The sequence below is a fragment of the Anolis carolinensis genome, chromosome 3 (assembly GCF_035594765.1).
Source record: "Anolis carolinensis isolate JA03-04 chromosome 3, rAnoCar3.1.pri, whole genome shotgun sequence".
Lineage (NCBI taxonomy): Eukaryota > Metazoa > Chordata > Lepidosauria > Squamata > Dactyloidae > Anolis > Anolis carolinensis.
The window spans coordinates 234,856,611-234,928,699 of NC_085843.1; the positions used below are offsets into that span (position 1 = coordinate 234,856,611).

General features: G+C 41.7%; 2 protein-coding genes across 3 annotated transcripts; one reads left to right on the plus strand and one right to left on the minus strand.

Annotated features, from left to right (window-relative positions):
- Positions 1-1,529: 1,529 nt before the first annotated feature.
- Positions 1,530-30,701, plus strand: cnnm1 (cyclin and CBS domain divalent metal cation transport mediator 1). Of its 2 annotated transcripts, XM_008106508.2 has the most exons (13): positions 1,530-3,133; positions 11,840-11,983; positions 13,807-13,950; positions 14,577-14,746; positions 17,678-17,777; positions 18,922-18,969; positions 20,180-20,242; positions 22,621-22,787; positions 25,364-25,544; positions 26,444-26,560; positions 26,661-26,777; positions 28,635-28,743; positions 30,046-30,701. In XM_008106508.2, exons 1-12 carry the CDS (start codon positions 1,660-1,662, stop codon positions 28,712-28,714), a joined length of 2,805 nt encoding a protein of 934 aa, XP_008104715.2. In that variant the 5' UTR covers positions 1,530-1,659; the 3' UTR covers positions 28,715-28,743; positions 30,046-30,701. The 2 variants fall into 2 exon arrangements, with proteins under 2 accessions (XP_008104715.2, XP_062832443.1); XM_062976373.1 differs by lacking the exon at positions 20,180-20,242.
- A 3,819-nt stretch (positions 30,702-34,520) lies between these two features.
- Positions 34,521-47,474, minus strand: got1 (glutamic-oxaloacetic transaminase 1). The gene is made up of 9 exons (XM_003218405.4): positions 47,240-47,474; positions 41,096-41,277; positions 39,913-40,036; positions 39,639-39,751; positions 38,887-38,991; positions 38,045-38,195; positions 37,165-37,330; positions 36,903-37,045; positions 34,521-35,513 (listed from the first exon to the last, which is right to left on the minus strand). The coding sequence occupies exons 1-9, from the start codon at positions 47,361-47,363 to the stop codon at positions 35,374-35,376; spliced, it is 1,248 nt and encodes a 415-aa protein (XP_003218453.1). The 5' UTR covers positions 47,364-47,474; the 3' UTR covers positions 34,521-35,373.
- Positions 47,475-72,089: the final 24,615 nt, after the last annotated feature.

Consider the following 72,089-nt stretch of genomic DNA (forward strand, 5'->3'; position numbering starts at 1 on the left):
GAGTGAACACCCTGTGATGTTTGTTTTGCTGTCTGTGCCCCATTCAGAAGATTTTAAAAGATTTGGTTTGTAGTCGAAATAAGGATTGGGGATAAAGCTTCAGTGGAGATTCCTTTTCCCCATGATAATAACTCTTTCAGGAGTGAATTTTCCTTCCCAAGGATAGATTCCTCACTTCCTGTTGTCTTACCCCTGTTCTTGACTTATTTATTTTGTGTCAAAAACATTGCATAAATAAATAAGTGTAAAACTGATAAAAAGGGATCACAAGCAGCTAAATAATTTTAGAGCAAAAACGGGCAACAGCAACTGCATTGTCTGTAGCTTTAAACAGTTCTTCCTCTGTGCATGAGGCAGAGCATTGTGAGCAAGCAAACAGATGCTGAGTTTTTTGTTCTGCTCCACAGCCACACAAAGTGGAGGATTCTTCTAGGTAGTGACATTTTGCCAGATTGTCTTTTGATCTGCCTACTCGCCTTTTACTTCTGTTCAGGGACTTCCAAGTTGCCCTCATGGGGGGGCCACCTAGTTGGGATTGCCTGATTTTGCTGTCTACAGGGATATTCTTGCTGTTGCTGGAGGCACATTTAGAAGAGTGGTGGTTCTCATGAAACTTTTCCTTGATTTAAGTCTACTGAGTGGAGGCTGATAGCCTCCATACCTCACAACCTCTGAGGATGCCTGCCATAGATGTGGGCGAAACGTCAGGAGAGAATACTTCTGGAACATGGCCACACAGCCCGAAAGACATACAACAGCCCTGAGATTTACATTTTCAATCGGATATACATTTTTTTTTCTTTTCAATGATTGCCATTTATTTCCAAAGGGATATCTGCCCAGAAACTGGGTGCAGTTATTCCCAATAGGTGATGTCCAATATCTGTATATTTAAATACGTGAAGTTATGAGTAAAACAAACACGTTATTTTAAAGAAGTCTACTTGAATCGTTGTCTGCTGAGAGCATTAAATATCTTTTGGGCAACCGCGACTACAATTTCAAAGAAACATCTTTAAAACTCTGCTAACCAAATATATATTTGTAGTGGCTTGTCCTTGTCCTTGGCAGTTCAAAGACAGGGTTCTTCAGTTTAACAGCTGAGTTACCTGCGTGCCATTACATGAATGCTTATGGATATCACTTGTTTAAATTGTTGACTTCTAACAAGGTCATGCTTTTCTTAACTAGTGGTTTCCAAAAGCTGGTCTCCACATATTCATGGAGATTCACATTAGCCAAACGGATATGACATCATTTTTTCCTTTTCAATGACGTTATGATTGCCATTTATTTCCAAAGGGATATCTGCCCAGAGGCTGAGTGCATTTATTTCCAATATCCTCCTCCTGCTCCCCTGCTTTGATGGGGAAGGAGAAAACACGAGCAGGGCCGGCCTAGGCCTGGCTGCGCACAGATCCGGGCCAGCTGGGGTGATGACAGCGGCTGCTGCTCCGCGGGTGATGCTGAGCGCGCGCCCGCCCTGTTACAAAAGGCCCGCGCGGCGATGACGTCACGCGCCTCTCCCCACCTGCGCGGAGGGGACAAGGGGGCGGGGCTCCGGCCTCGAGCAGCACCCAAGCTCCGAAGGAAGGAAGCCAGCCAGGCAGCCGGCCAGGCGGGCGGGCAACGGACCGTTTTGCGGGGCCCGGGCGGAGGATGGCGGCGGGGAGCCGGGGCGCGGTGTTGCTGCTGTTCTTCTCGCTCTCCCCGCGGGCGCCGGGCGGCCAGGCGGCGTGGCTGCTGGGTCTGCGGCCGGAGGACACCTCTCCGGGCCGCGTGTGGCTGGAACGGGGGGCGCTGAGGGCGGCCGAGGGCTCCCGCTTCTTGCTGCGCCTCTTCTTCCGAGAAGGAGGCGAAGAAGAGAAGAACAACAGCAGCAGCGGCAGCGCCAAGGCGGAGCGGCGCGTGGTGTTCGTGGAGGAGCCCTCCCAGGTGGCGCGGTGCCCGGAGAGCAGCGCCTGGGCCTCGGACGTGGAGGTGCTGGGCCCGCTGCTCCCAGGCGGCGCCTCGGGCACGGCGCTGGCGGAGGTGCGCGTGCTGCACCCGCGGAAGGGCGAGGAGGGGAAGCGGGGCGGGCGGCGGCGCTTCGGCCTCTGCGCCTGGGACGGGGCGGCCTGGCACTTCGGCGGCTCGGCGCTGCAGGTGGAGACGGCGCCGGCGGGGGCGGAAGGGGGCTGGGCCTCGGGGCTGGTCCCGCTCCCGGAGGCGGCGTGGCTGCGCGCGGCGGCGGCGCTGGCGCTGCTGGCCCTCTCGGCGCTCTTCGGCGGGCTGCGCCTGGCGCTCCTCTCGCTGGACCCGGTGGAGCTGCGCGTGCTGAAGAAGTGCGGCTCGGCGGCCGAGCGCGCGCAGGCGCAGAAGGTGGAGGCGGCGCGCGGGGCGGCGCGCGGAGGGGGCAGCGGCACGCGCCTGCTCTGCACGCTGCTCCTGGGCCAGGCCGGCGCCAACGCCGCTCTGGCCGGCTGGCTCTGCGCCGCCATGCCCGCCGCCGACGTCGCGGAGCCCCCCAAGGGCGTGCCCTGGCTGCCGGTGCTGCTCTGCACGATGGCGGTGCTCCTCGGCGGGGAGGTGCTGCCCTACTCGGTGTGCTCGCGGCACGGGCTGGCGGTGGCGGCGCACACCTTGTGCCTGACGCGCCTCCTCATGGCGGCCGCCTTCCCGCTCTGCTACCCGCTGGGCCGCCTCCTCGACTGGGCCCTGCGGCGCGAGCTCAGCGCCTGCTCCGCCCGCGAGCGCCTCCTCGAGACCCTCCGCGCCCTCCCGGACGAAGAGGGCGAAGGCGGGCACCTGGTGAGCCGGGAGCTGGCCATGGTGCAGGGCGCGCTGGAGCTGCGCACCAAGACGGCCGAGGACGTGCTCACGCCGCTCAGCCGCTGCTTCATGCTCCGCGCCGACGCCACGCTCGACTTCGCCACTGTCTCCGAGATCCTGCGGTCCGGCTACACCCGCATCCCGGTCTACGAGGGCGACCGGCGCGACAACATCGTGGACCTGCTCTTCGTCAAGGACCTGGCCTTCGTCGACCCCGACGACTGCACCCCGCTCCAGACCGTCACCCGCTTCTACCGCCGCCCGCTCCACTGCGTCTTCCACGACACGCGCCTCGATGCCCTGCTCGAGGAGTTCAAGAAGGGTGAGCCACAAGCCCAATTTATTATTATTATTATTATTATTATTATTAAGGTAAAGGTTTCCCCTGACGTTAAGTCCAGTCATAACCGACTCTGGGGGGTTGGTGCTCATCTCCATTTCTGAGCCGAAGAGCCGGCGTTGTCCATAGACATCTCCAAGGTCATGTGGCCGGCATGACTACATGGAGCACCCTTACCTTCCCGCCGGAGTGGTACCTATTGATCTACTCGCATTTGCATGTTTCAGACTGCTAGGTTGGCAGAAGCTGGAGCTAACAGCGGACGCTCACTCCGCTCCCGGGATTTGAACCTGGGGCCTTTTGGTCCGCAAGTTCAGCAGCTCAGCGCTTTAACACACTGTGCCACCAGGGCCCCCTGTCATTATTATTATTATTATTATTATTATTATTATATAAAATTACTATTACTTTATTTGTAACCCACCCTATCTCCTCTGGGAGACTCAGGGCGGTTTCCAGTAAAAGAGGGAAACATTCAATGCCGATAACACAGATATAAACTCAAAAAAACAATAAACGAGAACAATCACAATATAAAACTTATAACAGCTAATTCCTAATGCAACAGAAATTTAACAACTTCTGTAAACCATGGTGAATTCTACCCAAACCTCTTGTTCAGTTGCTGATCAATTCCTCTATTAACTGTGTACCATAGGAAAGGGTAGGAAAGGGTGAAGGGAGAGGCAGTGGGTGGGGTCATGCAAATTAAGGAACCCTGGGATGTCCATTCTGGAAGAAAAACAGTACAAGTTGGCTCTGGTCCAACTTACCACTCAGAACATATCTCCCCCTATGAGCTGTCCTGCAGATTAAGATCTTTGAGCAAGGCCCTGCTCTTGGTCCTGCCACCGTCACAGATGCGGTTGGTGGGAGCGAGAGACAGGGCTTTTTCGGTGGTGGCTCCACAGCTGATGGGAGATTAGGGAAGCCCCCTCACTTATGTCTTTCAGGAAGCAGCTGAAGACCTGGTTGTGGGATCAAGCATTTGGCCCATCCTAAGATATGAACTGATATGACCTGATGGATTCTATGAATTAATATTGATTCGAACGCAGACTGGCTCTGACTTTGGCTCGAAACTTCCCCTTTTATAATGGTCACATGGTTTTAATGGTTTTAATTTGGTTTGAATACCAACTTTTGTCCATGTTTTATGTTTGGTTTTTACTGTATTGTATGTGGCATTTGATTCTGCTATTGTGTTAAACCGCTCTGCATCCCCCTGGGGAGAAGAGCAGCATATAAATTAAATAAATAAATAAATAAATACATCTAGGATGAAATTGTCCCCGCATGAAAGCCTTCGCTTGGGTGGGGGGCAGAATGGTGTTTGTGGAGGACATTGGCAGGGCTCTTGGACGTGTTCATGGCGCTCACTATAACCTGCATGTTAGTGAAGGGAGAGCCGTTGGTGTCTCCTGCTGTGGGAACTATAACTGTTTGTGGAGGTGGGCGGTTGTCTGTGTGAGTGGGCACCTCCTCCACATACACACATACATATTTTTCACCTGTATTATGTGTATAGATGGGGATCAAAACCCAATGAGGATTAGATTATGATCTGTTAGGATCACAACCCAATGGGTAGCATAGTTTCAGGAGTGTTCCTTGAGTTTATTAGATAACGGAAGATCACTGGGCAAATAAATACCTTGTTTCTATTTGAGGCTCTCAGCAAACAAAGATTCAAGTAGACTTCTTTAAAATAACGTGTTTGTTTTACTCACAACTTCATGTATTTAAATATATAGGTACATTTTTTGTTAGATTAAACTTTAAAATGTTCAGTTTCTACCTTTAACTTATAGTCTTTAACAGTCTCCTCAAAACTATATTGCTCTGTATAGCTCCCTTTCATAACAGTCTACTTCCCAAGGGCTCAAGCCTTAACTGTCTTCTAACTCCTAACACCAGTTTCTGTACGCAAACAGGCTCAAGCCTCAACTGTCATCCCTCACTTGTTATGCTTTTTAAAAAGCATTCTTTTGGGGGAATCTGAGCTGTTAGGTTCCAAAAATAACCCTCAGTAGGGGTGACTCCACCAAAAATATAGCAGGAGTACCAGAAGTAAACTTTGTAACCATCAGAAACTTACCTGTAATGAGCTGGGCTAAGCTTCTATTCCTTAGGATAGCTCAGGATTGTAAAGTCAGAACTTAAGGTTTAAAAATATTTATTGAAGTAAAAGAAATACATTCTTATGTCTGGAATCGCTACAGAACAAAATGCCTCCCAATTTAGAATTGCATCCTCATAGATTCAGTTTAGAGCAGGCCAGTACAACATGTGATCCTCCAGGTGTTTGGGAGTCCAAATCCCAGAAGCCTTTAAATAAATCATCCTTTAATAAAAATTGGCAGGAAGCTGGGCTCCCCTGGCCAATGTTCTTAATCACAATAATCCAGCACTGGTGAGGGCCTCATGGGCTTCCGCTCTGCTCCCAGGGCACCCGCCCTGCTCACAAATGACTCTAGGACTCCACAGCACCCACCGACCCTTTCCCGCGGCCCTAGTGCAGAGTCCCCAGACCCTAGTACAGCCTTGCCCTGTTTGGAGCGAGTGTAGTGTCTAGTATACATAGTGTCTGTACGTGTAGCCAACACATGACCCCTGCCATTCATTGGGACAGTCCAGGGATCCCCCTAAACCAGGCCTGAACAATCCATGGTCCTCCAGGTGCTTCCGACTTCAGCAAGGACTTCTGGGATTTGGGCTCCCAAACACCTGGAGGATCACGCATTGTACTGACCTGCTCTAAACTATATCTATGAAGATTGATATCAAATACATTGTGAAGTTGCAGGAAGAAATTTATAGTTATCCCTCCCTCTCCACCCAGTGTGCCTGTACCCATATCAGCTGGCCGAGGTGTCGTCAATGTCCTAGCCTAGTGATTCATGTGTTTCCCTTTCCATGCTGCTCGCACAGAGACGTATTCCACTGATTTTCAGTTTCTCAGTTTATCCCACATGTGTCAAACTCAAGGTCCATGGGCCCAAACTGGCCCAACACAGTCATTTTATGGGGTCCTCCAGACACTTGGTCTCAACTCCTGGGTTCATCATCATTAAGCATCATAGTGAGAGTTGGGATACGATCACATCTGGAAGGCAGTTTATTCTATTTAGTCAGGAGAGTGAGATTTGAATTGAGATACAGGGTTTGTGGGTATGATGTCTGACTTTAAAATGTCCTTTAACCTTTCACCAACTTCAGAGCCACAAATTCTGCTGGGTTGCAATTCCCATTATCCTCAGTCTGCATTGCAATGGGAGCTGTCATTCAGTAACATCTAGGGACCCAAACTGGGTAAAAACTAAAGAGCATCAACCCCTTTGTGAAAAAAAATATATAGTTCACCCTCTTTTTTAATGGATTTTCCATCCATGTTGTACTAGCCTGCCCTAAACTGTGTCTATAAGGATGGATATCAAAGACATTCTTTTGAAATTGCAAAGAGGAGGGAATAATGGAATTTATAGGTATCCTTCCATTCCAGGTATCTCCATTCAGTGTGCATGAAACAATATGAGGTGACCAAGTTGTTGTTAATGTAATTCATGCATTTCCCATTCCATGCTGCTTGCAGGGAGACTCTCAATATTTCTAACAGTATTTCTAACTCCTTCCTTTCCATTTAATTATTGTGAGGAGAGGCCATTTTGCTATAATATGGCTGCCTGCTCTAGCCAAACATTAGCGGTACTATACTAAAAATATACTTCACCATGAACTCACGTTGGGCACCAGATCTCTGGCCAGCCCTACCTGTAGATGTCAGGCATCCAGCCTTTGACCATCTGAAATTAAAGTACAGGCAGTCCCCGAGTTACAGACCTCCAACTTACAAACAACTTATAGTTAAGAATGGAGTGAGACAACAGGAAGTGAGAGAAATCTACCATGGGAAGGGAAATCCACTCAAAGAGTTATTGTGGGCGGAAAGGTGTCTCCACTGAAACTTTTTCACTAATCCTTGTTTCCACAACAAGCCAAAATGTTTAATATCACAGGGACAGAAAATAAGGTGACAGGCTGATTTTCCTTTTTATGAAGTACAACAGAAGCAACTTCTGCAGAAGTCATTGTAAACACTGCACAACAGATTCATGTCAAATATTAAAACAGCCACTTTGTGTTAGTCAGAAAACGTCTATTGTTGCCAAATTTTTTGGACCTCAACATTGAGCTAAAGGAACCCTATTTGGGTTCATAACCCACAATTTAAGAGACAGTACTCCAAATCAGTGTGGTCCAACCTGCAGGCTGCATGCGGCCCACCAAGTCAAGTCCCACTCTGTACAATGACATAATAAAAATAATAAAATAGTGTCCCTTGTATAAAACAGATTTTAAAAAATACTGTCAAATCATAGGTGACTAAATTTGTGGATTCAAAATCCATGGATTGTGTAGACCAACCATATAGTCCTGAACATTTTTCTTGCACAGTGTATGTTAGATATGGAACAGAGAACAGGAAAGCAGATGCAAAAATGCTGGTAACACAGCCATAGTTTTAAACTTTGGGCAGAAAAGTTTGTATCCTCCATAAACGTTTTTTAGAAATAGATTTTAAGGGTGAAAGTGAGCAATTTCTGTTGACTGACTGAATGTTTGACATAATATCCCTTGAGGATTTGGTCATATGTTGAAGTGATCGGTACAGTAGGAGGTGAGGTTAGCTGTTGATTAGTGAACTTTTTTGATCTTCTGCCTTCTTGGAAAGAGCAAAGATGAGTTTCCATCCTGTCAGTCAGCTACAACTAGAGTAGACACATTCGATCAGTTGTTGAATTGTGAGTAAAGATGTAGGTACGAGGGTTATCCAGAAAGTAGATTACGTTTTGGAATCAAAAATGAACAAAGTATTGGAGAAAACATTTATCATATGCAGTTGAAAACCACACCCAAATACCACTTCCTAACATAGTCGCCATTCAAATCTAGGCACTTGTCATAGCGATGAATAAGCTTGGCAACTCCTTCCCCACAAAACTCTGCCGTTTGCATCCTCAACGCAGTGTTTTGGCGATGATGCGCAGCTGCCGGAAGGGGTGACCGGCTGGTGGAGGACGCAAGCGGCAAAGTTTTATGGGGAAGGAGTTGCCAAGCTCATTCATCGCTATGATAAGTGCCTAGATTTGAATGGCAACTATGTTGAGAAGTGGTATTTGGGTGTGGCTTTCAATTCCATATGGTAAATGTTTTCTTCTATACTTTGTTCATTTTTAATTCCAAAACGTAATCTACTTTCTGGATAACCCTCGTATATTCCATTGATTGAATGGATCTGTGCCAATCAGCGCTAACAACAAGATTTAGGCCATAGTGAGCTACATTATTTAAAATACAATTTTCATTATGACTAGCTGTTATCCCTACTGACTGGAGAAGATGGGAGTTGTAATTGAAATAATTTATCAAGTGTCCTGTTAGGGGAAAACATGGATAGCATTCAATTTAATGAGTAGGGTGGGCATATATTCAGACAAGAACATCATGGAGATTGGGGGAGGGGGTGAGTACCTAAGTAGCAAAACTTTATCTCAGTTTTGTGCAAACTTTTACGCTGTGACAAATTATTGTGCCTTGACAGTACTGCAGTTATTGATAGAGCCTCTGCTATCCTAGAAAAAGAGCCATGGGTTATACTAGTTGTCCTATATCAGGAATGCAAATAGTGTGGCTCAAAACTGAAGTCAAGCTCCTGGACTTCAGTTTTTAGCCACAAACCCCCACCAATCCCCTGAACACTCACAAAATCTGGTTTTTTAAAAATAGTCCAATTCCCAGGCAAACTTTGCCCTAGAACTATGCATATAACCAGCAAACACATGAAAACATGTAAAATATTCCCACAAGTACCCAAGAATCCTATACTATCCCAAAACACATGTTTTCCTTGACAGTCCCTCTCAAAATGGCAACTTCATTTTTTGTCAGCATTTTGAAGACTGCATTTGGGTTTGCTGGAAAGTGTCAGGGGGAAATGGCTCCTATCTTTTATGCAGTTCCCCTTTTATGCTTCTCTGAAATCAGCTCAGAGACCTGGTTAACTTTGGGGTTAACTTCCCTTTCAGATTTCCCAGGAGAGCATTATGGAAGCCCCTTAGGTCCTGTGCTGGAAGAAAGTCAAGTTCTCAATTACATAAAATATAAATAATTATCCTGGGAATGTGCGAGCACACTGGACCAAAGTAATGCCACATTTACTATGATACCCAGCGGCGATTTTCTTTATCTGCAGCCATCCCTGAGTGATGCTAGAATCGTTTGGCCTGAGTTGCAGCTGGATGTGCCAGATGCACGCAATCTAAAGCAGCTGCCCTCTTGAAAGGCAGGGGAATTATATGTTGAGTCTTGAATTTGACTTTTTTCTTTAATCTCCAGGTGTGCACTACAGGCTCCCCTGACACAGCTCAGCTTTGCTTTGGCCATATGGAAATCATTAAGACTCATTGATGTGGTTCAGGGTCACCGGCTTTCACAATTTTATTGTGAACCTTGTGATAGTGAGTGTTAACATTGCAACAGCTGAAATAATGCACAGAGATAATGTGGGTTAAAAGGTTGTTCTTTTTCTCTGAAAACTTTAGTTTTCTTTCACACTGCACAGTTATAGCATATTAATATCATTTTAACTCTCATAGTTCTATATTATGGAATGGTGCAATGGGTTAAATCCTTGTGCCGGCAGGACTACTGACCAACATGTCAGAGGTTCAAACGAATCCGGAGAGAGCAGGTGAGCTCCCTCTGTGAGCTCCAGGTCCCCATGAGGGGACATGAGAAAAGACACCTACAGGATGGTAAAACATCAAATATCTGGGCGTTCCTTGGGCAACGTCCTTACAGACAGCCAATTCTCTCACACCAGAAGTGACTTGCAGTTTCTCAAGTTGCTCCTGAGACATACACACACACACACACATACACAAAATCTTATGGAATTCTGGCGTTTGTAGTTTTGTGAGATGTTTAGGCTGAGAGTTCTTCTCCCAGGTTCCCTAGGATGCTGCCATAGCTATCCAAGTGTTTTAATGATGTAGTATGGAACAGGATTTGATTTTTGATTTGGTGTCTTTCTTTGCTGTACAGATAAAAACAGCACAGAAGTATAGATACACCTAATTACCTTAGAGGTTCTTTAGAACTGACAAAGAGAGGTCAGTAATGATGTGAAAAGCATTGTAACTCCTCTCTGAAGTTATGAACCATATTGTATAAAACAATTGAATCATTACAGTAGAATCCTTACATCTAAGGGCCCTTCCACACAGCTCTATAACCCAGAATATCAAGGCAGAAAATCCCAGAATATCTGCTTTGAACTGGGTTATCCGAGTTCACACTGCCATATATTCTAATTCAAAGCAGAAAATGTGGATTTTTTAAAGCTTTGTGGAAGGGGCCAAGTGTTAATAAGGCACATGGATTCACATTGGATGCTGTAGTTTTGACTGCTGTCATGTTTGCACTACAAAACATTAGAATTATGACAAAAAGAATAAATTGCATTTGTATGTAATAGCAGACAGCCACGGCTAAGAGCCATTGATATCTGTGCATCATGTTTCACATTCACCTACAACTTTAGTGAGACATTTTTAAAAAGTAGAATTCAATGCTAATCATAGTCTATAAGTTGCAATCTATTGAGTGCTAAACATTGCATCTGCTGGCTTGTATAAATGATTGCTGTTCATGCAGTTCAGTTAAATCTTGCTTAGTCATGTTCAGCTTGCTTTCTTCTCTGTACTGCATATTATTCTCAATTTAGTTAAAGTCCATTTGGAGAGCTGCACAGCTGCCAATATTGTCCCATAATAGTTAAGTGTAATGTCATGGTGCGGACAGCTATGTAGATGGGTAAAACTGAGTCTAGGATTTTTCATTTTTCTTTTCTAAGCCAAAGATCACTGAAATTTCAGTACTTGAACCTAAAGATTATTGGAAACAGATCATTTAGATGAAATGTTAAGGTGCTCTTTTAATATGCATATTTTTGAAATGTGTGAAAATAAAGAGTGGCTCTTCCATAAGAAATGTTAGATCTAGGAAACATTGTCAGCGGTGCCAGTGATTATGAGATCCAAAGTCTCATCCTTATGGGGCAGAATACAGGGAGTTGCATTATCCATAAGGTAAAGATTTCCCCTTGACATTAAGTCTAGTTGTGTCCGATTCTGAGGAGTGGTGCTCATCTCCATTTTTAAGCCGAAGTGCCAGCATTGTCCGAAGACACCTCCAAGGTCATGTGGCCAGCATGACTGCATGGAGCACCATTATCTTCCTGCTGGAGCACTACCTATTGATCTACTCACATTTGTGTGTTTTCTAACTGCCAGGTTGGCAGAAGCTGTGGCTAACAATGGGAGCTCACCCTGCTCCCCGGATTCGAACTGCCGACCTTTCGGTCAGCTCAGCAGTTTCACCACTTTCCCATCTTTTCCATTTTTAAATTAATGTAAGCTACCTTGCTTAGACTGGGAGCGCTCGTTGTAAGTTACTAAGAACTGAGTAAAACAGACTGGCTTTATATTCTGATATGAAGATGCAGTATTTCCCTACAATCTCTGAAATTGAAAGCACTCAAGTATTTTGCTTCCATCTTTGGTTGGGGTGCTGGGTGCCACAGTAGAGGGGCTGCTCACCTTTTTCCTGCCCATCCTCTTCTTGCAGGGAAATCACACCTGGCAATTGTGCAGCGAGTAAATGATGAAGGAGAAGGAGATCCCTTCTACGAGGTGATGGGGATTGTCACCCTTGAGGATGTGATTGAAGAGATCATCAAATCAGAGATTCTGGATGAGACAGACCTCTATAGTGAGTATTGAGAATAGTGGTGTTTCACTCACATATACACAGTTGCAAAGAGATATAGCTAAAGGCATAAACTGTACCATCTGGGGAAAAGCAGGGGCAATGAGAAATGCAGGGGTCCCATGGGGTTTCTAGCAGTTTTTTGCTGCCTTTCCTTCAGGTTCCTTTTAAAGTCCTTGTCAGGATCTCTGCCGGTGGACCTCAATTTTCCAGACTTGTCAATACAATAGGGACCATACCAGTACAATTTCACTTTGTTTAGTTCCATTAGTATTGAGCCAATAGAAATGTATACATTGTGTTGTCGAAGGCTTTCATGGCCAGAGTCACTGGGTTTCTGTGGGTTTTCCGGGCTGTATGGCCATGTTCCAGAAGCATTCTCTCCTGATGTTTCACCCACATCTATGGCAGGCATCCCCAGAAGTTGTGAGGTCTGTTAGAAACTAGGCAAGTGGGGTTTATATATCTGTGGAAAGTCCAGGGTGGGAGAAAGAATTCTTGTCAGTTTGAGGCAGGTGTGAATGTTGCAATTAATCATCTTGATTAGTATTGAAGAGCCTTGCAGCTTAAAAGCCTGGCTGATTCCTGTCTGAAGGAATCCTTTGTTGAGAGGTGTTAGCTGGTCCTGATTGTTTCTTGTCTGGAATTCCCCTATCTTCTGAGTTTTGTTCTTTATTTACTGTCCTGATTTTAGAGTCTTTTAATACTGATAGCCAAATTTTGTTCATCGTTTCCTCCTTTCTGTTGAAATTGTCCACATGTTTGTGGATTTCAATGGCTTCTCTGTGTAGTCTGACATGGTGGTTGTTAGAGTGGTCCAGCATTTCTGTGTTCTCAAATAATATGCTATGTCCAGGTTGGTTCATCAAGTGCTCTGCTATGCCTGACTTCTCTGGTTGGATTAGTCTGCAGTGCCTTTCATGTTCCTTGATTTGTGTTTGGGCAATGCTGCCTTTGGTGATCTCTATGTAGACTTGTCCAGAGCTGCATGGTATACGGTAGACTCCTGCAGAGGTGAGGGGATCCCTCTTGTTCTTTGCTGAATGTAGCATTTGAGAAGACATAAAATTGTTTTGACAAAGTTAAACACAATTTAGTAGTTTTGTTCCCAAGTATGGGGAAAGGGGGAAAGAATGTGCATACAGTATATACCCATGTATAAGTCTGATTTTTTTGACAAAAATTCACCCCCAGAAAACCTGGGTTGGTTGCTGGAATAGGGACCAGCACCAAGGCAATGAGAAGAGACAGAGGTTTAAAGTACCCTAATGTCTCCCCCAGCTTTCTGCAGACCCCCCCCCCCCCCCCGTTAACTGAAAAAAATGCGAGAAAGGAAAGAGGGCTGCCATTCTTTCTCCAGTTTTGGCAGGAGCAGGAGCTTCTTGCCTTTCTCTCTTTTCAATATGTTTGCACTGAGTCATTAATTAGGGCAAGTTGCTTTCCTTGCTCTTCTTACCATCCCCCTCCTTTTTGTGTGGTAATGCCACATTCTTATTCTATTCCTTTATCTGTCTCTGTATAAATGTAGACATATAAAGATCGGCAATACAATTTTACCCTCCCTCCAATGCAGTTCCTCAAAAACAGATCCACTCCTCTTTAGCTCTTCCTAAGTACCCTCCCTTCATGAATTTTTAACAGGAGTGGAAAATAGTTGTAATTATTTCCCTCAGTATATCCACAGATCATAGCAAATTCCATTATTTTGGTCCCAAAATTTGCCCTCAACTTTTACTTGAGAGCCATCTATACAAGTATGTATGATATGTGTTTTTTGCGAATGAGTAGTTGTACTGTGACTACAGCTTTGCTGTCTTGACCTTCAGCTGACAATCAGAAGAAGGAGCGGGCACATCATCATCGAGGCAGGAAACCTCATGACTTCTCCATCTTCCAGCTTTCTGATAGTGAGATGAAGGTGAAGATCTCTCCGCAACTACTGCTGGCCACACATCGCTTCATGGCTACCGGTATCTGGCTCTCCTTCATGTTCTCTCTTCTGCTATTCTGCTCACTCCTTGCCTTTGGCCTGTACTGTTGACAAGTATGACGGCTGTGTGCCTTAAGGGGTTATCCCCTTATTCTATTCAGTTTCAATGACAGGACTTCACTTCAACTTCCCTGCCTTCCTATCTTGGGGTGCACTAGCTGAAGAAGTTATGCAGTTTAATGGCTCGATGCTATGGAATTATGGAAATTGTAGTTTTATAAAATATCGTTCTCAACAAAAAGTGTTGGTGCTTCACCAGACCATAGATACTAAGATTTCATTGCATTGAGCTATGGCAATTAAAGTGCTATCAAACTATATTAATTGTACAGTCTAGATGCATTCCCAGTTCCCAATTCCTGTGTGGGAACTGCAGTTCATTGCAGAACTACCTTGATCCCCAGTTTCTTCTGGAGAAGGCTGACACGGAGTGGGAGGGTATCACCATGCCTCCATCCCCACTTTCTGTATCTATGCTGGAGGAATCCTCCCCTATCGTTGCGTTTTCATACCACATTTCAGCGCCCTCCTGGGTTCATGTAGGTTTATAGAAGGCATCAAGCTTCCTCTTAGATCTGTACTTCTTCCCTTTCCCTTCCTTTGCAGAAGTGGAGCCCTTCAAGATGCCCTATCTCTCTGATAAGATCCTGCTTCGGCTGCTCAAACACCCAAATGTCATCCAGGAAATGAAATTTGACCACAAAAATAAACGAGCGCCTGAGCACTACCTCTATCAGCGCAACCGGCCAGTTGACTACTTTGTACTCCTCCTTCAGGTTTGTCAAGATTGCTAGCAGAAATCCACAAAAGCACATGATTTTATCACCCAATAGTGTCTGAGAGACTGTAATATAAAATGGGGCATGTTTTTATAGAGAAAATATCATCTACCTTGAATTGGGAAAGTGTAACCTCAGGGTTCTCCAACACACTAAAAATCATGTTTGCATGTGTATATGTTTATTTTGAAAAAGTTGACTTCTAGTTTACTTCTTTCAGTTGCAAGAAAGGGGTAGCCAGCATCTCAAGGAAGGCCAAGCTAACCGCTCAACTCCTGGCAGTTGCTCATCCCTGCCCCACAGTAATATAAAGAGACACCTTAGTATAAGTATTCCGTTGTACTCCTGCTTGTGTTGTGTGGTTTCACCCTCCTAGCAAAAAAGAGAAAAGAAATGATATGGCCTACTGAAAGGAACATGGTTTGCTTGCACCATGTTTCCAGGGATGAGCTAGCTGGAGCTGAGATATAGACAGGCCCAATATCTCAGGATCTGATCCCAAGTATTCTGTTTATCCCAGACTATCTGGTAGTGTGGACTCATATAATCCAGTTTAAAGCAGAAAACCTGGGATCAGATCCTGGGATATAGGGCCTATCTGGAAAGGCTCTCTGTTGTAGAAACAAGGAGCCAAAGGAATCTGCAATGCACATCTCAGTTAACCTAGCAGATATTTGCACACCTAGCTTTGAAGATTTATTTGTGCAAGGATGTCTACCATAAACACAGAATTCTGGGGGACTGTTGCCCTCTCCATCACCACCACCACCACCACCACCATAGAAACAGTTGAACAAGATCTTCAATTCCAGAGGCTTGAATATGGACGAAGGCCTTTTATCTCACCACCTGTGTTAATTATCTAATGTGGATCATTCCTGGTCCATATTAGGTAATTAATACAGGTGGTGAGATAAAAGGCATTCATCCCTATTCATGTTCATATTCCCACTGGGCCAATATTTGGATAATAAGTGTTGCACCCCTAGGCTGCGAAGACACCTTAAAATCACACTGGATCCCCAGGCTATAAGCAATGCAAGCTGTTTATTGAAAATAATTTGTAAGCATTAGCAAATCAAAATTTCAAAAGTCAATAAAACAAGGTTTTAGTCCACAAGGTACGAGGCACTTGAGAATCTTAAAGCAGGAGTCCATAGAAATCCAAACACAGGAATAAATTTCAATCAAGGTAATCAAAATTAGTCCAAGGAACAGGATCATGAACTAAAAAAGGAACAGGATCATGAACTGAAGCAAAGAACAGGATATTGAACTGGAACAAGAGATTCAAAATGCAAGGCTTTCAGGAACATTATTTGACAATCCAAAATACCCAGGAACAAGAACTGGAACAAAACTCAAGATACAAGGCTTACAGGAACTTGGCATGAAAGTCCTAAGGAAACATGAAACAAGAGTCCATGAAGCAGAATCACCTCTCGATGAGCAAAGTTACCACCTCTGAACTTCCTCTCAGAAGCAGTTCCTCTTAAAGCTAAAATCAAGGTCTCTTTCCATGGGAAGTTTGCTCAAAACCCTTTCTCATTAGTAACCGTTTGCTCCTTCTCAAAACCTCCTTTTCTTGTCTCCGTTAACATATTACTTTCTTTCTGTCAACCTCATTACTCTTATCAAGACTGGAATGCCCATATGCCAAGAGATAACTTGACTTTGACTCTCCCATGGAATGCAGTTCAAGCTGCCTGCTTGAAACCATTGCATGCCTGCTCCCAGAATCCTCAGGAACATCAGCCTCATCTAACTCTGGCTGTGCAGAATTGTTTACCTCTGGCTGCATGGGAATCCAAGGCCCCAACCCAGATTTTATTTATTTATTATTTATTTATTTACAGCACTTTTACCCCGCCTTTCTCATCTGAGGGGACTCAAGGCGGCTTACAATAAAGGCGGCTTTCAATGCCTGCAAACAATACACTAAACAACAGTTTATATAAAAACAACGTAACATTACAAAATAAAAACACATTATACAAATTTAAAACATATCCAAGTTAAAATCCATTCATCTGACAGGTCAGGTGCAGGTACTATCACAGGCTGAATAGGCCCAATCCCAGGCTCACCTGACAACTCAGATGCAGGCTGGAATACAACAATAAGAAGTGTTAACCCTAAATGTTTTTACCATTGTATTTCCGTTCTCCCATGTTCATTCCCACCATATGCATATTAACAGTTTTTTAAGTGCATGTATGAAGATGGGACATGCACAAATTGAGTGGAATTATGTCCCTGCAGCTGTGCTAAGGTCTTAAAGCACATTTTAAAACACAGACATGCTCCCAACTCAAGCAAAATGGGATTTTAATGGCAGAACCCATTTTAGGATCCTTGTAGATAACGTCCTTATATATGCTAAAGGTTTCATAACATTTCATGACTAGATTCAGATATGGAGGAGGGAGAGAGACAACTGTAGACTACAAAATACAGAATGCACAAATTGAGACAAACTTGACACTAAATTAAGTCGGGGATGAAAGGGTATAGGTAAGGCCAACAAACAGGAAATAACATGAAAATATGCTGTGCCTAAAGTCTTGGAGAGACATGCAGTCTTGCAAATACAAGTATGTTGAAGTTATTGCCATACCTAACTATCATATCTAATTAAACACATTTTACTTTATAATGCCTAAGATAAGGATCTGAAATTGGCAAAATATAATAGCTAGCTATAACTTAACATGTCCTCAATTATACATACATTTCCCTGTCCCCTTTTGTGGCATTATGATATATAGGTGGCATTACCTATATATGTGGTAGGTAAACAGACTTTTTCTTGCCCCAGGATATTGTACTAGGATGTAATGCTTTCAATTTCTTTTTTAAAAATGAATGTCCCATTGCTGTTAAGATAGGAGCTGCAGAATAGCATCTTCTTTGTTTTTGTTTCTTCAGGGTAGAGTGGAGGTTGAAGTGGGGAAGGAGGAACTGCGGTTTGAGAATGGAGCGTTCACATACTATGGTGTTCCAGCCATCATGGCTGCGGTCTCTGCAGGTAAAACCCAGAGCAAGGCATCAAATGGGCTGAGAGGAATCTCATGGGTTGAGTTTAGTTTTACTGAGAATGAGAATCTGCTGAGCTCAGTTTTCAAAATAATATTTTAACAGAAACAATATTTTAACAAAGTGCAGATTAGCAAAGAACAAACAAAGAACGCTGGAGTGGATTGTTACCAGTATTGATGGAGAATGTGGAATTAAGAATGTGGATTTTTTTTTAAAAATTGCCTCTTGTCCTGAGCTATTGGAAAGCATGTTAAGTATACCATACTTAGCCAACGTTTCTCCTACAGTCATAAGCCAGCAATATTTTGAGTAGGGTGTTTTGACTTTAGGTTATTCTGAAGTTAAATTCTATGGTGAGTGTTCATTCTGTACCATCTCTATATGCAAATTCTAGAGTGTGGTAGAGTTTCCTTGGAGGTTTTTAAACAGGCTGGATGGTCATCTGTCTGGGGTACTTTGACTGTGTATTCTTGCATGACAGAATGGGTTGGGGCTGGATGACCTTTGTGGTCTCTTCCATTTCTATGAGTCTTGATGGAGGAAATGGTGAAGCAGGCTAGGTATACCTTAGAAAGAAACATTTCAAAGCACACTTTACCAGAGTCCTCCAGCCAGCCTGGCCAATTGTAGTCTGAAATGTTACCTGTCCCAAGGAAAGTTGGTAAGCTTCAGATTGTCTTAGCTTTCTGTTTGTATTTGTAGAGAAATTCTTCGAGACTCTCAATGGAAATAGTCTCATTGAAGCAATTGCTGAATAGTAAACCAACAGTATGTAAATTTCATTGATTTTGTTGGACTAATAATTGAATTTAGACCATAGACTTTCCTTCTCTTTGGGGATGGAAGAAGCACCTGGACTGCCCACATTTATGTGTGTGAGAAGGTGCACAATTTCCTTCCCAGTGTTAACCTAAGATTGAAGCATGGAAAATAATAAGTTATAGTCACAGGTTAGAAGGAAAGATAGTTCCAAAGCTTACACGAGAGAATGATTGAGAGATAGAGATATATTGTGCCTGAGATGGTGCATGGGTTGTCATTCATTTCTTGAGAAAGTGTCTCTTCCCTGAACAAAGGATGTACAACAAAGTGTTGAGTGGGACTCACCTTGCATCTGTCGTCTGTATTTTCAGATAATGAAGCACGTAAAATGAGCAGCCTGGCTGGATCATCAGTCCTGTGTATGTATCTTCTCCCTTTTGACTCCTTCTTTTCTTAATAGTGAAGGGATGTGGAGGGGTGGCTTTAAGTGGGATTCCTCTGATCAAACTAGCCCTGCCTAAAAATGTTTGTGGATGAAAGACTGGATTTCCTGCCAGTTCTGCTTTATTTCTCAACTTTCCCCTAGAACTGACCCCTGGTATGAGTAGTAACAGTATTTAGGAAATGGAAATAGAATATGTACCCACAGTTCACATACACAATGTCCTCTTTTCTCCAAGTCATAAGCTCAGTGCAGGTAAACTCCATCTGTTGAATTAACATTTATGTCCCTAACTTTTTGGTCCATAAACTCTGGTATATGCCCTTAAATAACCCTGCTTCTCAGCTATTTGCCTTCTGTCATGTATGCTCTTAGTGCCATCCAGTGGTGATGCATAGGGTTGCATCTTGGATTTATAAATGTGCATAAAGCATTTATTAAATCCAGTTTTCCCATTTTCATGAGACCAAACATTGGGTTGTGAAGTGAAATATTGTGTGCCTGAGATTATTGTGGGTGGCACGCAGATGGAAACCATGTCACAGGGGCTATGATGTGTTCACGGTTTCCTTCTGGTGGCGCAGTGGGTTAAACCCTGGTGCCGGCAGGACTGATTACTTGAAGGTTGGGTTGGTGACCTGAAGGTTGCCGGTTTGAATCCAACCTGGGGAGAGTGCGGACAAGCTCCCTCTATAAGCGGGGACATGTGAGAAGCCTCCCATGAGGTTAGTAAAAACATCAAAACATCTGGATGTCCCTTGGGCAACATCTCTGCAGACGGCCAATTCTTTCACACCTAAGTGACTTGCAGTTTCTCAAGTTGCTCCTGACATGAAAAAAAATCCCCCTAAACCTCAGTAGTCAGGAGATGGTTTATGAAGTAATATTTAAAAGTTACAGGCACTTATGGAAAGTGTCAGGCCTTTTAGCCTGTCTTTAGAGGAGCTCTCCAGGAACCCCAAAACAGTTAAATCACTTTGTATATCTCCTTCATAATTTGAAATGAAAATCAGAATGGATTCACCATCTCACTGACATGGAAGCCACCAGGAGCCACTAACTGAAGAAGACCAACAGGTCTTTTCCTATGAAACTATGGTACTCGTGTCTGCCTGGCCTAGTTCAGTCTCTCCTCCTTCTAAAATAAATTCCCTTGCTCCTCTTCCCTCAATCCCGGTCCTCTCTAGTGCCTGTATCCATGTCCCGAACTTCCGCCTTCAGCAGAGGGGAATCTTTGGCTGGCTCCCCAGGTAACTGTATATATCATACCTGGCAAGGTTCCCATTCTGCTGCGTTATGATTCTGGGCATGTGCTTCTCTGTAATCCTTTCCCCAATCCGGAATACTCCAGAATACACCTTGTGCTGTCCTGCATGCATGGTAAATTCACACTTAATTCTGCTGCATGAACTGTGCTTCCATACAGCTATATGTGTTTGCTGGTGCTGAACAGTCATAAAGCAGTGCTCTTACCTGATGCTCCAGAGATGGTCACTTTCTCATGTTTGATATACACAGGAGATATATTACATACAGAGATATGTGTTGTTAATGTGTGAAAATAAAAACAGGGTCCATATAAAGATTAAACCCTTGTGATTCCAGGGCTATATTTGCTTACCTGATGGGTTTGAGGCTAACTGTTGCAGCTCTAAGTGATTTTTCATTTTGATAACAATCCATTTGAAGTCACATGGAAGGGGATCTTCCTACTTGGTGGAAATTGATCCATTGTGGGCATGAAAACTTTGGATTTATATGTTTACACAAACACCCATGAATTCTGATATTATGAATGAGGGATAGAAGAGAAAGCATTAAGAAATTGTGAGTGTAGTCATTTTTCCCATAAGAGAAGTTACTTAACCTAATAGATTCTGGTCTCCATGACTTGTTGCATAACATAGTCATTAATACTTCAAGCCTATACATGACACTCAGAAGTATATCCCACTGGTTTCAGTGGCACTTATTCTTAGGCAAGTGAGTTTAGGATTGTAGCCTTCAGCCTCAATTTTGTTTAGTTCAGGTAATGTATCAATAAACTGCCTATATATTTACTCATTGGGCAAAGTGGGGGGATACTTCTGAGTTTACTGGAAATTTCAGTATCCCACAGCTTTGGAGCAGGCTGGAGAGCTGGATTTGGTCCAATTCAGCAAGATCTGCTGTCCACATGAGACACTGATGCCATTTATCAGTGCAGGAAAAGGGGGATAGGTCATGATCCTGTCACCTTCACCAATGTTGCTCCAAGCTAGCTATGGAGCTCCATGATTGCTTGTGGCTGTTACGATCTCCTGTACTGAAATCAGAACAAAGTATTCGTACAGGAAGAAGGAGATGGAATAACTTTCTTTCTAATTGTGTGGCCATTGTGCTTCTGATGTCAACAGAGGCACCCGCAATGTCCTTTGAACTCTCATGAAACTCTATGGCCAATTAAAAGGGGCAGTGGTGACATGTATTAAGTGAGTTGTGTCAGAAATACTAAAAATTAAGTAGGTATTTTAATTACAAAAATGTGAGTCAAGCACTGAAAGGATTAAATGGATGCAATGACTCACAAAACTACAGTTCAATATATGCAAGTGTGCCTGTAGCTTAGTAGGCCTCAGTATGAGAACGCTCCTGTGTGAGAGAAAGCCTCTGTGTGAGAAGGCCCTCAGTGTGAGAAGCCTGGTGTGTGAAGCTCCAGTGTGAGAGGAGGCTCGGTGAGAGCGAAGCTGTTTATCTGCATGAGGAACAAGCCCAGCATGGAAGCAAAGAAGGAAGTATAAAGAACTTTATTTGTGTTATAGAAACCTTGTTTTTGTGGATAGCGCAACCATATTTGCTACAAAGAAAAGCCTCCAAAGGAAGAGATAACATTTGTCTGTGTATTTTTGTCCTTTTTATCACTTTTGGCCACTGGTATTAGGTCACACTGCTGCTAGTAAGTTACTTTGTTGTACATTTATGGCGAGGGTCTTTTGTCAATAAGCCCACTCGCTCAACAAGGTGTGCACCACTCTTGAGGAGCAATTGCATTCCCCGGCAGTGGGGCTTACTTCTCAATAGAAAGATATAAAATATATATTGCAAAGAGTTACAGGTTTCTTTATTCTTGTTGGTATGGTTGCCTGGGGAAGAAAGTTAAAGTAGGGCAGAAGGAACAATTTGATAATGAAAATTACAAGGAAAGTGTTCGAATCAAGGGAAATATGCAGTGAAGAACTTGAAATGTAGTATAATGAAATGAGAGAATATTCAAAAACAGGGTGGGAGAAACTACAAAAGACTTTAAGAATAGGAAGTGTGTTTGATTAAAGGGAGCCAAGAGGTAGAAGAAAAGAGAAGACATCACATGTACTGTATGTATAGGTCAATGTCTTCTGAACTTTATTTAACTGAATATTTGGTACTAGAGGCAGTTTGTATTGGTAGATGGGACCATGGAGCAGATTCACCAGCTCAATATCAAAACCACCAACCGCCATTGAAATCGCAAGCTTTAGAAATTTTCGTGCTGCAAACTTGCCTGGAAATGTAGTGCTTCTTTGTCTCTCAAAAGTCCTGAATGTTAGCATTTTATTTTCAGTAGCAGCAGGAATAATGATTGTACTCACTGCTTCCTCTTTATCCCTAGTGAACCAGTCGCCATCCCGATGTAGTGGATTAAATCGCTCTGAGTCCCCCATCAGAGAGCGCAATGACTACGGTGGCAGCAGCACCCAACTCCACAACAGCAGCAACAACAACATCTACACACCAGATTATTCTGTCCACATACTCAGTGATGTGCAGTTTGTTAAGGTAGAAGCAGGTGCTATTTGTTATAATGTTGAGCCATGTGGTATTAATTACCCTAGTCCTATGTACAAAAGTGTGACTCGGATTGGTATATGAGTCTGGGGATAAATTCAGCTGTGTGCAGAATAAAAGAGGAGTTGTGAATTCTGTTTAGCAAGTTAATAGTATTGAGTTAGATGGAAAAAGTAGAATGACTGAACATGGTAAGGTGAAGCAGCAAGGATATATAGTATGGAGAGGTTTAATGACTAGCAGTCTCTAAGCTGCTAGAGAAGTCTAAACTGCTAGAGAAAATTTCTTGGGGGGAAAATAAGAAAATTTTATAATCCCAGGAAGCACCTGTATTGGTTCCTGTTATTGGTTCTCCCTGCCTAAAAATGAAATATGCTTAGCTATTCCTTTGCTGTGCGGATTATGTTGTCTGTTTGGTCAAGCATCTGAAAGGATATACAGTTGGCCCTCTACATTTGCAGGTTTAACATTTGCAGATTTAATTTTGTTTTTCTAATGGTAGAGTGCAAGTTCTGTTCTCTGTAACAATGTTACTGTCAATCTTTGCTTCCTTTAAAATCTTGTTGCTTTGTGCATTTCTTTCGTCCATTAGTGGAGTACAAACTTTCTGCTTAGCAGCCTTACAGGGTACAGACTTCGTCCCTCTGTGTTGCAGAAATTGTAATTGTTGGGAAATGAGATCTCAACTTTCCAAGGCAAGAATAGTGTGGTTCAATGTAGTCTTTTGCCTGCTCTGCCATAAATAGATTTCCCCTTCCCTTGCTGTGTTCCCTGGTTTATAGTGGTAAGTGTCACGTTTTGGTAGAGTGCATGATATGATACCAACAGCTGTTAAATGATAGAATTCTCTGTTCTATCCGTACAGTTTTAGTACTTCAAAGGGGCATTCCAATAATAATAGGGAAACTAAGTTCATTTAAGAGTCAAGCCTTTCATCCTTATCTGCAATTAAGGGAAAGAGCACAAGTATCAATTTAGCCCAGTTTAAAAGTACTATCACAGACAAGTCTTCTTCCATGACTAATGAACAGCAAGGGACCTACAGCTCCTACCAATGCTACCAAGCATGCCTAGTGGGTAAGGGATTGTAAGGAGACTTAGTCCAAAAAATCTGGGGGATCACGTTAAGAGTGCTGGGACTCTTTCTCATGTGACAAAATATAACACTGTAATTCCGCTTTAACTGCCATAGATGCATCTTATAGAATTCTTGGGATTGTCGTTGGGGAGCTACTGGTGCTTTCTGCCTGAAAAGTCTAATGCCCTTCCCTAAACAGCAAATCCCAGAATGATGACCATGGCAATTAAAGCAGAATGATAGCACTATAACTATATAGTTTGAAAGAGTCATTGGACCTGAAGCCAGAAATTTAGAATGCTTGGCTTGAAACATGAAACCTGAGTACAAACCACTCTTGAGTTAAAAACTCACTGGGTTACCTTGGGTTTAATAATTATGTTGGGACTTAAGTCATAAGGGAGAAAAGGAAGGGCAGAATATTAATGTGATTCACCAATACACCTTTCGTTTAATTGTTATTGAACATTTTAGTAGACCAGTGGTTCTCAACCTGGGGTCCCCAGATGTTTTTGGCCTTCAACCCCCAGAAATCCTAACAGCTAGTAAACTGGCTGGGATTTCTGGGAGTTGTCAGCCAAAAACATCTGGGGACCCCAGGTTGAGAACCACTGCAGTAGACCATTAATTGTTTTGTAGAAGAAAGATTTTAAGAACAGGTGTAATGATGGGAAGATCACATAAAGGGATCTGTTCCAAATGGTGTTGAATAAACAAAGAACAATAAGTGTTAGCAGATAAAGTTGCACTGAGAAGGAAGTGAAAAAAGAACAAAACAAGCTGAGACTAAGCAATTTGATAGAGTATTGAATGAGATAAAGCAGTGGTTCCCAACCTGTGTGCCGCCAAACCCTAAGGGCTCTATGTGCACTTCCCAGGGGCTCTGCAACCGCTCCAGGAAAATGAAATAAATAAAATGGAATTAAAGAACATGAAACATAAAGTAGAATCAAAATAAGAAAACTAGAAATTACATTATGAATGGAAATTTGCCAAGTTGAATTTCACCCCTCTAGTAGAGGATGCTTGGTCATTCTGCTGCCTCTAGCTCCATTATTATTGTAGTGCAAGATGGACAGACAGCGAGGCTAAGTGGGGAGCTGGCCTCCTCGTGCACATAGAAATTTATTCTAAAAAGGGCTCCAGAGGTCAAATAAGTTGGGAACTACTGAAAAGTGTTAAAGGATCAAGATTGAAATGGATAACAATAGGGAAATATTACAGAGCCTTTGCAAACAGAGATTCACTCCCAGTCATTAGATATTTGTTTGGGGGCAGTTGGCCAGGATATTTGCAGCATTATGTTGCATGAGAGATGCTGTGATGAAATGAAATGAAATGAAATAAAGAATTCCCAAAATCAAGATGCAAAGTGGGGTGTAGGAAGGGAATGTATTAAAAATAAGGCAGATATTTAAAGACCCTGAATCATTTGAACTGGCAAGACAAAGTATAACTCTAAGCTGATTCTTCTGCCTTGATGCTATAGATCACTCGGCAACAGTACCAGAATGCCCTTGCTGCTAGCCGAATGGACAGCTCCCCCCAGACCCCTGACATAGAGGCTTTCAATGATGGCTATTCTACAAAGGCTCCCACAGCCAGAGGTACTCCACAGACCCCCAAGGATGATCCTGTCCTCCTGCTGCATGACCGAAGCAGCATTGTGGGTAAGTGGAGCCAACATCAGAACCTGGAAGAGTTACTTTTCTTGAACTACTGTATTGAGCAGGAGTCCAACAGTCAGCATGGCCATTGTCTACGTTGGATCTGTCATACAAAACAATGTTTCCCAAGCACTTTGTGACAAATTCTAACAAAATAATTGTGTTTATTAATGGTCACTATTATAATGCACAGTTTTCAGGCCAGCATGAATGCGCTATTTTTAATTTACTTGTTATATGTGAAAAATTACTTTTGTGCTCTTTTTTATGTCAGGCTATAAAGCTCAAATCCAGCATACACTTGTATGTGTATTTCTGGGGTTTTGTAGAGGTTGGTGTCCTTTCCCGTCCTCTTTGGTGACTAGTGCCTCACTTCAGCATTGCAACATCAGCCCTCCATGGGCCTCCAGTGACTGATGGAGACAAGCTATTGGAGAAGCACTGTCTTTGTCCCTATGGATTATTACATCATCTACGGAGACCAGAAGATCCAGGGAATGTTGGCAGATGATGTCATTAGATTGTGTCTGGCTTTTGAGGAGACAACCAGATATTTCTCCAGTCCCCTCCTACTTTACTTCAGGACAGCTGTGGAGTAGAATGGGGGGCTCATTGCCATTAATCATGAATTCTGGTGGTGGTGAGGAGAACCATAGCATAGTTTCACCTGTGGAACTTTTATGCTGTACTTAATGATGTAGAATCTCAGCCAAAGTGTGTTAAAACCAAGTCAAATGGGAAGAGGTAGTGGTGGTTTCATTTATATACTCTTACTTGGAGTGTGTAGAGTATACAGCCCATTCTTCACATATCCATGTCACCATCCTGTCATGAGTTAATTTGAAATGCTGTGATATACTCTATGCATTTCCTTTTGTATTTTCTCTACCTGTGTCCTGCAGTTAGCCAGTCAGATGGGCATCTAAAGAGTCCCACAGACTCTGTGTTCCTGCACATGGAGGGAATCCCCCACATCCAAGAGGAGTTGCTAGGCAGCACAGAAACCAACAGACAAGAAAGTAAGTGGTTTAGGAGCAGTGAAGACATTTGGAACAAAAAGAGCAATCAACAATGTAAGAACAGATCCTTCTTTTAATGTCAACCCTTGTTGCTTTGCAGGATATGAGGGCTGCATTGTCAGGCTGGAACCTGAGGCTGCAAATAGAGAAATTGAGTTCACCACATCCCCAAGTGGCCCTGAAGAACCCCTGGGAAAGAAGTTACTCCGGACCCTTAGTGAGTCATATTAGAGCCCCTGGAGTGATTAATTGAATGGGATGGCAATGTTACATATAATGAATTTAAGATACATAGGTATGCTGTTGTGGCTGTTGGTGCCAGGTCTCTCTTGACTTTGTGGGTCACTTTTTAAAAATTTTGTTCAATGTAAGTAATTTGTAACATTGTCACAATTGCATATACATAATGACAGATTGTAATTTTTACCTCATATAACACATTCTATTGATTACATTGTATCCTTTATAGTTCTATACATCTATTACTTATACCTATCAATTTTTCCCCTCCCTCCCCACTCACTCCAGGAACAGCTATGACTCTACTCAATGGTTTATATGATTTGTGCGATCATGAAGATTTTTTGGTTCAGTTCCATATATTTTCTTTTTCCTTGCACTCTTGTCTATAAGCTCTTTCCACTTCCATTTTTAGTTTTCCTTTGGGTAACCATTCATATATTTTGTTCTCCTTTCAGTTATGTAGTCTTGGAGCATATGCTCTGATCAATATTTGAACCACTTTTTAAAATTCCCATTTCCTTTCATATTTCCATCATAAGACAATTGTTGCTTGGGTAGCTGCTATCATATATTTTGCAATTTTGATCTGGTATTTATTTATTTCCATCATTTCTACTCCACCCTTCTCATCCGAGGGGACTCAGTGCAGTGTACAAATTGGCAATTAATGCTGATACACCATAATACAATAAAATAAAACATTAAAACAGTTAAAACAGTTATAATATACAATATACAAAGTTTAAAACAGTGCAAAGTGCTTATGCCACCAGACCTTATACAAAAGCCTTATTCCAGACCAAGTCGAAGCCAGTAAAAACGTACTCTTTAAACGCTTGCGCGCATAGCCAGGGCTTCAGTTTCTTTCTGAACCCCAGAAGGGATGGAGCCTGCCGGATGTCGCTGGAGAGGGACTTCCACATCAGAGGAGCCACCACTGAGAAGGCCCTGTCTCTCGTCCCCACCAGTCGCACTTGTGAGGCGGGTGGGATCGAGAACAGGGCCTCCCCAGATGATCTTAAAGTTCTCGTAGGCTCATAAGGGGAGATACGTTCAGACAGGTAAGTTGGACCAGAACCATTTAGGGCTTTGTAGGCCAAAACCAGCACTTTGAATTGGGCTTGGTAGCATATCGGCAGCCAGTGGAGCTGGCTTAGCAGAGAGGTGGTACGCTCCCTGTATGCCGCCCCAGTTATTAATCTGGCTGCCGCCCGTTGTACTAATTGGAGCTTCCAGGCTGTCTTCAAAGGCAGCCCCACGTAGAGCGCGTTGCAGTAATCCAGGCGGGATGTAACCAGAGTGTGGACCTCCGTGGCCAAGTCAGATCTCCCAACGTACGGGCGCAGCTGGTGCACAAGTCTTAGTTGTGCAAATGCTCCCCTGGCCACCGCCAAGACCTGGGGTTTCAGGCTCAGCGATGAGTCCAGAAGAACATCCAGACTGTGGGTGTTCCTCCCATTACCTTCAATTTGTTGGGTAAATAATTGTGTTTTTTTAAAAAAAATCAATTCTTCTACCTAATAATTCTTCCATCTCATCCTTTTTGTAGAAATTTTGTAGCTTATCACAGTCCCACCACATCTGGATAAACTCTCCAATTCCCCCGCATTTATGCTTTGTGGGTCACTTGATATATGTAAAGTACTAGCAAATGCTCAAGGGATGCCTCAGATTCGCTAGAACTGTTTGAAGCTGTGGCATTGTACTGACGAGAGAGGAGAGGCTGCTGAAAGGTGTTATGTTCCCCCAGTGAGTGACGTTGACCCTTGAAACAGAACATCAGCCCCAATAGCAGTGCCCACCCCTAACATTGTTCCGCCCGATGTTGCAGGTGAGAGGAGAAGACAGCCATCAGCAGACAGTGAAAAGAGTCCAGATGACAATATTAACTTCACATCTCTCATCACATGAGTGGCAACATGGCTTTGCTTCTCCCACAGGTTAGTGGTATTCATTGTCTCTTGCCTGGAAGTGCCAATCTCTTCCTTAGCTGTTAATTCCAGTTTCAGACTGGATTCCCATATGTGCATACATAGAATGACCTTCTTGGTTTTGCGGGGGTTTGTATTTCTTATGAGATCCTTAAAACCTTTTACTAAGCAATCACGTTGTTGTTTTTAATAAATATCAAGGGCATCTTTTTCCATGAACCTTCTGTTGAATACTTCTGTTCGCAGTAAACTCCCTTTCTGTGCAGAATTAGCACTGGAGTGTTATGTGATACTTCAGAAAACACACAATGAAATGCTACCTAACAATTCTTCCACAGCCCAAGAAGTGCTGTAGCCAAAGCTTTTGGAAAAGACATGACTTTTTTAGAGATCAAACCCTTTTGGAAAACCAGACTCTCCATAGCCATTTGGAAGCATGATCCTTTTGGAGATCAATTTGCATCCACACTATTTGGAATAATCATAACCTTTTTATAAAATATGATCTTCCTGAGAAGAGTTAAAAACTCACTTAAGTCAAATCTTCTCCTTAGTAGTAGGTATCCACTAGTATTCATGCAAGGCAAATTGGGCTTCTCAATTGTTAGACTGATATACCTGGTTATCTCTCTGAACTATTAGGAACAAAATATATAGCAGATCTTCAGAAGTGTTATTTCAGTTGGCCAAAAAACTACTCTCCTGTAAAATATATTGGTTTTAAAATCATACTCTCAAGAGACCAAAAATAAGTAGTCTTCGTTAAAAGTAACATAGTTGATTTACTTACAAACTTCACATATTCAGCATACAAGTACATTTCTTATTGGTTGAGAGTTTAAACAGTAAGTTCTTTAAAGCATTCTATTTTAATCTCTTCTCTGTTGCATACAGACGAATGCTGTCTTCAGTCTAATACATTACTGAAAATTGACTCAATAAAAACTGACTATACACTGTAGCATACTGACACTGACTGTCTTCTAAACTGTACTGCTTCTGACGTACACTACAAACTGTACACTGTACTGGAGCAAACTCTAACACACACTGTACTGTACAAACTCTGAGGTAAAAGTGGCTTCCAACATGGAGTCTCTGTCTGAATAGTCCCAGATCTGGTCACATGGTCTGCAGTCCCTCCCACAACCTCAAACAACAGAGTTAAGGGGAAACTATGTATTAATATATACATACAATATAGTAAGCAATCACAATTATTTACACAACAAATAACTAGTATAGGAGGTTTGTAGAAGCCCAGAGCCATTTGCAAGGGGACATCGCTGAGCCAGTGTTATTTTCTTCCAGGTCAGCAGCATGACAGCCGACTGTGACAAGATCCATGTGTGCGTGGTGGCACCTGCTTCTCTCTCACATCAACTATCCCTTGCCTCTAGGGCTTGAGAGCCAGACAGCAGCCCTGTGAGCTTGAGAGGTGGCGCCAGCACATGGAGAGAGCTGAGCAGGACCGCTCAGTAAAAGATGGAAATCCCATCATGGGTGTGTGTGGCCCCTGTGGGTAGCATAGCAGGGCAACTTCCTCACCATCTCACCACAACTTCCATGGGTCCAATGCCCAAGGGGAAGGGGGGCACTCACCCAGGCAGCCCTCCTTCCTGTTGGAAGTGCCTGTCCTTCCTTTTGCATGGTCCAGAAACAGGACCCCAGTGCATGTTAGTGCAGCACCACCTCACACCATACACTCTCTGTATTCATGTACACCTAAAAGTTATCCATATCTGCCCCAGACCCATTGGTATCTGTAACCAGCACCAACTGGCTTGGGGCTGGCACTCTGAAGGGCAGATTAATGCACTGATCACCTGGGAACTTTGGACATGACAGACATGGACGTGTGGCCTTAGAAGAAACCTGACCTCTAGCTTGGGTCAGTTCAGAGCAGACAAAGTATTGACAGCAAGTGTCTGTAAAGAAGAAATAAAATGTTATTGTTTTACATTAAACCAGTCTCTTTTATGTGTCGTTTTATGCATGCATTTGAGAGGTGGAAAAAGGGGGAAATTACCAAAAAAAAATGTTGCTTGGGAATTCTAAAGAAAGAAGTTCTTAACATTCCAGATGCCTGGCAGACAAGTGGAGACTGAGCGCATCTTCTGAATGTTTGACAAAAGTGCTGTTTAAGCAGGGTTTCCCAAGCATTTCTACTTGTGAGGAGGGATTCAAAATGTCGCAGCACGCAGCAGCCAGTCCGTTTGGACGCAAGTGGTAAGGAAGAACAACAGGGTTTCGAGTTCATAATTTACTGTTCCCAGCTGGAAAAGGGTGAGAAGCTTCAGCTCTGTGGCTGAATATAGACATTGTTATATAAGTTGTTGATCACCATTAATTATTAATGCATTGAAAACCACCTAAATCATCGATAGGAAAATCACTTGTCAGCTGAGGTATGTGTCTTGGTCTTTTTCCAGTGTCCCTTATGACCCTATGTTGGTCAGTAGTTTCTGGACTCCTTGCTGACATGTCTGGAATTGAAAACCGTTGCTTCTATTGTGATTACCTTAAGACACCTGCAGGGCTCAGCATTTTAGGTCCTCAAATGTGAGTGGCCACTATTAGCTCCAGCTTCTGTCAATCTAGCAGTTCAAAAACATGCCAATGTGAGTAGATCAATAGGTACCGCTCCAGCGGGAAGGTAATGGCGCTCCATGCAATCATGCCGGCCACATGACCTTGGAAGTGTCTACGGACAACACTGGCTCTTCGGCTTAGAAATGGAGATGAGCACCAACCCCCAGAGTCAGACATGACTGGACTTAACATCAGGGGAAACCTTTACCTTTACAATAAAACATGACAAAATCAGTGACTATTAAAAAAAAAAACAGCAGCAACAAATCAATTGTGTACTTCATCTAGTGGGTGCACACAAAACCACTTGATTTGAAGCATCACTGCAATTGGGTAATAATGACAGTTGTAATGAATTTGTGTGAATTAGAAAGATCAAAAAGCAAATTGGCTTATTCTTGCAGCTATGTTGATACAGTACAGCTAAGGTGGGATTATGTAAAAAGTTTGTGTTTTTATGTAACCACAGGGATATTTTTAAAATGCTGAAACTGCACAAAACTTGAGTGCAACTAGGTGCAGTTTGTACCCACTCCCACACATCTAATGCCTCTGTGATGATGTATTATATAGTGCAACCCAAATCATCAAGGTACTGAAACAAGTCCCAGGGAGGCTGCAGCATTTTGGGGTTTTTTAGCTTTAGGAAAAGGTTGAAGTGAGGAATAACATTCAATTTCACTCAACTCTGTTTCTTTCACTGGTTGGGTCACATGTAAATAATCCTAAATTTTCCACTGCTAATACCCTTTCAGCAAAGTCCTTCTGCCAATCAGCCTGAGGAATGCAGTACTCTCTGTGCGTTTGCACGGCACGGATGTTAGTTTCAACCCCCACCCAGTTTAAGAAAGCAAACTATGTCCTCCAGCCCCATTATTTAGTGTGTTTTCAGCCATTGCCACTGTCACACCAGAGCTATTCCATCTGTCCAGCAGGAAATGTTCAGTCTTCATTCTTCTTTAGCAATGCTGATACTATTCTCAAGAGTTATCCTTATGCATATGACATGATCATTAGAAGCAAACTGAAAGCAATGGCTTCCAGGTCAGTGGGGTGGTGAATGTGCTCTAGGTTTTAGTGCAAACTATAAAGGTGTTATCCAGGAGACCCTTTCTCCAAATTTGATTTGTTCCTTATGTGGCTTGTTTAAAATTCATTAACTATGGAGCAGATTCACCAGTTTGCTCACAAGGAAACCACCATCCACAACTGTAAACTGAAGCATCACGCTTTAAAAATATTGGTGCTGCAGGCAAGATCCACTTGCCTGGAAGCGCAGCATTTTTGTTTCACAGTTTCCAAATACTACCATTTTATCTTCAGTGCTAACAGGGATAATGGTTTTGTTCACAGCTACTATTTTATTTTTAATAAACCAATCAACATCCCATTGCAGTGGATTAAAGTCTTGTCTGAAAGTGTAATAATTACAGCAGAAGCAGCACTCAACTCTACAGCAGCAGCAACAGTAGCATCTACACAAATTATTCTGTAGATGCTCTGATGGGCAGTTTGACAAGATATCTGCGAGACTAGGTGAGAAGGAGGTGCTATTTGTTGTATCAATGAGCCATATGGTATTAATTGCCCCATGTAAAGTGTGACCTTAATTGATATACAAACCTGAGGATAAACTGATATAACTTTTGAGTGCAGGCAGCATAATGCTAGGTGAAAGGTAATAGTAACTGTGAAATGTTTTGTAGATGAGAAGCTTTTGAGACCAATTGTAGTGATTGGAAGACTGCTCAAATAGGAGGAATGGTGTTGAAGGAAAGAAAAATAACATAGCAAAAGAGATTGCACTGAGAAGGAAGTGAAAAAAGAGAAAAACAATATGAGACTATTTGTGTAGCTTTGAGCATGTATTTGAGGGGTAAGAGGAGGGTGTATTGAATGCAATTACTTTTTATCCAGAGAACTGGAAACCCATGGCGAGAATCACATTGCTCCTAATTATGTCTTTCATTTGCAAAGGAAAAAATGGCATTTGTGTGCCAACGTTGAATTAATAGCATTTTCTTCACTTGTAACAGCACAGTCTTTACCTATCATCTTCAAAGCTTGGAAGAGCTCATTTCCGACCACAACTTCCAGAATTATGGATATTCTAAGTTCAAGTTCTAGACTACTCAGAAATTAGACTCACTGAATTTAAGGAGACTTACTGTATGCACATAGCACTGAGCCAATATCTTTGGTAGGCCTGTAAATCCTGGTTTACTGTTATGAAATACTGTCTTCCCCAGCTTCACTTTTGGTAACAAAAAAGGTATTTATGTTGCTTAAAATCAACTTAGTTTGGTCACTGTGCTTAATTTTTAAAAAAAACCTAAATTCGCAATTGTAAACCACTTTTGGTGTTAGGATTTCCTCCTTACATTGCCTAAACATAAGCCCTTGGGGAGAGATATTTGTATTCAGGCTATGGCAACTGACAAAAGCTCACTTAGTTCTGAGGCTAAGCAGGAAGAAAGCTGAAGAGAGTATAGTTTAGATTATTATAAACAATAGTTGCAATCATGTTGTGTGTAGGTTTGTTGTATTCAAAGCATTGCAACAAAGGCTGCAAAGAACTGCTAACGTCTGTTACATAAAAAAAAAACCTGAAGACTGAGGCCCCTTCCACACAGCTGAATAAAATCCCACATTATATGCTTTGAACTGGAATATATAACAATATATGACTCAGATAACACAGTTCAAAGCAGATATTGTGGGATTTTCTGCCTTGATATTCTGGGCTGTGTGGAAGGGCCCTGAGACACAGATCACATTTTTACACAGCAGTCTTAAACTGAGGGTTCAGATGATTTTGAGAAGCTTCTTCTAAGTCAAAGACCTTGCTATGGAAGCATTAGCTTCACCACGCCATTAGTAAGGTACCCGTTTGTTTTGGGTTTTTTTGCAATCTCCATTTTTAACTTAGTATTTACAAGGGGTTTAGAAGTGCAAAATCTGTCTTAGAAAATTCCGAGTAAGACATCTCGACCGGACGATTTGAGAGACAGAGCTTGAACCAAGGAAATGTTTTGCATCTTAATAAAAAACAGTCCAATGCTTGAATCTCAACTTTCCAGGTTGAAATAATGAGTTGTCTCAGCAACAGTCCAGAATCCCATGTTGTTTCTACAAACTAAACAGCTGTTACTATTTCCTCCTACCAAACCCCAATGCTGACTAAGAGAAAATGGTGGCATGAAGAAATGTTTTTTATTTTGTTGCACCGATGAGAAAAGGTACATTTTTTAAGATTACAATCTTTGCTTATGCAAGGCTGGAAACCACGGGAGGCAGCACCAGCCTTGCTCCCTGAAGTAGCCCATGCAGCCTGCAGCCAATAGATGGTATTTAACCCACAACACGCTGTTCCGTTGCTGCAGCAGCCATAGGCCAGAGAGGGTTGGTTAACATAAAGTGCAAATGGAGATACAGACAAGGCAGGTGGAAGAGGCCAAGGTCCTGGGATCTAGACTTAGTCACTATTAATATTAGGTGTGCAAACAGATCTGCTCACAAGCAGAAGGGAGCTGGTCTCTCTCCTGCTGACATGCTCACACACAAAACTACGGGACATCAAAAGGCAGGGAAACACTTTGGTGATGCAATTGCTGTTCCCAGTCCCACCAGTCAGAGATGAGGGAGGTAAATTCATCCAGTGAGATTACGTGTTACAAGATGGAAGGAGTCAGTTGTTCGTGTTGCTAAGGACCAAGCTAAATATTACATACAGTTGTGTGTAATTTCTCCTACTGTTTTAAGGCTTTCCCTCTCTAAAACAGTCTTAAGGAGTATTCTAGGTTAAGAAAGCATGGGAAACTATGGAGGGCTGCTTAATCATTTCCCCTCCAGCCCACTTCATCTAAGGGAGGAGAGGCATCCTTCAAGAAGAGAGCATTTAAACAGGAAAGTGGTGGGAAGAGAAAGAACTAAGCAGGCCCACTCTGCACCCCAGAACTCCTGTGCCTCCCAATAACTGGCTTGAAAAGAACCTAAAACATGAGGGGGAAGTTAAAACACAACTGCATGCAACGTCTGGCTTCAGATTTACTGGATCTTAGTGACAGCTTCATGGATGGAAGCAGCGACGTAGTCCAGATTCTTTGCTGTCAAACCACACATGTTGATGCGGCCACTAGCCATCAGGTAGATGTGTTTTTCTTTGATCAGGAAAAGGACTTGCTTAGCTGGAAAAAGAGGAACAATAAGTATCAGAACTCTTGACTAGAGCAATATTTGCCCAGATTTGCATGTTGCAGACAAGGTCAAGGCAAGAACAGACTTTAATGCTTTGAGCAGCATCAGGCAAGCTAAGGAAGGTTCTGAAAAGACATGCAAACCTATACCCGACTGATTTCACAGTGCTTGTCTTCCAATGTAAGAAACCAGAATTTTTTAGAACTCTTGACTGCCTTGCCTTAATATGTGCCACCCTACCCACTTGTTCCCACTGCAAGTGTGAGTGGCTAAACAACCACAGATATTCAATCCCTGGTTTGGGTTGCTGTGAGTTTTCCGACCTGTATGGCCATGTTCCAGAAGCATTCTATCCTGATGTTTCACCCACATCTATGGCAGGGATCCTCAGAGGTTGAGGTCTGTTAGAAACTAGGAAAGTGGAGTTTATGTATCTGTGGAAAGTCCAGAGTGGGAGAAACAACTTTTGTCTGTTTGAGGCAAATGTGAGATCAGGACAGTAAATAAAGAACAACACTCTGAAAACAGGGGAATTCTAGACATGAAACAGTCAGGGCCAGCTAACTCCTCCCAACAAAGGATTCCCTCAGGCAGGAAGCAGCCAGGCTTTGAAGCTGCAAGGCCATTAAATGCTAATCAAGGTGATTGATTGCAACATTCACACTTGCTTCAAACAGACAAGAGTTCTTTCTTTCACCCTAGTCATTCCAGAGATATATAAACCCACATTCCTAGTTTCCAACAGACCTCACATATCTGAGGATTCCTGCCATAGATGTGGGCAAAACATCAGGAGAGAATGCTTCTGGAACATGGCCATACAGCCCAGAAAACGTACAGCAACCCAGTGATTCTGGTCATGAAAGCCTTCGACAAAACAATCCATGGTTTATTTGTTTAATCATGGGTAAAGTGGGGTTTGTGAGTCATATATGATTTCAAGGCTGTCTTGAGGGCATCCATCTATCCACCTCATTCATTTTTAAAACTGGGTCAGAAATATGGCAAAACGACCACCATTTAATGTGGTAGAATGATGCTGATGATTAAATGTGCCAGAGACTGGGGCTATATTTGTGTCCAATGGCTACCACTTTCCTTCCTGGGAACTCGCCATGAACTAACAGCAGTTCACTAACTGACATGATGAGTAAGTTAATGAACTGCATTGGTGAGTTAGTGAACTTCATTTTAAATATTAATTCAAAATGCCCCTTGCATTAAAGGGTTCAAGGGGTATTTTGAATTAAGATTAAAAATGCTGAAGTACAGAGGGAAAAAAAATTGCCCAAGCAACAGCCAGCACCTGCTCAGTTCTTAGTAACACCCTTCCTCTTCTCTGTCCTTGGTGCCCTGCCCAACCCACTCCTTGTACTCACGATTGAGGCCGGTAAAGCTAAACATGCCAATCTGCTCCGTTATGTGATTCCAAGTGCCTGGTGTGTGAAGGGCCTCAAGCCGAGATCTGAGCTCTGCCCGCATCAGCAAGACACGGTCTGCCATGGTCTTCACATTCCCTTTCCTGTGAGAGAAAAAGGCTTGAGATTGGGCCAGGCCCATCCTTACCCAAACAGACAAGAAAAGCAATCTCCAGAAAGCAAGGACTGACCCACGTTAAGTCTCGGCTTGGTTGATCCTTACCATTCAGCAAAAAGCTCTGGGGTAGTGAGTGTCGTGGCCACAATCCGTGCCCCCTGGGAAGGGGGGTTAGACCAAGTGGTGCGGACAATCTTTTCCATCTGGGATAAAACCCGCTGCACGTTTTCTCCATCCTTTGCCACGACAGTCAGGTTTCCCACACGCTCATCTGAGCAAAGGAAAACCAAGAAAAATGCCCTCATAAACCCCAGTCTCCACACATGGAATCCATGGTGTGATAAGCATGTTTTATTTCCCTTGATAACAAGCTGATTGATAAATATCCCATCTTTTAGCCATAAAAAAGTTCCCAGTGAGTGAGCCTTACGATATCACAAACTATACTATATAAGAATTTTTGAAAATAACACTGTCCAGGATCCAGTAGAGCTGCTCCACTGACAAAACTGTTTACATCTGAAGAAATGGGAAAAGATTTCCCCACTCTCCCTCATCTCTTGTAGCATCCCCCACTCACTGGATTTAAATTTTGCTCCTGGGAAACCCTTTGAAGCAGATTTACATGATGAAGAGGAAGAGGAGTAGCTCATATCCTGCTAGTCTAGCAGTTGACCATTAACATGATGTGGATTTAGGCATTGGTTGGTTGGTTTTTCCCTGACATTAAGTCTAGTCGTGTCCTACTCTGGGGGTTGGTGCTCATCTCCATTTCTAGGCCAAAGAGCCAGCATTGTCTGTAGACACCTCCAATTTCATGTGGCCGGCATGACTGCATGGAGCGCAGTTACCTTCCCACTGGAGCAGTACCTATTGATCTATTCATATTTGCATGTTTTCAAACTGCTTGGTTGGCAGAAGGCATAGCAGGTGATAAAGCAAAAATTGATCTGCCAATTAGCAGGCAAATTAAACAAATACTTACTGTACAGGCCAAAATTTTTTGAGAAGGACTGTGCACAGAAGAGTTCAAAGCCTTCTGAAACAAAGTAGCGGACAGCCCATGCATCTCTGTCCAGGGAACCTGAGGCAAAGCCTTGGTAGGCAGAGTCAAAAAATGGGAACAGGAACCGGCGCTGCATGAAAAGAAAAGACAGCAGGAGTTCTGGTCTTTACTGTATCATGGAAAACAGCTAATTGAAAACAGCTAACACTTTATTTTCTTAACCACTGCCAGGAGAACCAAGTTCCTCAAAGGACGTGACTATAGACCTAAAGAAACCAAGTTATCACTGAATCACGCATTGTTTATTCATTAGTAGCTTCAGCAATGTCTTATCTTTATTTGTAATACATAGGAAACATTGCCAAACAGTTTAAATACTTCTAATCAGAAGTTTTGACCTAAGCAAGCCATTTCTTCATGTAACCAAATAATTTTGCAGCTACTTTGACCAGTTTTCTGAATCAAAAATATGACCTGCTTAACAAACTACAGAGCGCCATCAACAACTCATAAAACAGTCCCAAGTGCACATTTCGCAATTTCACTGTTCTCTCTGAAAGCATAACCCTACCTACTTTTCCACACACTGGCATGAAGAAAAGAAGCTCATCTTATTAATGGATAGAAGCAACACCAACCTATGTATTTAAAAGCTGGAAGCTAGCTTTATTTCCTGAATTCCGTTAGGGCACAACTTTGAGCTTTTCTGCATAAATAGGAGTCTATTTTGTATAACTTTATACACAAACCCACACATTCACAATAGCATGAAGCAATAGTTCGATTGCTGTTCTTAGGAAACCATTAGAGTGAACACTTACCTTCATGACAGCTGCTATTTGTTTCCATTGCTCCTGAGTGGGATCTGTGCCAGTTGGATTATGAGCACAAGCATGAAGGATGAAGATGGAAAATTCTGGAGCTTTCTGGATTCAAAAAGTAAGAGAAAAACATAAAATCTGAACCAGGCAGCATTAACCACTCATGTTTCAGCCTCAATGACACACTGTGAATGAGACCTAGGATAAGTTAGACAGGTTACATCCTTGTACAAACAAGGCAGTAAGATATTTAAAGTCCTTGGAAACTTTATTAAAAATATTAAATCAGATAACCCCCGCAAATACTAATCACCACCCACATTATTCAATTCAATGCTTTTTTTGAATACACTGATGTGAACCTGTAATCCAAAATAATGTAATCTGGTTAAAATGGAACTCTCCAGATTTCTTCTCTGGCTACAGATCTCGATTGGAAGTTAACCAGGAGACTTACTCATGACATATAAAGGGATATGCATCAAAAGCACACCCCACATACATATGTTTCCACCACAGCTCTGTCCACTGCTCTTTGAATCCCAGGAAATAAATAGAATTGCATGTTCATGCTGGCAAGAGATAATAGTTCTAGCAAAAATAAATATTAATTCAACACACTAGTGACTAAGTTTTTCCTACTGTCTATGAAATGTAGCTTTTACAGGAAGCTCCCATATAAGATACTGCCTAAAATCCCAATTTAGATTTCCATCTTGTTTAAACCTAACTTGTAGAGCACTTTGACCCACCTCCAAGTCCTCCAGAAATCCTTGTATGTCCAGACCCCTTTTTGCAGCATCCCAATAGCGATAGCTGCGGATGTCTTTGAAGCCAGCATCCGTGAAGACAGAATTATGATTTTCTGTGGAAAGTGAAGAGAAGCATTTTTCATTTAGCCACTCAGGGCCAAGCTGCCTAGCATGGAATATATTTTGAAATGCTATGAGATAAGATGGAGACCCCAGCCATCCCTCTCACTGCTCCATACCATGCCCCAGGTGTGAGCTAGGCCTCAGCACTCACCCCAGGTAGGGGAAGAGATGTATACAGGTGTTGCTGTGTTGTTGGTTCCATTGTACCAGCGTCTCAGGAACTCTGCTCCAATACGGAGAGCCCCTGTGCCCCCCAAGGACTGTACACCTCCAACCTGGAACAAAGGGAAAGATTTGTTAGAAGGAAGGTCCTGTTTTCATACTGGATAGTTTGACAACAAGAGTTCAGTTTCCCTTAAATCAGTGATTCTCAATCTGTGGGTCCCCAGGTGCTTTGGCCCACAACTCCAAGAAATCCCAGTCGGTTTACCAGTTTATAGTATTTCTGGGAGGTGAAGGCCAAAACATCTGGGGACCCACAGGCTGAGAATCACTGCCTTAGATATTATCTGATCTCTCTTTTTTACAGTATTTTAATGTGTGGGATAGTCAGCCATTTTAAACTTCTTCCATTTCATCCAAAACAAAGCCAATAGATACAAGACTGCCAGGACATACCACAACATCAGCCTCTTCCTGCAGTAAACCTTCATCACTTTTCCCAGTTCCTCAAAGGCACATCATATGCCCAGCCATTTTCAGTGTCTCTCTCAATAGGCTGAGAGAAAGGAACCCCTACCCACCAAATGTTTGTAGTACATCTCTCAGAAGCCCAAATCCACAACTAGTAAGCCATAGAGTCCCCATCTAGATTTATCTGGAAGCTACTTTTTTTCAGCAGCCCAATGACTCTTCCATTTTCCTCAAGAAGATGCTTATCTATTAGCACTTGTATTATAGTTCTAGAAATCCCCACTGCATAACAGCACGGACACCCACATAAAATATCCTTAATCACTGCTATGTCACTGAGAAGCTCATCTATTTCCTCCAACCCAAGTACCTTTCTACTAATTAATATAACACAGGCCCAATACACATTTTGGTGCCTCAAATTTAAACCTGTGTCTGGGTATATTGGACCACCCAATTCTAAAACTGGAACCAGTTTTTCTTTAACCATTTAGTTTTTGAGATACAGAACATATGACATATAGCAGTCGCCATCTGTTCGCCCATAGAAAATCATGATAATCATAATTGAGAAACTAGAGGTGATGTGATCTATCCACTGAAATCTTCTGAATCTGCACTCCAAATAACCTCAGGAACAGGCCTAAAAATCAAAACACCAAAAAAATTCTTATTGGGCTGTATTTCTTCTTTAGACTTACCCTATTCTCCTTGATGGCTGGACTATCATCCCCAAGAGCAATTCGAGAGGAATTGGCACGAAATTCTGGCAAGCCCAAGATGGGAAGGTATTCATGGTTCAAGCTGGTGTCCTTGGTAATCATTGTTTCTACCTTGCGAACCACTGGTAAGACCCATGGCTGCCCCTCGTCCGTACGATAGGCTATAGGGCAAAAGGGCAGGAATTATTAGCCAAGACACATTTGCACATGTATAAACATCAACAGGGTTTAGCAAAGGGAGTTATTCCCCCCCCCCCCCCCGACTGTCCATTTTTATTTAAACTGGGTTGCTGTGAGTTTTCTGGCTGTATGGCCATGTTCCAGAAACATTATCCCCTGACATTTCCCTCACATCTATGGCAAGCATCCTCAGAGATTGTTGAGGTCGTTGGAGACTAGGCAAGGAAGGTATATATATGTGGAAGATTCAGGGTGGGAGAAAGAACTCTTGTCAATTGGAGACAAGTGTGAATGTTGCAATTAGCCTTCGGCAACATATTTGTGTGTGCCTGCTCTGATGTAGGAGGTCTTCAATGCAGTACAATTCCTATAATCCCTTTTGCACAGATGTAGAAAAGGCTATAAAACAGGTATGTTTGGTCACAGCATATAACATTTTTGAAGGCTATGGATTCCTAATACGCAAATAACAGGTTTGGACCAAAAACATGGGAAACACGACTGAAGTCAGCAACCTAGATGTAATACAGTAAAAAAAAATCTGAGGAGTTGTTCTGAAGGACAGACAAGAAAGACAAGCAACAACTAACAAGTGTTCCCAGTCGACACTGGCATAGACAGAAGTGAAAAACTACTTCTGAACAGTCTAAGGACTGTTTCAAGCGCTGTAGAAAGTGAATGAGTGGGACAAGAAGCAGCTAGACAATCATGGAATAAATAACTTAGGAGCAAAGTGTTAGCACCTTAGAGGCTGGCAGTTTACTAAACTTTATGCTCAGCCTGCATTCTGTCCTTTAGTCCTTGGCCGGGTGTCCTTCCCAGTTTCTACAAGGCATGGGCAATAATAACGCAAGATCCTGTGGGCTGACCCAAGAGGAACTTGGATATCAGCCCAGATATCCTGGCAGCACATTCGTAAGAACAGCAGGTGCTATGCAGCATAACAGCCTCACACCTGAGGGAAGCCAAAACATAAAGGCTAGTTGAGATGAAATGTCAAAATCACAAGGCAGAAACAAGTCACAAGAAGAAGGTACATTGGGGCTAACTGGGAGAGTACAGAAAAGACAAGAAATCAGAACAAAGTAACTGGAGGATGGACATTGCAGGTAAAGCATGCCATTATTTTAGACATTCAGTGCAGCCACAAGTCAAGGTTGAAGAACTAGACACTTTCCTCTTCAAGGACAGTCTCAGGCCCCTTCTACACTGCCATATAAAATCCAGATTATCTAGTTTGAACTGGATTATATGGCAGTGTAGACTCATAAATTCCAGTTCAAATCAGATAATCCGGATTATATGGCAGTGTAGGAGGGGCCTCAGCTTCTTCTTTCCTCTTTCACCTCCTCATTTTCCCTTCTTTCCAATTGTCACCACTAGTCTTCTCACTGTTGGCAGGGTACACAACCCAGCTTCCATGACAATACTGCTTCAGCATTTCTAGCAATCACCTTGAAGCATCCATCCTTGAAACACTGCCTCGTTGCAAGCAGCTCCAACAGTTTCTGAATGGGTCTTCCAAGTGAACTTATGGGACAATGGGTTGGCTCTAGATACAGACATGTTTACAACAGGCAATAATATATTGTATGGACATATAATATAAATAATAATATTGTAATGTAGTACAATATAATAATAATAATGTAATATAATAATGATAATATATTAATTATAATATTATTGATAATATATAATAATATATAATGATAACTGTTTTATTATTGTATATTTGTATATTTTAAGTTGTATTGTAATGTTTTAAATTGTAAGCCATTTTGAGTCTCTTTATGGAGAGATAAAGCAGGATATAAATAAATAAAATCCAGACCATCTAAACAGATAATCCACATTATATGCTTTGAACTGGATTAAATGAGTCTACACCACCATATAATCCAGTTCAAAGTAGATAATCTGGATTTTATATGGCAGTGTAGAAGGGGCCTCAAAGAATGATAATGAACACTCCTTCATTAGTGATCTTCAAGCAAACCATTGACAGCTTTTAAAGATTTGGGTGCTTTTAGACTTCCTACTACCGTGTTTCCCCAAAAATAAGACAGTGTCTTATATTAATTTTTGCTCCCAAAGATGTTCTAGGTCTTATTTTCAGGGGATGTCTTATTTTTCCATGAAGAAGAATTCACATTTATTGTTGAACAAAAAATGAACATTTATTACAGTAGAGTCTCACTTATCCAAGCTAAACGGGCCAACAGAAGCTTGGATAAGTGAATATCTTGGATAATAAGGAGGGATTAAGGAAAAGCCTATTAAACATCAAATTAGGTTATGATTTTACAAATTAAGCACCAAAACATCATGTTATACAACAAATTTGACAGAAAAAGTAGTTCAATACGCAGTAATGTTATGTTGTAATTACTGTATTTACAACTTTAGCACCAAAATATCATGATATATTGAAAACATTGACTACAAAAATGGCTTGGATTATCCAGAGGCTTGGATAAGCGAGGCTTGGATAAGTGAGACTCTACTGTATATACTGTACAGTAGTTGTCATCACAAACCAGCATAACCAGACAAACTGAATCCTATCAATAATTGCTTGTTACTACCATTATTTCCATGGACAACACTCTATGGTAGATACATTTACTTATCCTGCATACTCTGGTGTTCTGTTCGTTGGGCATCTTCCAAACAAAAACTTTGCTAGGTCTTACTTTTGGAGGAGGCCTTATATTTAGCAATTCAGCAAAACCTCACTAGGTCTTATTTTCTGGGGATGTCTTATTTTAGGGGAAACAGGGTAGTTAAGCAGATGGCCAAAAAACCCACTTCCAACTGAAAGCTCCTAGAGATTTTCCTATAAATAAATATTTAAATCCTGCCCCTGCTGAAATGGTCCGAATAGCCTAGTCTTCCATTCAAGCAAAGCAGATTGCTAACATTCTTTGATGAAACTTGTAATTACAATTCATGCTTTGGCTGAACAGTCCTCCTTAAGCTCCTACGTCAAAGTGGCGGATGAAAATTGCAAAAAAAAAGCAAAAACCCACAACTGTTTGTGTCAAGTTCCCTGTGGCCCAATTCAAGAACTATTCAGATTATCTAACCCTGAACCATTTACAAGGCACAAAAATGTAAATTCAAGAGCTGTTAGAAGCTATATAGTAATGTATTTGAAAGAGTATATGATTAGTCCAAATACTTCAGAAGATCAATATGATTTTTAAAACAAAAAAACACATTTAGCCGGAAGATAAACAAAATTAATTCTCTCAACATTCCCAACTCAATAGGATTATGCTAGTATTAGGAATCATTCTGTTGTGCACTCATACAGTACTAATACCAACAAAAGTGCCTTTATTACAGACTCATTTAGCTATATATTTGAGTAGAAATCCTATCCTTTTTTTCTCTATCCTTCTAAAAGAGCAAATGGCCATTAAAGGTAAAGGTTTTCCTCTGACATGAAGTCTAGTCGTGTCCGACTCTGGGGATTGGTGCTCATCTCCATTTCTAAGCCGAAGAGCTGCCATTGTCCATAAACACCTCCAAGGTCATGTGGACAGCACGACTGCATGGAGTGCCGTTACCTTCCCGCTAGAGCGGTACCTATTGATCTACTCACACTTGCATGTTTTCAAACTGCTAGGTTGGCAGAACAAATGGACATTGCACAGACACAAATTCAACAAGTGCAGTTTCTTTGGTATAGAACAGGCATGGGCAAACTTGGGCCCTCCAGGTGTGTGGGCTGTTAGGAATTGAAGTTGAAGTTCAAAACACCTGGAGGGCCCACGTTTGCCCATGCCCGGTATAGAACTATAGGAATCACTTGAGGAATCCAATAAGAAAAACAGAGACAACACTCTTAGATATAGGGTTGTTGTATGTTTTCCAGGCTGTATGGCCATGTTCTAGAAGTATTCTCTCCTGATGTTTCTCCCACATCTATGGCAGGCATCCTCAGACAACCTCTGAGGATGCCTGCCATAGATGTGGGCGAAACGTCAGGAGATAATACTTCTAGAACATGGCCATACAGCCTGGAAAACATACAACAACCCTGTGATCCCGGCCATGAAAGCCTTCAATAACTCTTAGATATACCCGGGTAGGTCAAAAAGTTTTGCCTCTTATGTCATAAAAATATTATGAATGAAAATATAACAGTAGAAGTTGCTACAGATTATAGCCTGAACTATCCTCTACACAAAATTACAGATCAACACAGTCACCATTAATTTGTACACATCTGCGCCACCATTTAATTCAGGCATCAAAACCATTTTGAAAAAATTCAGGCTTTTGCTTTGTGACCCATGATTTTGAAGCTTTTTTAACATTGTTAAAGTCATTGAATCTGAAACCGGGTTGTCTTTTAGAGGTCCAAACAGGTAAAAAGTCAGAAAGGGCCAAATCAGGGCTGTAAGTTGGATCAGGCACTATTGACCAGCCCATTATTGCAATCGCCTGGGTTGTGAAAAATGACGTGTGGGTGTGCATTACTTGATCGAACAAACATCTTTCAGTGGTCTCTTTCTTATTGCCTCCTAAAGTTTCTTAGGTATGTTTTCATAAGTTTTGCTGTTGATTGTGACACCATGTTGCAGAAAATCAATAAGAATAACACTCTGTGTGTCCCAAAGCCCTGAAAGCCCACACACATCATTTTTCACAACCCAGGCAGCCGCAAAAATGGCCTGGTCAGTAGTGCCTCGTCCACCCTACAGCCCTGATTTGGCCCCTTCTGACTTTGGACCTCTGAAAGACAACCTGGTTTCAGATTCAATGCCTTGATTGACATTAAAACAGCTTTAAAATCATGGGTCACAAAGCAAAACCCTGATTTTTTCCAAAATGGTTTTGATGCCTGGGTTAAATGATGGCGCAAATGTGTACAAGTTGATGATGACTATATTGAACGGTAGCTTTGGGTAGAGCAGGCATGGGCAAACATTTTTGCCTTGGGGCCACATTCTTGACCCGGCTGGGCCGGAAGGGAGAGGGCATGTGAAAGCGTGGGGACAGGAGGGCCTGGGTCATCGTCAGGTAACTCACCCCATCCTTATGCTGGGCGGAAAATGAGACATGTGGCAACTGCCCCAATCCTCCTACCCCGATCTTCAGGTTGTCCTCTCAGCATTATGCTGGGAGGAGGGCGAGACAAACACACATGAGGGCTCTCAGCCACTCTGTGCCTTCTCCAGTCCATCCTCTCAGAATAAGGAAGTAGCCGCTCCATACCATCCTTATGCCAGGAGGAGGGCAAGATCTTCTGTGGCTGAGAGCACTCCAAAGGGCTCTCAGCTGCTGCATGCCTTCCTCCTCTGTCCTTTCTGAATAAGGCTGCAGTGGGCTACCATGTCCTTATGCTGAGAAGACAGGGAAAATGAGGAGGGCCTGAGGTAAGTGGCCAGGGGGCCACATCTCGCCCCCAGGCCTTAGTTTGCCCATGCCTAGTGTAGAGAATAGTTCAGGTAATAATCTGTAGCAACTTCTGCTGTCATATGTTCATTCATAACATTTTTAGGACAAAGGAGGCAAAACTTTTTGACCCACTTGCGCATATATGCCAATGTTTCCCAAACTCTGGCTTTAGACTCCTGCTCCCAAAATGTCAAAAAAGCTGTGAGGCTTCTGGGAGTTAATGCCCCAAATACCTGGAAGGCTAGATTTTGAGAATCACTACTTCAAGTCCCATCAACCAGATACATCAGAGGGACTTTAGAGAAAGCTGATCTGCAGCAGGAAGGGAAATCCCATTCCCCTCCACTTTGGACTCCAACTCCCATCAGCACCAGACAATGGTCAGCGATTAAGGGCGCTGCAGTCCAAAACAATTGGAAGGCTAACCTGGGGCATGGCAAATCCACTCCGATCCTACTGGGATCGGATCAAATTAAATTCCTCGCCTTCGAGGTTCTAGACCCAGATGTCCCCCCGGTCTCTCTCTCTCACCTCCCACGCCCAGGTTGACCTTGCGAGGATCGGCGTCGGCGCGGAAATCCGCCGTGAGCTGGAAGACGGCCACCGGCAGGGCTTGCGGGACGGCGGCAAAGACGGATTTTCCTCCGGGAGCCATTGCGGGGAAGGAGGAGGCGGAGGAAGAGGAGGCAAAGGCCGGCGCCTGGAGGAGACTCTCACCTTCAGCCGCGGAGACAGAGCGAGAGAGCGCCGAGAGGAGGCAGGCGGGTGCGTATTGGCCAATCAGAGAGCCGCTCTCGAGGGGCAGCGGTACATCCACCAATCGGAGCAAAGGGCCGGCAGCCCGGAGGACCGGCGAATCGAATGCCTCGAGGAATGGGAAGGGCCAGAATGGTGAGCCACTCAGGATCTCGCAAAGGCGGGGCGAAGCGGGAATGACGTTCTCCCGCCGCTCGTCATAAAGGCGCGCGTAGATAAATAAGGATGGGTCAGGTTTGGTTGTGCTGCGTGGGAGATGGAAGGAAACTTAAATTGACATAAATTTAGGACAGAATGCGAAGAACCTAAATGGTCTCCGATTGGCAATAAGGGTCAGGAAAAGGGGGCAGAGGACAGACTATTTGATCCGTGTTTTTTTATACTAATGACTTAGACCAGTGGTTCCCAAACTGTGGTCCGTGAACCACCAGTCGTCCCCAAGAACGGAGATATGGCCTGCGGCCTCACCATTACTACTCCGTTGCCTCGAAACCACGCGGAAACAAGAGCAACTGGTCTCCCGAAACCCTCGTATAGTGGCAAGGCAATAGGGGTGTTGGAGGGGAGAGGCTGACTACCCACGAAAGGCACAACGACAAGCCTCCTGACTGCTGCTTCTCCTCCTCCTCCCTTCCCCTGACTGGAGCTGTTACATGTGATGCCTGGAAGAGAGGGCACCTTAGTGCCTTTGTTTTTAGGCCTGTTCCTGGGGTTATTTGGGGTGCTGATTCAGAAAATTGCATTGGATAGACCACATCAACTCTAGATTATTAAATATGGTTTTCTGTGGGCAAGCAGATGGCAACTACTAGGTGGCATATGTTGTGTATCAGAAACTAGAGCTGATGTGGTCTATCCAATGCAATTTTCTGAATCAGCACCCCTAATAACCAACCCAAATCTAAAGTTGACCAGTGCTGAAACTGTTGAAATTAGAAGCAGCCCAGCTGTCCATGTCAGCCTATAAGTATGAGGTCATTCCAAGTTTTAGGACATTCCCCAACTTCTGCTAATGTTTTCATCACTTTGTTAAGGACTGGAAGTCCCTGAATATCATATGTATTTCCAGGAATGTTTTCTACCTCATTTCGGAGTTTGTTACCCATGTTCATGGGCCCTTGGAGGTCTCTCTTATATGGGGTCAACTTGATGACAGTGAACAATAAACTTCTGCCTACCCAGGAGAAGACAGTTTGACCAGATTTCTAATAGTATGTATCAATGTATGTCTAGTGAATCAACGGGATTAATGGCTTCAAGCTACAGGAAAGGAGATTCCACCTGAACATCAGGAAGAACTTCCTCACTGTGAGAGCTGTTCAGCAGTGGAACTCTCTGCAGACTGTGGTGGAGGCTCCTCCTTTGGAGGCTTTTAAGCAGAGGCTGGATGGCCATATGTCGGGGGTGCTTTGAATGCGATTTCCTGCTAGATGGCCCATGAGGTCTCTTCCAACTCTACTATTCTATGATTCTATAGACATATTGACTTACTGTTCTGAAATTGATTAGTTGGAGGCTCTCAGGAGAGCCAATAGGCTTGTGCATTTCAGCTGAACAGTAATCTGTTTCTGCTATCCAAATTTCAGTGTGTCTGCAGATCCATTTTTGCAGACCTCCTGAAATGTTTTTGGAGCATATTATATTACCGGTATTTTAAATCTTAACAATTCAGCAGGTCATCAGCCTCACTGATTCAGAAAGGCAAGGTGGTGGCAGTCCACAAAAAAGGACAATGGAGGGGCTCAGGGACAAGGGAAGAAGGATGACTTCAGGTCAGGCAAGCAGCTGGCAACTGGAGAAAATGGGGACTGGGCTGTTAGATGCAGCTGGAATGTGATTTTTAAATTAAAAGTTATTCCTGAAGGTACAATTCTTTTAAATACAAATAATAATAACAGTAGTCTTTTATTTTTTGATGGAGGAGGTTGGAGTTAGAGTAGAGAGAGACGATGGATTCTGTTAGCAAAGCTTCCACAGATGTCCAATAGTTTTATTATTTTTAAGCAACAGCCAAATTATTATTATTAAATGAAATTAAGAAGGCAGAGAGCACAGAGAGAAATATAATAAAACAACAGAGAGAACTTGTGATGAGATTGCAAAGGAAAGAAATTATTAGGCTTTTTTTAAAAAAATATGTTTTTTATTGTAGATACCAGCGAAACAACAACAAAATCCATCAACATACACATCCAATCACATATTCTTGGTAACATTACACTTGTTGGTTCCACTTTTATCTCCCATTTATGTACAGTAGTTTTTCGCCCCTCCCCCCTCCCCCTCCCTCTGGGAACAGTACTTTCTTCCATTCAGATATTTTAATTGATCAATCGTAAGTAGAGAATGATTCAATTCTTTATATTTTCTTTGTCCTTTGACTTTATCTATCAATCTTCCCCATTTCAGCTCCCAATTCTTTTTGATTCGGCCTGATATATATTTAGTTCTCCTTTCAAGGATATAATCCTGAAGCATAAAATCAGCTAGGTATCCATACCATTTTTTAACTTCCCACTTTGTTTGCTCTTTCCAATCTAAGGCAACTGTTGCTTGAGCGGCAACTAACATGTATTTTATAATTTCCCCCCCAGTCCTTAGTAATTTTGTTTTTATCTAATTTCTGGATGAAGAATTCTTTATTTTTCAAAATCAATTTATGTCCTGTTAAATCTTCAATTTCCTTCTTTACCTTGTTATAAAATTTTTGTACTTCATCACATTCCCACCACATATGAATATAAGATCCAGTTTTCCCACATCCGTGCCAACACAATTTTGTGGTTGATTTAGTTATATAAGCTAATTGGATTGGGGTTCTATACCATTTAGTCAGTATTTTCCTTTGGGTTTCTCTTATCCTTATCTGCTTGATTTTTTTAATTGAATTGATCCAGTATTCGATGTCAGAGTCGTTAATATTCATGTCCTCTTTCCATATCTCGGCCAATGTTTGTTTCAATTTATATTGTTTTTCAGTTAATATCTTATAAATAAAGCCCATCAGGCCTTTTTCCTTTTCTAATTTCCATTTTAAAATTTGGTCAAAATCTTTTTCTGGACCTTCCTTTTTCTTCCAATTCATAATCCTTTGTTTCAGTCCACTCCAAAGAAGCCAGTTACTTTGCCCACAAATGTCTTTTATCATTTCCCAATCCTTAATTGTCCCATCTGGGTTTAAGAGGTCTTTTATCAATTTCATTCCATTTTGTTTAAAATTATTAGGCATTGATTGTAGGTAGGTAGATAGTTTTTCTGAGAATGAGCATTTGCTGTTTGCTGGAATTATTATAATTAATAACAATAATATTTTAAAAGTACTTTCTGAAAGAGGAGAGAGGAGAGATGCTAAAACCTTTAGTGAAAGTGACTCAAAGCTCAGAGCTATTCTAAAAGACAAGCACACCCACCCACAAGTCCCCAAAGGCCGCATAACGTGTATGTTCCAACTCCCAGTACCTAAATAAAAAATAAAGAAAATAATTTAGGAAAATCAAAAAATAAAATTAGATTCAATGAGCCAAGCCAAAAGCTAATGCTGCGAGCGAGTGGCAAGGCAATCTGACTGCAGCGGCCAAAGCACCTCTCTCTAGAGCCAGGACCCAACTGAGCAATGGAGGCACTTGCCCCATTAAATAGACACAGCTTGCATAAGACATGTCATGGCTTTCTTCTATTCTTTTTGGCCCAACAGGTAGGGCTCACGAGGAAATGCCGTCGAGCACATGGCAGCTTCTTTGCACACCACATGATCCCAAATAGAACTTCAGTTCCAGCAGCCGTGTGGACCATTTCAGTTGAAAAAAACATGGCAGTGGAGCCTTTGCCATTACGGGCATCCGAACAAACTGAAGGCAAATGCCCAAAACAAATCTGTGCACAAGCCTAGAAGACAAGATAGGGATTGAGCATTTCTCTCTCCTTTCTCTGTAATGATACCTCACCATGGCATCACCATATCTCACTTTGCCACAGACAACTAGTATTGCTACCGCATTTCCTTTCAACGTGATGCAAAATAAACACAATAAAAATATATGCAGAATACCCACCAAACATCTCACTAACCCAACTCATGGACACATTAACACAATTTATCATTCACAAGAGAATGGTTCCCAAATTGTATACACCAGGTTTGTAAAGCCCAGTTGTCGGTCAGTCCAACATAAACCTTCCTCACAGTAAGGTCCAGCTTTGTGACTGACTAGAAGGGGCCCCTGGTGGCACAGTGTGTTAAAGCACTGAGCTGCTGAACTTGCAGACCAAAAGGTCCCAGGTTCAAATCCCGGGAGCGGAATGAGCGCCCGCTGTTAGCCCCAGCTCCTGCCAACCTAGCAGTTCAAAAATATGCAAATGTGAGTAGATCAATAGGTACCGCTCCGGCAGGAAGGTAACGGCGCTCCATGCAGTCATGCCGGCCACATGACCTGGAGATGTCTATGGACAACGCCGGCTCTTCGGCTTAGAAATGGAGATGAGCACCAACCCCCAGTCGGTCACGACTGGACTTAACGTCAGGGGAAACCTTTACCTTACCTTAGAATGGTACCAAGTCATGCTTTCACCATTACCTGGACTTACAGCCAGCACTAGCACTACCAGCTGGTTTATCAGTATTATTGTGGATAACCATCCAGTCAAGTCAAATACTCATAATAGCATTCTAACATACAATAAGAATGGGGGGGGGGGGGATCAATCTATCTCAACATGGAATTGCCCTTTTCATCAGAATCAATGAGATGAGTTCATATTTAATCTGGAAACTCTGGGGCAAGGGCCATCTTGTATCTATTTTCTTTATACAATGAGGTTTTTTGTACACCTTTAGTTCAGCAAGGTGTCGTCATGTTTGTACAGCCTCTAGAGGGCACGATTCTACCAGCATTGCTTGGTCAGCTATCCTCCTTAACAGGGCAGCTATTAAGTTGCTTCACTTTTTAAACTGTTTGGCTATTAAAATGCAGTTTAAAAGAATGTTCACTAAATGGACTCAAGGCAATGTTCACTTTCAGGTCTCGTGATATGAAACAAGGGAAAGAAAAAACTTCTGAAGTCTCATTCCCACATGACTTGCTGTAATTTAATAAATCATACCCACCAAGGTCATTAAAACAGGTTTCTCAGTTACTGACCTGGATCTCTTTGTTCTCTAAAATAAGGCAGTCCTTTTTTCTGTTGTGGCTCCACCTTTGAAATTTCCTTAGCGTCAATTGTAATTACTTGCCCAGGCCTTTGAAGTGTTTCAGTGTGCAGTTGTTTTAATTAAGCCCTTTTGTTCTTATCTGCTGTGATACGAGTTCTTGATTTTTGCTGCAAGTTTATTGTGTTGTTGCTCAGAGATCATAAGTTGTTATGGGAATTCCAGTGGAAGAGATACTAATTTTCTATGAAAAAAATACATGAAAGTTACAGAATTTGTATAGATTTTCTACATCACAAAGTTTCATTTTTCCAATGTGCTCAGTTCTTAGAATTCTCAAGTGTTACTCCCAGGTTTTGTTTTTTTTAAATCCTCATGTCAGAGTATAAGAAGCGATATTAATTCAGAAACCAATTTCCTTCTGGTGTTGGTGACAGTATCAAAATTTCCAAGACGTTGGTCCCATATGCTGTTGTAGGTCAACATCATGCCCATTTGATTCGATTAACATGCAGGTGTTGTCTACATCTGGAACACAAATTCACATTTTCTACAGAATGTTTACAATATATTTTCAAAATAAAGTGAATTTCAACTTTCAGTACCTCTAGCTTAAAAAAAAAAGCCACAACAAGGTAATAGCATTTTTTACGCTGGAGGGAGAAGTTAATTGTTATTGTATCACATTGATTTTGTTTGCTCAGGTCCTGTAAGACATTTCCCACATCATCTGCAGAACCTTGGAATTTAATAATTACTACTCCCATATTAACAGTAGAAATCTATATTGACTGAAGTTACTTTTCTTACATAACCTATGCTTCTAGAAAATATGTATATATAGAATTTGGAATTCCACACAAAATGCTGTATTAAAGTTTTATTTCTATAAAACAAATGATTTCTAAAATAATAGGCTACTGTGAGTTTTCTGGGCTGTGTTCCAGAAGCATTCTCTCCTGACATTTTGCCCACATCTATGGCAGGCATCCTCAGAGGTTGTGAGGTCTGTTGGAAAACTATGCAAATTGAGTTTATATATCTGTGGAAGGTCCAGGGTGGGAGAAAGAACTCTTGTTTGTTGGAAGCAAGTATGAATGCTGCAATTAATCACATTCATTAGCATTGAATAGCCTTGCAGCTTCAAAGTCTGGCTTCTACCTGCGGGGGGAATCCTTTGTTGGGAGGTGTTAGCTGGCCCTGACTGTTTCATGTCTGGAATTCCTTTTTTCTGAGTGGTGTTCTTTATTTACTGTCCTGATTTTAGAATTTTTTAAATACTGGTAGCCAGATAAAATAGCTTCAGAAGGAAACAAATTCAAATTTGATGTTTTTAGCTGTCCTTTGCAAAAACATTATAGATGGATAGATTTCTTTGATTAATATTCAGTCTACTCTTTCTGGTTTAAAAAAATATATCACGGACAGATGGTGGTTTTATAAAGCCAAACTCTCTGATAATACTAATTCTTTGGAGATTGTATTTTTGTCTCCAAACACGTGTTCATGGACTGGAAGCCTTGGCCCATCCTGGAATTCTGTCCATAAATACCACCCAATGGAGTAGTCCTGAAACTGGTTTTATTTTAAATTTGTATATTTGTTTTTAATCATTATTATGTTTATGTTCTTATTACAGTGGTGTTGTATGTTTTCTATGTGGTATTGAATGCTTACCTATGTTGGAAACTGCCCTGCGTCCCTTCTGAGGAGATAGAGCAGTATATAAATAAAGTTTGTTGTTGTTGTTGTTAAATCTTATTTTATTACTACTATTGTCAGCCGAAAAAATTGTCCTAAAAAAACATGACTTTTAAAAGTGTTTTGATCCTAGTTTTAATATTTTCTAAGACTCGACCATTCAGGCTGTAACTCTATACCTATAATTGGACATGAACCACACTGAACCCAATGGGGTTCTGATTCAACAAAATTATGATTGTCCTGAAAGATGTCTCTCTACTTTTAAGGCAAATGTCCCAACAACATCCATGAGTACACTAAACAAAATGAATTTTACAAATAAATACACCATATTTTATTTTAAACATAAGCCTCTTGAGTGGCTTCTTGCTCTAAAAGATAGACCCAAAATTTAAATACAGTGTATAAATATAGTTGGTCTATAAAATTCATAAAATTCATAAATAACAACTTTATTTTCTATGTTATAAATAACACATGTTATTAAAGCAGTAAGATAAGTTGGGATTTTAAGTAAGCATTGTGCATATTTCCATTTCCCTTCGTTTCTATTTTTTCCCCTGGGAAAATCTGTCTGTATTTTTCCCCAAGGAGAACAGTAAAGGAGTCCTTTAGTTTCAGAATTTTTTTCTTCTCTCATCGTCATTTTCTTAGTGAAGGAAAAGTGATTCTCCTTTACCCTAAATCTGAAAATAATTTTCCTTTTCTTATTCCAGAATAAAGTTCTCAGTCTCTGCAGGTCTATGCCATTTTTAAAATTCCCAGACTCTGCTGAGAAAGTTGCAGGAGTTAGTTGAAGTGCAGGTATGCTAATGAAACTCTGTGTCTTTATCAGGAATTGTATGATATCCCACTTTCTTTGTTATATAACTATTATAAATATATTAATCAACCTGGAAGGGAAAAGCTAGATCTGAAGCCAATCTGGAAGGGAAAAGCTACTCTGAAGCCAAAGCATTACCCATGCTTAGGATCTGGCTTGGAGAGGTCTGTGCGATACCAGCATCCAGATCCGTCTGACTATGCAGTTCATCATTACACTGTGCCTCTGTAGATGGTTTTGGGATACCAGTCTCGGGAGCAAAGCGAGCAGTCAAGACTAAAGATACTGTAATTACCAGATCCTGGAAATCACTTTATATGTTATATATATATATATATATATATATATATATATATATATATATTCTAATTAGAGTAGAATCAAGTTACCTTTATCTAATGGGACAAGTAGCAACAATCTTCCTGAGAAGAATCTGAAAGCTTGTGTCACCTTTCCACCAATTTTATAACATGTCAGTGCACTTAAGAAAATATTGATGAAATGATTTTAAAACAATGGATTATAATGCTACTATGAGATCCACCATGATGGCAGGTGGGAGAGGACTCGTTAAATAAATAAATAACTGCTTTATCCCTTTAAGTGTTCTTTTTACTTATGGACCACACAGTCAGCTACTTTGTTTGTTTTTTAAATTTATTTGGGGGAATGGGTAAATCCATGTACAACATTGCCTTTAGAGAAACATCAGATCTTAATTGAGGCTTAGTTGTTCTATTGGGGAATACATAGTTACCCCAGAGCTAAAATACTGACACCTTCCTTCATTGCAAGATTATGAATGAAATATGAATTGTGGGGGGGCACCCCAGTGGTTCTGTGCATACATCTGTCTGCACTGTCAAGCATTTCCCAGACTGCCAGCAAAAGAGAAAGATGACATGCCATGCCTGATCTCTCCAACAGGACTTCCTAAAAGGATTATTGTTACTTTTAGGCCATTTTCCTGGATCAAACAGCTACTATAGAAGATCTCTCTACATGTATGCCATGTAATGTGTTTACTGACCACCTAAAATATTCTCTGTTCTCTCTCCTAAAACCCAGCCTGGATCCTGGAGTATTAATCACCAAGTCAATTCATGCAGGACACACACAACCGAAGGCAGATAGACCCTCCACTTCTGATCCATGTGGCAATTCACTAAAAGAAACATCATTCCCCACCCTCCAGCTTCCCACCGGCTGCACTTTAATCTTGCACAGGTACACAAAGACTGTCATGGAAAAGTATGTCAAAAGAGAATGTAGAAAGGGGCCCTGAGGCACCTGTGTCCCTTAATCTCTCAGCTATGATTGATGCAGAGCAATGGCCTGCCATTCAAGGCAAACACTCCTACTACACCTGAGCCAAGAAGGAGAGACCCGTCCTGCCTCCTGCACTTCTCCTCCACAGCCCCACCCACAGCAAGGCCTCTGCAGGGAATCCGTGTTTATGTTTTGACATCCACTGCGAGGCCTGGGGAAAGGACTCCCCACAGAGAATTGAGAGGGGCCAGTGAGAGGAGGACTGGATGTAGAGGCAAACATTTGGGGTCTCCCGTTCTCTAGAAAACAGCTTCTGGCTCGCTGAAAAATTTGTTACAGAGCCTTGGAAGCTCTGTAACTAAGGTAAAAAAACCTACAGTTTTTTAAAAAGTCCAGCCATCAGTTTCTTCTTGTCATGCCCAGGAATATCAGATGGCACTGAGCCTATGGCCCAATCCATTGTCCAATTCAGACAGACTGAGCTTTCCAAACTGCTTTCCTCCCAGTACAGGATTCCAGGTGTACTGTATAACTAAAAAAAAGTAGAAAGGTTTTTTTGAAAAACAATGTTATTAAAATACACAATTAAACCACTTTAAAACACAATTAAAAAGATAAAAACACTACACCACCTATTGAAATCCTCCTCTGACACATGAAAAAGGTAAAGGTAAAGGTTTTCCCCTGACATTAAGTCTAGTTGTGTCCGACTCTGTGGTTTGGCTTTTCCAGAGTGTGTTTGGAGAATGAATATTATTCCCAATGATAGGCCCCGTCTCAGTGAGTATCACTGTTTTCGAACTGCCAGATTGGCAGAAGCTGGAGCTAACAGTGGGAACTCACTCTGCTCCCCGGATTCGAACCGCCAACCTTTCAGTCAGCAAATTCAATAGCTCAGCGGTTTAACCTGCTACGCCACTGGGGGGGGCACATGCCGAAATAAAAATGTCTATGCTAGCTGACAGAAAGAAAATGGAAAATGAAACTTCTGTCTCTGTGTCTGTGATGGTGATGAAACCAGGGAAAAGTCCTCCCCCTAAAATCTTAAAACACTCATATGCTCATATAGGAAAATGTCTTTTAGACAATCTGGACTCAAAATATATAGGCAGAGGCGGTCCAACCATAAGGCGAAATAGGCATTTGCCTGTGGCGCCATCGTCCCGGGGGCACCATCGTCCTGGGAGGAGGGCACCACTCTCCACCTCCTTCTCTTTCGGGCCTTCCAGCGACCGCGCTGGGCCTTCCGGCCGGCGCAGACCCACCTTCGCACCACGCAAGCCCACCTTTGGGGCCTTCAGAGATTGTGAGGTTTGTAGGAACTTGGAAGCTAGGTATGTGGGGTTTATATATCTGTAGAAGGTCCAGGGTGGGAGAAAGAACTTTTCTTTGAAGCAGGTGTGAATGTTGTAATTAATCACCTTGATTAGCATTTAATGGCCCTGTGGCTTCAAGGCCTGGCTTCTTCTTGCCTGGGAGAATCTTTTTTTGGGAGGAGTTAGCTGTCCCTGATTGTTTACTGTCTGGATTTCTTCTGTTTTCAGAGTGTTGTTCTTTATTTATTGTCCTGATTTTAGAGTTTTTTTTTAATACTGAGGGCTATCTGGGTTATCTAAGTCCACACTGCCCTATATCCCTGTTCAATGTTTAGTGCTAAATTTGCAAATATAGTAATTCCTACATAACATTACCATGTATTGAACTGCTTTTTCTATTGATTTGTTGTAAAACATGATGTTTTGGTGCTTAATTTTAAAAATAATAATGTAATTTGATGTTTTATAGGCTTTTCCTTTATACTTCCTTATTATCCAACATTTTCGCTTATCCAACGCTTTTATTTTTCAGTGATTGGTTTGTGGGGGCGCCAAAATTCTGTTCGCCTACACTTGAAAAATACCTAGGGCCGGCTCTGTATATAGGGCTTGAAGGGTCAAAACCAACAGTTTGATTTATGCCCAGAAATTGATCTTTTACCAGTAAAAGTTTCAACAAGTGAGTCATATTTTCCCGGTATCTATCCTCACTCTGCAGCCTGACCAAAACATTTGGAGTCACTGATGCTTCCAAACAGTTTCCAAAGACAGCAGCCGAGTAATCCTGTGGTGTCAGTATTAAGACATATAGTCACTATAGTCAGAACTGACTTCATAAGCAACAAGTGCTTGTGACACCCAAGTTTTTGCTGTGCAAATGCACTCCTAACCACTTCCAGAACCTGTGTATCCGGACTATACACCCTAACTATACCTACCTGAGATAAAGCCATCCAGCACAATTAAAGTTAGAGAAAGTGAAAATAAAGTTCCTTGTCATCAGCAAATCAGTGACACTGAAGCCCAAAAATCCAGATAATCTTTTCCAGTGGTTTTATGTAGATATTAAACAGCTTGGGGTACAAAAGTAAAGCCTTAGGGACTGCACAGGCCAAAAATCAGAGGGTGAACAGGAATATCCCATTACCATCTTTTGAGTTCTTCCCTCAGGAAGGACCACTGTAAAACACAATTAATTTCATCCAGAATCTCTGGGCATGAGTTATCAATTCTGTGACATGGAAGTATTCAGAATTGTGATTTTCCCCTACCCTCACCCCAACTCAGTTGCAATAATCCTCTTTCAAACAGGTGCAAAAACACTTACTTACAAGTATGATGAGGTACAACAAGCTGAGGAGAGGATGAGACTAGATGGGTTCATGCTTTGATCGTGCTGTTCCTGAATGGCAGGAGGTTGGACTAAATGGCCATGTGGTCTCTTCCAACTCTATGATTCTATGAAAGGAAAAAGTCAAGTAGCTGAATGTCTTGGAAGCAAGACCAAGAAAATGCAAACCAGGAACTGCCCTATGTGCTTTCTTTATATTGGAAGAGGAGCTTATCTGCTGCTCTTTCAAAAGAAACTTCCTAGTAGCTAGGAAGTTTTATCTTTCTGTCCTTTCTACAGTGTCATTTCTCATTAATTTTTACATTATTTTAGTTATATCATTCTTAGTCTCATGGGGGGTTATATTCAGGATGAGAATCCATGGCTATCATCAGATTTTTAAAGGTGTCTGTGACCCCCCCCCCAAAAAAAAAGATTAAGGTCTAGTCAGTGCATTAAGTGAGAAAGTGTTTTACTATCTCAATTACAGTAGAGTCTCGCTTATCCAAGATCCACTTACCCAATATTCTGTATTATCCAATACAGTTTGCCTTTTGGTAGTCAATGTTTTTGTAGTCAATTTTTCAATAAATTCATAAATACAGTAATTATTACATAACGTTATCGTGTACTGAACTGCTTTTTCTATCCATTTGTTGTAAAGCGTGATGTTTTGGTGCTTAATTTGTAAAATCATAACATAATTTGATGTTTAATAGGCTTTTCCTTAATCCCTCCTATTTATCCAACATTTTCGCTTATCCAATGTTCTGCCGGCCCATTTATGTTGGATAAGTGAGACTACTGTACTTCAAAATGCCAGTTCTGTTGCATTTGGGGTCCTCCCATTTAAATTGGTTAGATTGTATCCCTGTATTTCTGCCAAAAAGTAGCACTTGGGCTGAGTGGGGCTCTCATCTTGGCCTCAAAGTCTTGCTGTGGTGGCCTCATTGGTCCTAGTCCCTGGATAACTGTGAATAGCCAACTTGCTTTAGGACCATTGAAACATCAGCATTCCTCTGAGCACAGCTGTTTTGTAGCATATTGGTACAGACTGGGGAGAGTGAGCTGTTTTCATTCTCATCCCCAAGGTCAGGTCAGGAAGCTTTTTCTGCTGTGATTTTCGGATTAGCTGATCCCCAAGAAGCATGTCCAGATCTGCAGTGTTAACCCTTTATTGACCTACACACATCAACACAAGTATAAATAGAAGTATAGTGTCTAGATCCAGGGAAGTCATGCTACCCCTCTATTCTGCCTTGGTCAGACCACACCTGGAATACTGTGTCCAATACTGGGCACCAAAGTTTAAGCTGGAAGGTGTCCAGAGGAGGGCAACTAAAATTATTAAAGGTCTGAAGAACAAGCCCTATGAGAAGCGGCTTAAAGAGCTGGGCATGTTTAGCCTGCAGAAGAAAAGGCTGAGAGGAGACATAATAGCCATGTATAAATATGTGAGGGGAAGTCATAGGGAGGAGGGAGCAAGCTTGTTTTCTGCTGCCCTGCAGACTAGGACACGGAACAATGGCTTCAAACTACAGGAAAAGAGATTTCACCTGAACATCAGGAATAACTTCCTGACTGTGAGAGCTGTTCGGCAGTGGAACTCTCTGCCCCGGCGTGTGGTGGAGGCTCCTTCTTTGGAGGCTTTTAAGCAGAGGCTGGATGGCCATCTGTCAAGGGTGCTTTGAATGCGATTTCCTGCTTCTTGGCAGGGGGGTTGGACTAGATGGCCCATGAGGTCTCTTCCAACTCTATTATTCTATGATTCTATTCTATGTTTGCAAACCTGATTTTTAGATGACATAGGGATTGGAAGGGATACTATTAAAAGGTATATGGCAATGTAAGGGGCACAATGCTACTTCTAAATACAGTAACTAGGTATCACAGGACCCTCATTTCTGTGTACCTCAACGCATACCAATTATCTTTTCCTACAATAATGATAATATTATTATACCATATAAATGAACTCTTCTGAGACGTGTCTTTGACTGTAGGCACAGGGGGATCCTAAGATGTATTTGGTGCCTTTATTTAGTTCACTGCACATGTTAAAAAGAATCAGGAACTTAGATGATTTTCAAGATGTGCTACCATGCCAACAAAATATGCAGGCAGAACTTAACAACAACAATAGTTATTTCTTACCTGTCTTTCTCCCTGAATCAAGGCAAGGAACAGCACCTCTGAAAGTCACTTGCTTCAGGTCTGTGCTACTATCAGAACAAGAACTAGGTCACTAACCAAGCTATGCAATCCTTGGTGTAATTTCATGGTGTGGTTAAATACAATTCTTAGATAAACCAACATAGTATGGGAATCTATATGCGAGTAGGTGGATAGAGATGTGAAGTATACAGATGGAGAAAGATACAATAGATTATAGGCTGTCTTTAAGGATGCTAAACATTCTTATTCTGATACAAGCTGTTCCATCTACATTTGCTAGAGAAATATCCTTATCCTGGACAATAAAGCTAATAGTACCATATTTCACCAATTCTAAACTTTTTCCCCATTTAAGAGGCTTCAAAAATAGGCTGTGTCTATGATTTCACAGGGTGTTTTTTCTTGGAAAACTGTTTTACTTTCAGGAAGGAGGAAGAGAAAGGGCTCCAGCCCCAACATAGATTAGGGCCAAAATCATTTCTGAGCAGGTGGTGTTTCTCATTTTTTCCTGTGCTTCCTATAAATGAGGAAACCATCGGAAAAAGACATGTTGTTTGAAAATGATGCAAGTTGTAATCCTGGGACTGGGAGCAGCATCATGCTAGTGCTAAGAACCTGTCCTAGAAATCTATCCTCAAGTCTGGAGGATGGAGGAGAACCTTAAAGGATCTAACTGTCTGCCAGTTACTCTCAGTGTCTGCCCAATTTGGAAGCCATAATATTATTCCTTTCTTACTCTGACTGCCGTAGAGTAGAATTCTTGAGCTTCCCTAAGGTCAGTCATTCTTCAGTGCACCAAAAAGTCCACTGAGGTTAGAGATTTTATTGCATGTGCCAATGAAGGTTGATATACACTTTCCAGAAACAGTCTGGAATGTTATCTGTTCCCAGTGACTCCCATACACCCTGAACCCTTTTTAAAAGCTCAAAAATAGTCATTGTTGAGATTGATTGTGTTCAAAGTAGGATGTGGGCAGATAAACTTCGCATAAGGTGAGTAGGCCTTGGGAACAAGCATTTGAAGGACCATGCTTTTAGCAAACCAGGCCAGTTTCTATAGCTGTCTTTTCTCAGAACTAGTAGCCCAAACTGGAGCTGTGGCATACTTTGGACAGAGAAGGAAGAGAGGAGTCTCCATTATGCAGGATTCCTCATTTGTACACGCCTGTTCCAGGACAAGAACCAGAAACCCAGAGAGGGCAAAGCTCCAGAATGTTTACATTCCTCTGCCTGTGTGTTCTTTCCTGAGAAATGGGATGGGTGGGAAAAATGGGAGCCATTTCAGCAGAAATTGCTTGCTCTGGATAACAGAGACCCATTGAACTGACCCTGAAAGTGTAGCAGCCTCAAATTTTAATGTACAGTGGCAAAAACCACACATGACCAACCTTACCATTAGGGGAAGTCAAGTGCCAGGTGGCAGATATGGTGCATTATTACAGCATTACCAATTAATTGTTAGCTAATTATGATATTATATAATTTCCCCTTATGGTGGCAGATCCTATCTGATCTTGGAAGCTAAGCAGTGTTAGCCCTGGTTAGTACTTGGATGGAAGGCCGCCAATGCATATTAGGTGCTGTAAGGTGTATTTCATTGAACCATAGATTTATAAGAGATCACAAGGGCCACCCATTCCATGCAGGAACACCTGGCAGAACCACTTCTGAATATTCCTTGCCTAAGCAAGGCCTTTGAGATTCATGTTGTTGCCATACGTTGACAGGTGACTTTAAGGCACCTACATACACATCATTTCCACAGGGATTTTTTGTGATTTTACTCATCAGATATTGAAATGTTTTGGGTGGGCCTGATGTTGAGAATTCAAACAGAAATCAGTCAATTTTAGACTTTTAAGCATTTAGAATAGGAAAGCATCAAGTTAGAAGTGATGCCTGAGCCTCCTTAGCTTCATAGGCATTTGGGTGGAAACAGTATGGCTCGGGCTGTGGCGCAGGCTGGAGAGCAGCTGCAATGAATCACTGCAATGAATCACTCTGACCAGGAGGTCATGAGTTCGAGGCCCGCTCAGAACCTATGTTTGTCTTGTCTTTGTTCTATGTTAAAAAGGCATTGAATGTTTGCCTATATGTGTAATGTGATCCGCCCTGAGTCCCCTTCGGGGTGAGAAGGGCAGAATATAAATGCTGTAAATAAATAAATAAATAAACAAATAAGGTTTAGCATGTGGAATTTGTACCAATAAGACCTGGATTCAAATCTCAGTTTGGGCTCAAAATCTGCTCCATAATCCTGGGCAAGCTATCATCAATCAGCCTCTCAACTCACAGGTTTAATAGAAAGATAACAGGAGAGGTGGTCCTATATGGTTCATGGAATCTGTCCAGAAAGAGTGGAATAAAAATCCAGTTAATGACTGTAAGCGTAGAGAAACGGGGAACTTGAATGACTTGAGTGTAACCAAAAAAAATTAAGTAAGAAGGGTGGATGTGGGAAACAACTCAAGTTCCAAGAGGCAACAGAGATTAATCTGGTTACTGCAAATTCATTGGGGGGAAATGGGAAGACAAGACAAAAAGGAAATGGTGCATTCTAAGCAAATCATAGCAAAAGTAAACACAAGACAGGTGAGGTGACTCAGAGGATTCCCTAAGATGAATGACCTCAAAATTTGTAAGCAATCAAACGCCTTAGCCTAAAAAGGATGAAAGAAGCCAAAATGGTTGAAATGTTCCTTGAGTCATTTTGCCTTATAACATCAACATCCTTCCGAGATAAAGGCACGAAGTAAATCTAGGGTTAGGATTCTTGTAGAATAACAATAACAACAACAAAAACACCCTTATACATTCTTCAGGTCTAGCTGGCTTTTCAGAATTCTTACACTGATTTCATAGTCATAAACTTCAATGTGACTGTTGGCTGGAGAGATTCAATTTAATTCTGCTTTAGTTCTGATTTAATTCTGATGAAGTGTATTATGTATGTATTTTATTACGTCCTCTTGTAATAATCCGGGCTTGACCCCATGTTAGCCACCCCGAGACCCTTCGGGGAGATGGAGGTGGAGTACAAAAATAAAGCTGTTGTTATTGTTGCTGTTGTTGTTGTTTATATGTATTCTGTATTATTTTTAAATTGTTATATTCTTTGGGTCTCTTTTAAGAGAGAAAAAGTGGCATATAAATAAATAAATACATAAATAAATAAAATAGTCAACTTCTGCACTAAATATGCTGCAAGTTCACAAAATCACGAATCATGATTATCTTCAAAGACAGCAGTATCTGCACAACACAGGACATTCAGGTCTATCTCTCTGGTTCAAAGATGAGTTGATCAGATGACAAAGGGAATGATTAAAGAAAATCAGTTTATGGAGATCACAATTCCCTTTCCTTCCTTAAGCTAAACAAGGGAATACATTTCTCTTCAGCCATCAAAATATCTGAAGTCCCAACAAAATCCAATTTTCACAAAGCCCTAAATCCATGAGCATCATGTGTCATGGCCAGTTACGCTTTCAATTGTTTGTTATTACTTTCGAAAAATGCAATAAAATATATTTTCAAAGAATGACAATATTATTTATTATGCCAGTTTCAGTTAAAACCTATCTATCTATCCATACATACATACACACACACACACTTATGAGTTTTGATCCAATATGGTTCTTTTTTGTCAAAAACTTTAATGCTTTATATCTGAATGTTTGATAGGTCCAGAATATCCAAAAACTGACTTGTGAGTGGGATTCTTTAACTATATTTTAAACACTTTCACCTTATAACTACAGTATATGTCTGTAAGTGACTCTAGCATCCTAAAACTCCTGGAAGTGTGAGGATCACAGAGACAAGCTAAGTGCTGATGTGAGCACCAGATACAGCAGGAGAGTGGCTGGAAATATGAGCTTATGGCGAGCAAATGAAAGCAATGATCCGATAAGGAAGAAATGATAGTGGCCAGCTGCAACAAGTCCTAGGATCTATCTGTCATCACTTGAGGATGATGAGAGCTCACAGAAACTTTGGAGGGGGAGTGTGGAGAAAAGAGGTGGAAGGAACAAATGGCTGCTGAGGTCCTCTTCCCCTCACACCACTGTACGAGGAACTCATAGGAACTCAGCTAGCTTTCCCCATACTGGTAGAATTAATTTAAAATCAGTGTTTTAATTATATTTCTGTTTTTATGTCTAGGCCCTGCTGAAACGGAGCTGAGCCTGTTTGTCATAGCATTAACAAAAACACAACTTCCCCTTGTTTGGGCAAATCTGGTCCAAGCATTTAGTCACCCAGGAATTCAAACAAAAGGCAGCTTTGCCCCAGTTAGGGGTCAGGCAGTGGGTGGCCATGTCCTTCCTAGGCTCACGACCCACACAGGGGGGTCACTTATGAGGTTTGTAACATGGCAACACCAATGATTTACTAGAAATGCTGGAGCAAGACACACAATGGATTACAGTATGCTTGGACATCTGTTGCTATTGGGGAAAGAATAAGGCTAACAGAAGGGAATCCAGATCAATTTTAGACAACTGACTTTTGGAGAATTTTGCTCCCAGAATCCTCAAGCTAGTACGGCTGGTTGCAGTGCTGACTAAGGAATTCTAAGAGAGGTACCCAAAATGTAGTTTTCCCAACTTTTGCTCCAGATAAGACATAAAGTTGCTCCAGATAAGCCTTAAAAACATGGCTGTGTGCCCAGGCTTTTAATCAATAAATGGTGGAAATGACACGGACTGAACTATAGGCAAAGCATGAGGAAGAACAGATCTGATTTTATGTTTGAAATGTATATTTTTAATTCATAATGTATTTTAATAGTTTTAACTGTTTTATGTGCTGTTTTATATTGGTTTGTATGGGCATCTAATTGTTGCCACTGTTGTAAGCCACCCTGAGTCCCTTCGGGTGAGAAGGTCGGGATATAAATGTGAGAAATAAATAAAAGTTGCCCATGAAATCCTAGTTTCTTTGGATCAGTCACTCTATCTATCTGTCTCTCTCACTCTCTCATACTCATATACAAACCATTGCACTGTAGCCATCTCTTCCTCTTTGACCTAACCCAAGGTGGAGGTCATCAAGGCCTGTCTAAGGACAGAAAGGTTTCATGCTTTTGGATTAGAAAGACTCCTTGCTTCCTGAAATTCAGCCCTTGAATTGGTTGGATCAAATGTACAGTGCACACATCTAGTTCACCCCGTCAGGAATTAGTAGTACAGGTTAGGTCTGCTTCTTTGTCCATGATCCTGTCACTGGGAAATAAAGTCTTGAGGAGTTTGTTTATTATTTGGACCTCATCACACTAGAGCTTGGATCCACTTTAAATCCACTTTAGGGAGGGGCCTTTAAACAGCTCAGCCAGACAGGTTCTGGGCCTCACCAAACTACAAACCCCAGGCAGAAACCAGATTTAATTTGGATCCATGCTCTGGTGTGATGAGGCAGAAGTTACATACCGCCCTTCTTCATAGGCATTGCTCTATACCATATGTATTCCAATGCATGAACATCATGTAAATAATGGAAGGAGTAAACTACCAGGTTTCAAATTTAGATATCTATCCCAATCGTTCTATGAGGCAAAGCAGAAGGAAGTATCCCAACAATGAGGAAACATTTCCTGCTGAAAAGTGAAGGAACCTAGTAAGCAAGACACACTTGGAGCAAGGAACATATGGAGGAAGCAGCCTAAATCTGTGATAATGACATTGCTTTCCATTATTGCTAACACACCCCCACCCCCACCCCTGGTCACCCCCCATTCAATCCCTGGTAGTGAGAGGGAAATGACCCTCTTGTGCTGCTGTATGGAGGTTGAGAGGTTCGGCTGCAGGTTGGCTCTGGAGAGGGCTGTTCCTGTGTTTGGAGATAACAGCGAGGTACAGCCTGACCCAGGAAACCTGGTGAGATCCCACAAGATAAACTCCTGCAGGAATACAAAGGCATTGACATTGCCCTCCTTCTGGGGCTACAACATTCCCACAAACACAGCTGTGTTTTACTGGCACGAAAGTGGTATCTCAGTGGTATCCCTGTTAGCCTAAAAGGATTAGAACAACTCTATAGGCACCTGCCATTCTTATCATGCAGAAGCTGGACTTACTCCTGACACCCATCTCTGAGCATAAAGACTTACATTTAATGTTGCCAAAGTGATCTAAGTGTGTCTGAACTTATAGAGAGTTACCTTTAATTTCTGAAGAGAAGCCTATATACTGTATAGGTATATGTGTGCAGCCTGGCTGTCTGACATTTTTTGCAAATTTATATTCCTTGAAGTGGCATGAGAAGGGGAAAGGGAGGATCTGAGCATGTGGGCTAGCAAGAATGGGAAGGATGAATGCAGAGCAGGTGTGCAGTGTTCTTGTGTTCTAGACAGAGTATATATGGCACCGAACAGGAAAAGGTTTCAAGGCCTGGATCAACAGTTATCAAGTCAATAGAAATATACCCAGATAATGTATATAAGCAAAATGTTATGCAGACCGGTGACCTGCTTTCCAGTCATTCAACCACCTCAATAACATATTTAATTGTGGTAGGAAATGTTCCACCACAACTAGGCACTTTTAAGTGCCCACTGGTTTTGTCAAATGGATGAAGCACATGCTAAAATCTCATTTAAATACATGGGGATTAGAAAGGGTTTATCTTTGACTTGAATCTGCTCAAGAAATAAAAAGCAAAACTGCTAACAGAGCTATAATTAAGGCGATCAGATCGGAAAAGGAAGGAACTCCTGCAAATCATATATTTTGTTCTATAACATTGAAAACAATTTTATACGTACCAAAGTTAAATAAGTGTTGTGGCTGAGGCCATTGTTTAACATTTCTGGAGATTACCAAATTGGGAGTGGCTGCCCTCATCAATAACCACCAGCCATACAAGGTCACTGTAGAGCCTCACACACCAAAACTCTCAAAGACATTGGACAACTTGTTGGCTGATAATGCAAGTGAGACACAACAGGAAACAGTATTTTGTATTGAACTGTGTGATTTTGCATTTTTTTAGGCACTCTGTGCCATGTGTAAGCCACCTCGAGTCCCTTCGGGGAGGTGGAGGCAGGATACAAAAATAAAGTTATTATTATTATTATTATTATTATTATTATTATTATTATTATTAAATATTGAGTACAGGAATCTTGAATTTGGGTTTCTTTCTACTAATTTTGAAGTTAATCTGAGAGCTTCCAGGACCAGCCCAATTGAACTGAATTATTGGTATTTCTCTAAAAGTAAACTCTGAAAAAAGAACCCTGCTCAGTGATATTCCCAACTGAGACACTATAGGGGATACAGGCCAAATTGGATAACACCATCAAAGGGAGTAATGTCAAAATAACTGTCTATAAATGTGTTTGTATATAAAAACAATCCTGCAATTACATAAAACTACAAAAATATTTTTCATAAGGCTAGCTTACATTTACTATATCAACATACCTGTAAGGCTAAAACTCTATGCTATTGTGCTTTTTGAACCTTCTAAAACACTTCAGTCACAATTACAATTACACTTTGAATCACATGGTTCAATCTGCACATGTCATTGCTTTCATTGCTGCTTTTAAAAAATAATAATCACTCAGTATTATATGGGAATAACGGTTTATGAGTAATATAGAATCATAGAGTTGGAAGAGACCATAAGAGCCATCCAGTCCAATCATCTGCTATGCAGAAACACACAATCAAAGCACTCTCAATGGATGGCCACTCATCCTCTGTTTTAAAACCTTTAGAGAAGGAGACTCCACAGGCCTCAGAGGCTGTGTATTCCACTGTCAATCAACTCTCATCATCAGGACATTGTTCTGAATGTTTAAGTGGAATTGCTTTTCCTGCAGTTTAAATCCATTGTCCTGTTTCCTAGTCTCTACAGCAATAGAAAAAAGTCTGTCCCCACCTCAATATTGTTATTGAGAAATTGACACCCCCTCTAATAATAATAACTATAAATTTATAACATAGATCCCTTTCGCATAAAGTCCCTCATTCTATATCTGCACATTTCATTTTTTTTCTGCTTAAGAACAGAACCTTGCCTTTCTCCCTGTTGAAATTAAGTTTGTTAGTTTTGACCCAGCTCTGTAATTTGATACGGTCATTTTGGATTCTGATTTTGTCTCTGGAATATTTGTTATTTTTCACAATGTGCAAATTTGATAAGTATGCCCTCTATTCCATCATCCAAGTAGTTAGTATTAAAAAAGCAATACTAAGCATTTCATATGGTCTGATACAGGAGGAGATCTATGGGGTGATACTAGTTTTAGTGATACCACTTCCTCTAGCCCTGTGGTTCTCAACCTGGGGTCCCCAGGTGTTTTTGGCCTACAACTCCCAGAAATCCCAGCCAGTTTACCAGCTATTAGGATTTCTGGGAGTTGAAGGCCAAAAACATCTGGAGACCCCAGGTTGAGAACCATTGCTCTAGCCCAATTAAGGTTACTGTGCTACATGTACGCATTGCTGGAAATGTTAGATCTGGTCATGGTGACATGTGCCCTGTGGTTCTTTCACAATACACAATTATAATGTCCTATTCCATCTTAACTTCCTTGGCAACATCCTGTGGAAGCCCGGGATTTACCGTTCAAGGAAGAATGTTTAGAGTCCTGACCAAACTATTTGTAGGATTCCATGGGATAGAGCCATGACAATTAAAGGTTAATATTAATGCAATAACTGTGCAATGTGTTACTTACATATAATGTGGATGACTGCAATACACACTGCATGGGACAGCCTCTGTTTGGAAAATTCAACTGGTTCAGAATGTTGCTCCCAGGCTATTGACCAAGGCTACTTGTAGGAAATTGCTGTATTGCAAAAGCTTCACTGGCTACTAGTCAGATTCTGTGCTGTTTATTGCATACAGAACTTTATTTGACCTGAGACCGGATTATATGAAATACTACCATAAAAGGCTACCTGAGTTTTAAGATCATTTTCTTTCCATCTTTCCAGCATCTGAAATAGATTTGGCAGGAATATCAGAAGAAAACACCCCAGTGGCTGCTCTCAGATTTTGGAACTCAATAGCATGTGAGATGTCCCTGTCTTTATTAGCAAGAAGGGATATTTTTATTTAGAGAGGTCTTTGGCTAATGAGATTGTTTGTAAGTGAGATGTCATTTGCAATTTTTATTGATGCCTTGTTTTTATGCTTTTTGTGCTATAGGAAAAGGTTTTCCCCTGACATTAAGTCTAGTCGTGTCCGACTCCGGGGATTGGTGCTCATCTCCATTTCTAAGCCAAAGAGCCCATGTTGTCCATAGACACCTCCAAGGTCACGTGGCCAGCATGACTACATGGAGTGCTGTTACCTTCCCGCCAGAGCAGTACTTATAGATCTACTCACATTTGCATGTTTTTGAACTAAGTTGGCAGAAGTTGGGGCTAACAGAAGGAGCTCACCTCACTCCCCGGATTCGAACCGCCGACCTTTCAGTCAGCAAGTTCAGCAGCTCAGCAGTTTAACCTGCTGCGCCACCAGGGGCTCCTTTTTGTGTTATAATTTATGGCTTTTCAGCTTAATCTATTCATACCATTGTTATTACCCTCCTGGCATTCATTTTGTGTAGAGACAGGTTACAGATTTGGCACAGAAATATTAATTCCCCTTAATTTCTGTAATTAATTGCCTCTAAGTGAAATCAAGGTGACTTGTTTATTTATTTGTTTTATATCCTGCTTTTCTCCCATAAGGGAACCAAAGTGGTCACACCCTATGTTAAAACAATACATTATTAAAATAATATTTAAAACACTTAAAGACATTTTTAAAACAATTAAAATCACATTAAAATCTATCTATGGCACTGCCTCAACCAGTTAAAAATTGAAGAATAGAAAGCAGTAGAACAGAGAGAAAGCCCTCCTCTAAATATCTTAAAGACTCATGGAGGGAGATATGTTATTTCAAATGGCTTGGAACTATATTACTTTAAATTATAACTAGCACTTTGAATTCTGCCCAAAAACAAACCTGTAGCTAGTGAAGCTGTTCAGGAAGAGAGATGTAATCTTATTATAACTAGCCCTGGACATCAGTCTCATCCCTGCATTTTAGAGTTGCTAATGGTTCCAAAGAGGCTCCAAAGACAGCCCCATGTCAAGTGTGTTACCTTCATCCAAATGGGATGTAATCAAGGTGTGTGTTATCATTGCCACGTTAGTTTTAACTGTGCAAATGCACTCCTGGCCACTATTGAAACCTGGCTTTTCCAGATTCAAAGTTGAATCCAAAAGTACGTCTAAGCTACAACCATGAGATTTCAGGGAAAGTATAACCCTGTCCAGCACAAAATCTAAATTCCTGTTCCCCAATTTGCCTTCTGACTGACTGAAAGTAGCTCTATCTTGTCTGGAGCTTCCTTTTTTTTTTACCCTAGCCCAATTCATTACTGAAAACAAATACCAATTTAGTACTACAACAGTTTTATTGGAGTTAGATGGAAATGAGAGACAGAACTGGGTGTCACCTGCACGTTGGTGGCACTCAAATCTCCAAACAGACTATCCTAGGGTTTCATGTAGATGTTAAACAATATGAGGGCTTAGAATTGCTTAACTTTATTTTAATAATCCATTTAGTTTTCACGGCAAGAATACTGGGGTGGGTTGCCATTACCTTCCCCAGGGATCATATTTAGTCTAACCTCTCTGCCATGAATTTCCTGTCTTGAGTGTCCCTTCACAGTTTCGCTCATGGCATCATTGAAGTGCCCAAGTTCCATCACCGCGACAAGGGAACAATCCTTTGCAGGAAATAGACACTTTTGATCTGTGGTGTTGAAGGAAAATACTGAGAGTGCTTTGGACCGCAAGAAGATCCAACCAGTCAATACTCCCGGAAATAATGCCCGACTGCTC

Coding starts and splice junctions, on each gene's coding strand:
- cnnm1 (XM_008106508.2), top strand. CDS start 1,660: ATGGCGGCGGGGAGCCGGGGCGCGGTGTTGCTGCTGTTCTTCTCGCTC. Junction 17,778..18,921: donor CATGGCTGCGGTCTCTGCAG/GTAAAACCCAGA, acceptor CTGTATTTTCAG/ATAATGAAGCACGTAAAATG. Junction 22,788..25,363: donor GTGATGTGCAGTTTGTTAAG/GTAGAAGCAGGT, acceptor TTGATGCTATAG/ATCACTCGGCAACAGTACCA.
- got1 (XM_003218405.4), bottom strand. CDS start 47,363: ATGGCTCCCGGAGGAAAATCCGTCTTTGCCGCCGTCCCGCAAGCCCTG. Junction 40,037..41,095: donor CAGCCATCAAGGAGAATAGG/GTAAGTCTAAAG, acceptor CCTTTGTTCCAG/GTTGGAGGTGTACAGTCCTT. Junction 39,752..39,912: donor CATCTCTTCCCCTACCTGGG/GTGAGTGCTGAG, acceptor CACTTTCCACAG/AAAATCATAATTCTGTCTTC.